The sequence below is a fragment of the Rattus norvegicus genome, chromosome 12 (genome assembly GCF_021556685.1).
Source record: "Rattus norvegicus strain SHRSP/BbbUtx chromosome 12, alternate assembly SHRSP_T2T, whole genome shotgun sequence".
NCBI classification, from domain to species: domain Eukaryota; kingdom Metazoa; phylum Chordata; class Mammalia; order Rodentia; family Muridae; genus Rattus; species Rattus norvegicus.
The window spans coordinates 49,085,603-49,149,303 of NC_141545.1; the positions used below are offsets into that span (position 1 = coordinate 49,085,603).

Sequence of the window (63,701 nt, forward strand, 5' to 3'; positions counted from 1 at the left end):
CCGGCTCTGACACCACACACAAAGGTCACAGCCCCCCAATAAAGCAGCTCTGATACCAGCCAACACCTCAGGGCTTGCCAGTCCTCCTCCATGTACATAGGACCCACTGGACTCCAAGGCTCCCATGATGCACCTCCTGTTTCATACATGGTTGAACGGCTCACAGAACTCAGGAAAGTGCTTGTCTTGGGATGACCTTACAAAGGACAAAAATCAGGACCCACCCTACAACACCCTTCCGTCCATCAGTCCCCCGCCTGAAAGGTCTCAGCTCTTAGCAAAACTTCAGATGCAAACTCGAGTTTGGTGGCCCATGGCTGTGATAGCCGCACTTGGGAGGTGGAGACAACAGGAAGATGCGGAATTTGAGGCCAGCCTGGATCAAATGGGACCCTGGCTTAAAAAACTGAAGGCAGCAAAGTCATGTGGGTGACACATTCAAGGGCTGGGCGTGGCTCTACTCCGTGGTAATCCGGATATCACGAGGCTGAAGAAAGAAGGTCATTAGTTCAAGGGTAGCCAAGCTACACAGGGGGACCCTGTCTCAAACAGCCAAGCTCAAATTAAAAGAGTGAGGATATTTCTGTTACTGGGGCTTCCAGTCTACTTCCCAGGAACCACAGCATCTATCATCAACACACGGGGATGGAAGGAGGGATAGATAGAGGGGTGGATGGATAGATGGATGGGTGGATGAGTGGGTGTATGGATGGATGGAGGAATGGAGAGATGGATGGATGGATAGATGGATGGATGGATGGATAGATGGGTAGATGTATGTATGTATGTATGTATGTATGTATGTATGGATGGATAGAGGATGGGTAGATGGAAAGAGGGTTGGATGGATAGACAGACTGAGGTTTGCAGGGACATGCTGGACAAGCGTTTCTACTGCACAGAGCTACACCTGACCCTTGAGTTTTGAGAAATGTTGTCCTTATGTAGCTCAGAAGGCACTGGCCTTGCCATCCTTCTGCCCCACTCCCCCCACCCCTTGGAATCACAGGTGTGTGCAGCCTTGGCACACACATATGGAAAACACTCACACTGAAATAGCTTGTAACTCTTGGTAGTCGCTCACAACTCATCCCTGGTGCAGTTTCACTTTGTGTTGCTGTTAGACATGATCTTCTCTTTGGTCTGGTTTTCACAAATCCCAGTCCGACTTCAAATTCATGATGTTGCTGAGGAAGACTTTGAATTTTGGATCCTCCTGCCTTAACCTTTGGAGTTTGGGAGTACAGATAACCACCACATCCTGTCTACTTTTTCTGAGATACAGTCTCATGTAGCCCAGGCTGACCTCAGACTTGCCATGTAGCCAAGGCTGTCCCTGAACTGGTGGTCTTCCCGCATCTGCCTCCCAAGTGCTGGGATTACAGGTGTAACGGTTACAGCTGGGAGTACAGGTGTAATGGTTACAGCTGGGAGTACAGGTGTAACGGTTATAGCTGGGAGTACAGGTGTAATGGTTACAGTTGCTTTAATGTTCTTTTTCCTTCACACAGCATTAGTGATCAAACCCAGGGCTTATGTCAGCTAGAGAAACAGTCTGTCTTGAGCTACTGGGCATCTGTGGGGCCTGACCCTTGGTAAGCTATGAGGTAGAGCCTCTCCAGTGGGACCTCCATTCCAGTTCAGCTCCTCACTCACTAAACCTGAGAGTTTAAAACCAGAGTATTTACATCATAGGAATTGGTCAGGACTGTGAACCTGGGCCTGGTTTGCCCTTCATCGACGTCCTCAATTTAGCAAGTCATGGAGAGAATGTCAATGTGTCCCACAGTGTTACACGCGGTGGAAATCCAGGACATACTTCCCAGTGTCATGAAAGAGAAGCTGTTCACACCCCGAATGTGATGGACACCCTGGTGACGCTTTCTTGTGGTTGTTCTGCTTTGCGGCTCAGGGGTGAAGAGCGCTGACTGCTCTTCCAGAGGACCCAGGTTCAATTCCCAGCACCCTCATGGCAGCTCACAACTCTAATTCTGGTTCCAGGGGATCAAACACCCTCATACACACATATATGCAGGCAAACACCAATGCACATTAAAGGGAGGGGGGGCTGTGAGATGGCTTGAAGGGTAAAGGGCTTCCTGCCAAGCCTAACAACCTGAGTTCAGTCCCTGGGTTCCCCACAGTAGAAGCTGGAACAACTATTCCCTACAAGTTGTAGTCTGACACACACACACACACGTACGCGCACAGTATAATAAGAGTTTTAAATAAGGTAAATCCAAATGATATTCATACCTGTGCACCCTGGTTCATCAATGTAAGCCACCAGCTGACTACTGTTCCTGGGTCCATCAGACCTGGTGACTGCATTTTATAAAAACCAATGGGCTCTATGGAATTTACTACCTGAGGTTATCCTGTTTCTCACTACCATTTACAAATTGGATGTTAGAGCTGGCACACACCTTTAATCCTAGCCCTTGGGGGAGGCAAAGGCAGGAGAATCTCTGAGCATGAGGCCAGCCTGGTCTACAGGGAGAGTTCTAAGCCAGGCAGCTGCTACGCGGAGAAACTCTAAGTGCCAGGTGCTCTCACAGGAAGTTTCTAACAAGCATACTCACAGATTCCCCCGAACCTTCCCACTATAGAAGGCGGGACTGAACCACTGTGATTGACAGTAGTTGGAGCAGACGAGGCAGGTTGATGTTGGAGATGCAGGAGTCTGGATACCAGGCATAGAGTGGGACACCATTTGCTTAAAGTCACGCATGTACCCACGCATGCACACATGCATCACCCTCAGGGTCCTGATGCAGGCGCTGGGAACTAAACTCAGGTCCTCTTCAAGAGCAATGTGTGCTCTTTCTTAACTGCTAAGCCACCCTTCCAGACCCCTCCACGGGGCTTTTGCCTCCTAGAGGCAGCACCAAGCCTACAGACCAGATTTGACCACATCCTCTATGCGGCAGAGGCAGAACCCGGTCTGGAACCAGGAACAAGCCTGGGCTGGGCTGGGAGGCTGTGAATGGGCAGCACTGGGTGGGATTCTCCCATCAGTCCCTTTGGCTTCTGGAGTCACGGAACCTCTTTGGCCATTTGACTGGCCATGGGTACCTACCTGTCTGAGTAGATTTACTCACTCAACTCCGTTGTATTTTAGGGATTCGAGGACACAGCAAACCTAGAAGGGGGCCCCAAAGAGCTGTTCTCAAAGCAACATGTTCCACCCTCCCTGGGTTGGGAGAGAGAACACCAAGCCACCGGGTGCTTCCGTAGGGCTGGGGTGGGGGAGGAGGGCAGCTTTCGTTCTTACCCTGAGTAACCTGAAGCTTCTGGAAACTCAAGGTCTTTGTCCAAGGTCACAAAGCTCAGTGAGCAGAACAAGGATGTGGGTGTGGGTGTGTCTGTGTCTGTGTGTCTGTGTGTGTATATACGTATATGTGTATACATATGCATATATGTATGTGTTCCTGTGTGTACATCTGTGTGTGTCTTTGTATGTCTGTGTGTGTCTATGTATGTCTGTGTGTCTATGTATGTGTGTGTATCTGTGTGTATGTCTATGTGTATCTATGTGTGTCTATGTGTGTCTATATATGTCTGTGCATGTCTGTGTGTGTGTAAGTATATGTGTATGCATATGCATATATGTATGTGTCCCTGTGTGTACATCTGTGTGTGTCTTTGTATGTCTGTGTGTGTCTGTATGTCTGTGTATGTCTGTATGTGTATCTGTGTGTGTCTATGTATGTCTGTGTATGTCTGTGTGTGTCTGTGTGTGTCTGTTATGTCTGTGTCTGTGTGTGTATGTATATGTGTGTGTGCATGTATGTATATGTGTATGCATATGCATATATGTATGTGTCCCTGTGTGTACATCTGTGTGTCTTTGTATGTCTGTGTGTGTCTATGTATGTCTGTGTGTGTCTATGTGTGTCTGTGTATGTCTGTTATATCTGTGTATGTCTGTGTCTGTGTGTGTGTCTGTTATATCTGTGTATGTCTGTGTCTGTGTGTATGTATGTATATGTGTGTGTGCATGTATGTATATGTGTATGCATATGCATATATGTATGTGTCCCTGTGTGTACATCTGTGTGTGTCTATGTATGTCTGTGTGTGTCTATGTATGTCTGTGGATGTCTATGTGTGTGTTTGTGTGTCTCTGTGTCCCTGTGTGTACATCTGTGTGTGTCTGTGTATGTCTGTGTGTGCATCTGTGTGTGTCTGTGTATGTCTGTGTGTGTCTATGTGTGTCTATGTATGTCTCTGTGTGTCTGTATGTTGGTGTGTGTTATGTCTGTGTATGTCTATGTGTGTATCTGTGTGTCTCTGTGTCCCTGCATGTACATCTGTGTGTGTCTGTGTATATCTCTGTGTGTACTGTGTGTACTGGTGTGTTTGTGTCTGTGCTCTGTGTCTGTCTGTCTGTCTGTCTGTGTATGTTCAAGCAGTGCTGAGGATTGAATCTGGGGCCTCAGCAGTCTAGGCCAGTGTGCTATGATTGGGCTACATCCCAGTCCTGGGGTTTAGCCTTTATTGTCTAATCTCCAGATTCGCTCTGTGGATTTGGCTGAGGCCTCTCACTGATGGGTAGAGGTCCTGCTTCTGCCTTTCTACGAAGAACAGTCCAAAGATGAGCCAGGCTGGTCCCATCGTACTCCAGAGAACAATCCCGGTGTCCAGCTCTGCCCAGCCTGCCCCCAAATGTCACCCCTGAGAATGGGTTACCCCTTGATCCTCAGATCAAGTCAGGTTACATTCCAGACAGACCTGCTACCAGCCCCATAGGCAATGCAGTCTCAACACTCACTGACAGAACCCTGTGTAGGTGTGTGTGTGTGTGTGTGTGTGTGTGTGTGTGTGCGCACGTGTGTATCCAGGGTGCAGGAAGTCATTGGTAAGCCATGACCAGGTGTGGTGGATGATGTCTGTGATCCTAGCACTTCGGAGGCTGAGGCAGGAGGATTTAAAATTGATAACCATTCCGAGTTCCACAGTGAGACTTTTCTCAAGTAACCACAATGTCTCCCAGGTTCATTCTGTGTCATCTAGAGTCTGGGTGGTCTAGGGACCTCCTCCCCATTAGGATTTAACACTAGGAAACTCATATGTCTTAAAAACGTGTGATTTCAGGGTTGGGGATTTAGCTCAGTGGTAGAGCGTTTGCCTAGCAAGCACAAGGCCCTGGGTTCGGTCCCCAGCTCCGAAAAAAAGAAAAAAGAAAAAAAATGTGCGATTTCATCCTTTTCAATGCTGCTTTAGCGTCTAAGGAAACTGATGTGTGGTTTTTGTTTGTTTTTGCTATGGCTCCTAGGACGCTCAGGGTCAGTTCAGGCTTCTTAATCGTTGTTGACTTTAACCTACGTTTTCTAGTATCCTCCTCCTCCTCATAGACTACCATAGGGGAACTCTGATTCTTTTTTAAATTCTTCTTAAATTATTCATAAGGGACTGCTGACCTTGCAGGAGTTAGGGAATTGGAACCTTTTTTGGGTGCAGAGTCTCACCTCTCTCCAGCAGCACAGACCTCCCCCCACTCGCTCTCTCTGCTGAGAGTGGGGTGCTTTTCTGCTCCCAACAGCATTTATTCTTAGACCTTGTATTGTATTTCTAATTTTAATGGTATAATTTTAACTAGGCAGAGTTTTTTTTTCCCCCTTTAATGTCAACTACTTCAAATCATCTTTTGGAAGCAATCCAGGCAGCTACATAAAACAACCTCGATCTTCAGATGCACATACGCCTTTTCAAACGCATGCGCACACGGATGCTGGCACATCTGGTCTGAAGGCTGGGCGCTTCTGGGATCCGGTCGTGTCCGTTTCCTGCCCCCTCCTAGCACTCATGTGCTGGGGCCTCATTCCAACCAGGTTCCTGAGATCTTGGCCAGTTTCCCTCTGAGCTGCCAGAGCACAGCTGAGGGAGCCAGCAGAGGTTAAAGGCTGAGACCTCAGCCATTATGGGGAGTCCAAGAAGCAAAAGACTTTAGCCTCAGCTTCCAATCCAGCTCTCAGCTCGCTCTCCTCTCTCTCTCTCTCTCTCTCTCTCTCTCTCTCTCTCCCTCCCTCCCTCCCTCCCTCCCTCCCTCCCTCCTTCTCTCCTTCCCTCCTTCTCTCACTCCGTCACTAAGGTATTTGACATCTCTGATTGTCAGTTGCTTTCTTTGAGCAGTGAGGAGAAATATTAATACTTATCATCTAGGTTGTTGGAAGACAGAAGGGCATGCCAAATTGTTAGCCTGAAGTCATGGCAGAGTCAACTGGCCCTCACTACCCTCAGCAGACAATGACCTCAGGCCCTGGTTCTGGGAGCTCAAGGGTGACTAAGGGGTAAGATAGTTTTAGTACTGGTAAATGGAATGCTCAAAGCCAAGAGCCAACTTCTGCCACCTGCTCAGCCTTTCTCTCCTAGTTTGCTTTCTGTGGCTCTGATAAACACCGTGACCAAAAGCAACTTGGGCAAGAAAGGGTTATTTGTCTTACATTTCCATATCACAGTCCATTACTGAGGGTCTGGGCAGGAACCCAGAGTCAGGAACTGAAGCAGAGGCCAGGGAGGAGTGGTGCTTGCTGGCTTGCTTTCCAAGCCTTCCTCAGCTGTTTTCTTTGGCCACTTGCTGGGGGATGGCACCACCCACAATGGTCTGGATCCTCGGGATGGCACTGCCCACAGTGGACTCGGTCCTCAGTGGATGGCACCGCCCACAGTAGGGTGGGTCCTTGGGGATGGCACTGCCCATAAGGGGCTGGGTCGTCAGGATGGCACCACCCACAGTGAACTGGGTCCTTAGGTGATGGCACCGCCCACAGTGGGCTGGGTCCTCATACGTCAATCATCCATGCCACAGGCCAGTCTGGTAGAGGCCTTTCCTCAGTGAAGGTTAGACTCTAGTTTGTGTCACCGTGACAAAAACTAATTAGCACACCTCATTATCAGTCCACCCACCTATCAAACCTTCCATCTATCCATCTGCCTATCAACTCATCGGTTCACACCCATCATAAATCACAAAACCTTCTATTATCTATATATCCATCTACCTATGTAATATCCACTTACCCATCTCCCGTCCAACCATCCGCTCACCCGTCCTTTCTCTTACCTACCTCCTTTCCTTCGCACCTTCTTGATAACTCACTCCTGGCCATCTTCACATCTCCCACGATACCCCCACTCCCCCACCCCAACCCCACTCCCGCAGAAACGTCCAGAAACACCAGGCACACAGCAAATGAAATAGGTGCACAGGTCACTTATGCCTAATAAGAAGTAAAGAAATTGATTCTAGGAGCTGGAGAGATGGTTCTGTGGTTAAGGGCACTGGCTGCTGTTCCAGAAGACCCGAGTTCGATCCGCAGCAGCCACATGGAGGCTCACAACCATCTATAACTCCACTTCCGGAGACTCTGATGCCCTCTTCTGGCCTCTGACAGAAATGCATGTCCATAGTATACACACACACACAAACACCCATACACATAAAATAGTAGCGTGAGAAGAAAAAGAAGGAATTGACTCTAAATCACTTTGGTATGCATATGATTTTACCATGTATTAAAAGGAAAAGCAAACTCACAGGCTGACGTGCACTTGTTTCTGTATAAAGAATGAATTCTTGGGGCTGGAGAGATGGCTCGGGAGTTAAGAGCACTGGCTGCCCTTCCAGAGGACCCAGGTTCCATTCCCAACACACACATGGCAGTTCACAGCTATCTGGGACTCCAAGATCTGACACTCTTACACAGACACGTAGGCAAAACACCAAGGCTCATAAAATAAAATAAAAATGACATGTATGTATAAAAAGAATGAGTTCTTGGCTGAATATTTGAAGTGCAGCATATAGGACACCTCCAAAGTTCTGAGAGTTGATTGATATTTGACTTATAAATATCAATGCTTATCATGCTGAAGACACGGCACAAAATGGCAGCCATTTCAGAATCTGTTGGAAAATTCCGTCTCAATCCCAAGCTAAAATTCATTTCGAGTTGCTTGCCATTTTTGTTGTTTGTTTTAAATTAATGGTTCTCCACCTTCCTAATGCTGCGATCCTCTAATACAGTTCCTCAAGTTGTAGTGTCCCCCACAACCATAAAGTTATTTTTGTTGCTACTCTGTAACAGCAATTTTGTTATCTTTGTGAATCGTAATGTAAACATTTGTGTTTTCCAAGGGTTTTGGGTGACCCCACCCCCCACCCCGTGAAAGGCTCATTTACCCTCCAGAGGGGTCATGACCCACAGATTGAGAACCACCATTTTAAAGACTCAACAATGCAAATAGCAATTAAAAAATATCCCAGAGGGCTGGAGAGATGGCTCAGCGGTTAAGAGCACTGACTGTTCTTCCAGAGGTCCTGAGTTCAAATCCCAGCAACCACATGGTGGCTCACAACCATCTGTAACAGAATCTGATGCCCTCTTCTGGTGTGTCTGAAGACAGCTACAGTGTACTTATATGTAATAAATAAATAAATCTTTAAAAAAAAAAAACTCTTTAAAAAAAAATATCCCAGAGAGGGATTCAGAGCTGAATAGGTGACTCTGTGGTTAAGAGCTCTGGCTGCCCTTCTAGAGGACTCAGGTTCGATTCCCAGCACCCACGTGGCAACTCACAACTGTCTGTAACTCCAGTCAGGGGATCTGATGATGACCTCTTCTGTGTTCTGTAAGCACCAGGCGCACACATGGTACACAGACATATATGTGGGCAAACACCCATACATATGAAGTAAAATAATCAAACACTTAAAAGAGAAATCCTAGGCATTCTAACACAATACAATCCAACAATATTAATTTGACGCATGCTGAGGTGTGGTGGTAGAAAGATATTAAAATTCTTTATTTTCCATAATCAAACCACCACGTTTTTACAAGAGCAAACTGTGTGGCAAAAAACACTGCAGTTGATCACAGACATGGCCTCAAAGCTGAGCCGAAGGGCATCAGGCGGTGTTTGCTGGAGCTGTGTGAGGTGAGGGCATGAGCAGTGCTAACCCTCTAAGCGCATGCGCTGTTCTAAGTGAGGCTTCAGGGGAGTCCTGACATGCAACACCGGCAAGCACAGCCTGAACCCCTTGAATCTATTATGTTTGACTTTGAGTTAATTTTGGCCCCTGCACTCAGAAACCTTTCTATGGCCAAAGTTTTCACGCATACACACCCACATTCGGTACAGGGTCATAAACCAAAACGTAAGAGTTTTGGGTCAGTTTTTAGGGGCAGAGGGGAGGTTAAGTGGGAGTCTTTGCTGTTCAGAACGCCTGGGTCCAGTTAGATGAGATGCATTATCGAATGATTTCCTAGTGTCCGCCATTCTCCCTTCCGGACCAGAGCTGTAGGAACAGCTCCGTGGGGCGGGCTATCTCCTAGGTTGTCCTTTGAGTGGCTCACTCGCTACTCAGGGGATCAGCACCTAAAAGACCTGGCAAGTCCTGCAGCTGGGATCTCTGTTCTTGCGCTGCGACCTCGGATGACTTTGCCTCCAGAAACTATTTTAAGAGGATTGCCTGTTAAAACCCCACGGAATGAGATTGCCTCAGAGCAGGTTTAGGGGGGATGCTGATCAGCCGGGGAAGAAAGCACCAAGTGTCATTCACAAAGCACAGAAGAGAATAGATGGGAGGTCTAAAACATTGACCACGGGAATGAACTCGGCTGACACAAAGAGAGAGTGCCGTAAGTAGAGGCTATGTTCTCCTTGGTGGAGTGCTATTCTCAGGACACTCTTCCCAGAGGAAGGAGAGGCGCAGATTAGTTTCACCTGTACATCTATACCGGTGGTTTCCTCCTGAAGGACACAGAGAGACTTCACACAGACAAGCCCAAACAAGGAACATTCCCTGAGCCCTAGAGAATATATCACCTCCGAGGTCCTCCTTCATGACATAAGTGGAAGAAGCTACCTCACAGAGCCCTAGTGAGGGCTTCCCTAACCAGCCAGAGCCCCATATGGCCCATGCAGCCACCAAAGCAAGGAAACTTGAGGCTGGGCAGACAGTTTAGTGGAAACACCTATGAGCTGAGGGACTGAGCTCAGATCTACACATTGTAGATCTTTTTACCCATGTAAAAAGCCAGACAGGGCAGCCCTCACCCAGAATCCCAGAACCGGGAGGTGGACACAGGAGGAGGCTTAGGGGTTACCTCCTGTTAGCCTAGACAATTGGTGAGCAATAGGTTCACCTCAGAAACCAAGGCAGAGAATCATGGAGGAAGATACCCAGTGTCAACCTCTGGCACTACAAGCACATGCATGTCTACATCCAGACAGTCATGTGCCCCAAAACAAAACAGAGTAACTTGCCAGAAACTGCCTCAATTAAGAAGACACTAAGGAAAAATGTCTATAAAGTCGGATACAATAAAGGGACCACAGGTCAACACTAGTGATGTCTGTTCCAGTTAGGAGGAGTGTGGAGGATGTTGGCCCTTCCGTTGTGACAGGCTGTTCATAAGAGGCTTATGCGAGGGGAAGTGGGGTTAGGGGTGTAGGGGACCCATCTGTTCTACTGTAAGAGTCCGTCGGAAAACACCACCTGCATGATTTGTCTGTAAATCCAGAGTACTTTTCCTGTAATTATGACCCTGGTCATTATTTTGGGGCTGGCACCTTTGCAATCCTAGCATTCGGGAGGTTGAAGCTCAAATTCAAATCGGCCCAAGTGACCTAGGGAAAGCCAGGTGGCCAAGAAAAACAAACAGACACGAACGGAAAGTAAACACATTAGATTTCTTTTTTTAAGAAGTCAACAAGCTTGGAAAACACAGAGGGCAGGTTTTAGAGGGAGCGTGGCAAGGTGTCTGGGGATATCTGGGAGGGAAGAGGGCCACTAGCTGTGTGACCATGACCCGGGTCTGCAAGAGTCATGTTCCTCGTGTAAAAAGTTGGGGGCATAAAAACCCCTGCTTTTAATGGTCTTGATAAAGTGACACGGTGTACATAAAGTGCCAGACACCAAGGCTGTCACTGTCACTGAATTATTTTGGCAGAGGGAGGGGAAGATCTTGGAAGGCATCAGAGAGGGGAGAACCAGGCACCAAGCCTCAGAGAATGGAGGGATTTGGATGGGGGGTAGGAGTCAGGACTAGCTTCCCCCAAAGCAGGACGACTCACTCCTCCTGTGCCCTCAATTCCTCCACGGTGGCAGTGAGGGGAGGAGGCAGGGGATAGGGAACTCAAGGTCAAGTCTCTGGCTTCCCACCTAGCCTTGGCCTTGGCTGTCTGTCTGTCTGTCAGGGTCTCTGAGCTAAATCCCGGATAATTCCTCTCGATGAGCACCTGGGTCCATAGGCAAATGAACTGACAGGTGGTGGCCCGGATCAAATATGACCGGCTCAGCGGGACATTTGCTTACCAGAGTGAGTGCTTTCTGCCCCTGCTGCTGGCGCTGGCTCCAGGAGGCCTGCCCCAGGCTGCAGCAGTCATTGTACCCACAGGGCGGGTGGGAGAGTGGGCAAAGCCAGAAGTGGGAACTCCCATTCCCCACCTGCTGGGCTGGCAGGGAGTTTGCAAACAGGTAAGGTTTCTGGCTCTACCACAGACTGCTACTACACAACCTGAGGTAAGCTCCTTTCCCTGCTCTGGACCTTGGTTCTCAACCTTCTCCAAAGTGACTAGTTTTTCCTTTGCCCCGGTGGGCTTGTTGCAAAGAATCATGGGAGCGACTGGGTGGAAACATACAATGTTTCTATAGTCCCAGTTGTTACAACAGCAATAGATCCAGGGTAACTAACTTTCTGGTGGTCAGTAGCTGTGGGAATCACTATCCAGGCTTACAGGATCTATTGGCAGACAGTTGTTCACCAAGCAGGCAACCTGGAAAAGCACAGGCTGAGGTGGTGTCTGGCCTTGGCTTGAGTCCGTCCAAAGCACCTGGGCGCATCACCTTCCACATCAGAGCCACTGTCTGGCCCAGTGAAGAGAGCCATTTCTGGTGTCCTCACAAGGCTTAGCAAGATGACATTGTCCTGTGGTAACCTGAGAAAGGGTTGACCTTCCTGCATGGAAACTAGGCTGAACCAGGTCAGCATTTTTGGCTTCCTAACTTTCTGATCAGCTCTTGGGAGGGAAACATCAGCAAACCCGGGGGTCAGGGTGAGTGCTGTCCGTGTATGTGAGCCCATGTGTGTCTGACAGGTGTGGGGTGTGTTGAGGGCCTCTGTGAGTGGCATCATGGCTCCCCCCCACTCCCAAGAAGATCCTATAACCTGGACTCGGAAGAAGACCCCTTGGGAAGTGCTCCAGCCAGGGCTGTGGGGACTTCGTGATGAAGACAGAGCCGTTTGCTAATACCATGTGGCTGCTGTGACAGTCTGTTAATGCCATTTACAACGTGCTGTAATTATGTCTCACACATGCTGGCGGGCCCAGCCAGCAGGAACATTCCCTGGGAGGGGCCCGGGGAAAGATTCCTTCAGCAGAGAAGGGGGCTGGGTTTCCTCAGGAGGCTGTGGACCAGAATGGGGCTAGAAGCTGTTGTAAAAGAGAACAACCCCCCCCCCCTTTACCTTACTCCAGGACAGGGTATCTGTCAGTGCCCTGACTGATGGTCCCTTGGAGTTGTGTACAACACAGCCTGCTTGACCCCACATGTCTGCCCCATCACCCAAGAAAGAGCTCACCCCCTGCTCACACCTGTGCCTCTCACTCCAACTTGTTATGGCTCCTTGCTGGGCCCCAGTTTCCCCTTTAATAAAATAAGGATGTTGGGAGCAGGGCAGAGAGATTGCTTAAGCAGCAATTCACACCCAGTCTGCTCTGTTGGGGCTCAGAACCTACTGGACAGAGCCTATGGTGAGGCTCTCAGCTCTCAAGGTCAGGTTCATAGTCTAAGCTGGGTATTAGAACACATGTCTGGAGTTAAATTACCGGGGAGCTGAGGCAGAAAGGTGGAAAGTTAGGGGCTAGCCTGGGCTACTCTGCCCTGGTCGCCTCCATCAGATTATTTTGTGATCTTGGTGATGTGTTCCACCTGGTTTCCCCACCCGGATGTGAGGTCAGCATTGGATGGAGGCTGTGCCCGGTCTGTTCCTCCGGACCCCAGTCCCTCTCTCTCTTGAGCCTCCCGCTCTCTGAAGAAGGGAGCCCAGCGCAGATGCAGACAGACTTAGGATGGATCTCTAAATACTTGGCTCCCAGAGCCTCAGTTTCCCTTCCAGGAAATGGATCATCGCCAGAGTTAAACACATCCTGTCCCTCGGAGGTGGGGGTGGGGTGTCTAGCACATATAACTCAGCGTTCCCCATTTTCCTGCCTCCCTCCCCACAGAGCATACTTCCTCTCCTGGAGGAGCCGCAAGCACCTTGTGGGAAGCCCCGAGAAACGCGGCAGCCGATTTCCAAGTCATTAGTCCCCCAGTGTCGGGCTGCAGGATGGATTTTGATCAAGAGCAGGGTGACATTTGGCAAAAGTTGCTGATGAGGGATTGAATGATTAATCGTCATGACAACCGGGCTGGAGTAATGACAGGGATTCGATGGTGCCCGAGTTAAACACAAAGCGCCCCGTGAGCTGGGGCGGTAAATTACTAGGCATGTCACCGCGGCGCTTTTGGAGAAAGCGGCCGTGCGTTCCTAATGAGAGGTTAACTGTGTCCCCAAAGTAATTACCACCGATTGAAGAGGTGGCTGGTAATTAGAGGATTAGCCGCGATGAGCCTCACCTGCATGGTTGCCGTGGCAACGGAGGATGGGTGGGGTGGGAAGGCAAGAAGGGTTTGGACCCTATCCCCAAAGCAGGTACCAGAAGACCCGCTGATCTCATCTGCCTTGAGGGTTACCACCAGTGGCCAGGCTGGACTAGCTCTGGTGAGACCTCAGTCTTTCCATCTGTAAACTGAGGGCTTGGGCCCATTCAAGAAAAATAAATGCAGCATACGTGTGATTCCCAACTCTGCCTGCACTGAAACAGATCTTGGTTGGCCAGCTTCATGCCTGGCAAGGTTGGGACACCGGAAATCACTGAGCCTACTTGTTGGCTGAGTGATTTGGGATAAGGGATTGAGCACTGGCTTCAGTTTCCCCACCTGTGAAATGGGAAGAACAGGGCTGGAGAGGTTAAGAGCACTGACTACTCTTCCAGAGGTCCTGAGTTCAATTCCATGCATCCACAGGGTGGCTCACAACAATCTGTGATGAGATCTGATGCCCTCTTCTGGTGTGTCTGAAGACAGCTACAGTGTATTCATATACAAAAATAACTTTTCTTCTTTCTTTCTTTTTTTTTTTTTTTTCCGGAGCTGAGGACGGAACCCAGGGCCTTGCGCTTGCTAGCTCTACCACTGAGCTAAATCCCCAAAAAGCAATCCCAGTACTCCAATGCAGAGAAAGAAGGCCCAGTCAGGATAATCGCTAAAAACTCAGGGCAGTGAACAGGAAAGAGACCTTCCCAGGCAAGGTAGGTGGAGAGGACCAACAAGAGGTTGTGCTCTGACCTCTATGCATACTGTGGTGTGTGGGCATTTGCCCCTCGGAGGACAGAGAACAACTTACAGTGCTGGTTCTTTTCCTCCACCTTTCTGTGGCTTCCTACATAGAACTCATGTCGCAGATCTTGTCTGGCAAGGGCCTTTACCTGCTGAGCTATCCCCTTTGGCCTGAATTTTATTTTTCAGTTTTGATAAACTAAGCGCATACAGGTGTGTTGAGCTTGCCCCGCACACCTGGGTGGTTTTTGTCATTGTCGTTTTGCTTCAGAGTTTAAGACAAGTTTCCGCGTAGCCCAGGCTAGCCTCGAAATCCGCATGTAGCCAAAGATGACCTTGAACTTCTGATCTTCCTGCCCGCACTTCCCGAACACCAGGAGGACAAGCACACAGAAGCTGCCTGGAGTGGAGGTCCAGTCTAGGACTCTGTGCACGCGAGCTCTCTATGGACTGCCCTATGCCTCCTCCACTTACCCATTGTTTAGTGACTCAGAGAGAGGGGGTGACCCATCCAGAAAAACAGATGCGACAGGGTCAAAACTTGAGGCTAGTTGACCAAGTTCCTCCAAATGTCACATTAAGGAACCTCTTTTCCCCAAGAAGCTAGAATCACCAGTTCTAAGGAGGTGCAGCCCCACCTCTTTCTGGCCAGTTTATATGACGTCATGGGGCGGGGCCTACGCAGATATCTGGGGCGTCGGTGGGATGCCCACACCCAGAGTGCAGGGCGAGATGTCTGGGTCAGGAGGCCGTAATGAAGGCCTTGGATTGGTCCCCAGTTCAGCTGCTGGTGTCGCCCGGCACCTGGGTGTGGGCCTTGGTGAACCTGTGGAGAGCGGCGGCTTAATTATTCCATCCATAAATGATAAGCCTCCTCATTTCCAGGCCTTCATGATAAATTCATGGCCTTATTTAATGTGTTCGCTGACGACGACCTTCCCTGGCACGGCAGGGAGATGCCGCTCCCTAGGGTGTGAAGCAAGGGGGTCCTTATGGGCACCTGAGGCTACACGCCATTTCCCCTGTCCCCAGCAGGCTGAGGAGGCCTCTGTGCTGGGCACCTGGCACGTGCAGTTTGCAAGCCTGGTTTCTTCTGCTTTACCCTCAGGGGAAGTAAGTCCCAGAGCACCACAGTGAGTAGCTGGAGTCCAAAAGACGCAAGTTCAAGTCCTGTCTACTACTCTTTCCCTGATTGACCTTGCCTGGGGTTATGTGTTTCCTGCTTAGGGATGAGAATGGGACGAGGAGAGCAGCGTTGCTGTGACTGCTCAGTGTAAGCAAACACTGACTGACTACCATGCTCACATCACCCCCACTTCATTTTATTTAGGGGGCACTGCCTGGGTCCTGTCCACGCTGGAGGACTCACCTCTTCAATGGGGCAGCACACCCAGACCTTGCTTCTGCCCAGAGCAGCGAAGGCTGAAGGGCACACTGTGGGCAGGAGCCCAGCCAGGAGCGACCACATCTCCTGGAGTCATCCCATCACCAGCTCTGGGGTGGTCTTGGTGATGATGGATGCCTCTGGCCTCAGTTTCTTCATGCGTCCCTGTAGTCACAGACCAGAGGAGGGCACCGATGAAGAAAGGTAGTAAAACCATTTAGGGGGTCAATTTTGAGAAACATCCCAATCTAGGTGGCTGATAGACTTTAAGGAAAAACCATAGAATCATGGGAACTTGGGAGCCAGACCTTGGAGCCGCCGGGGCCTTAGAGTGCCTCTCCCAGCCTTGAACTTCAGCAGCACGAAGAAGCTCCCATCATGGCCGCAGTGTACTGGTACTTGCTGTATACCACATGCCACTGTCATGTCTTCCCATTTGGTTTTAGTTACTTTTCTCTCTGTGTTAAAATACTTGGCACCAGCAAACTTGAGAGCATCCTCCTTCTTGCTGAGGAAATTCTAGCACGATGTCAGAAGCACGAGGCAGCTGGTCATATTTCCTCACAGTCGGGAAGCAGATAGAAGTGAATGCTGGTGCCCTGCCCATGCCCCCCTCCCCGTGTTTTGTCTGCACAGATGTTTATCTACCTGGGGTGTCTGCTCACCGCCGGGTGCCTGCAGAGGTCAGAGCAGTCCTTCCCACATTCAAGGTGGGTCTTCTGACCTCAGCAGTCTCAGCCTAGAAGTATGAACCACCACACACAGATGTGGCCCAGCTGTGGCCTCATTACATTCTTACAGAGGAAAGAGCAGATGCACAGAGTTCGGAGCCTGCCTTGTATCAGCTCCTCCCATGCAGCTGGGCCATGGCATCTGACTGCTCACACACGTGCTCCCCTGTTTGTATGAAGGTGGTCCTTTAAGAACCGGGTGTCTGTACCTGTGCGTGCGTGTGCTCGTGTGACCTGGCTGTGTCACATCTCCTGACTCCTGTTGGTGTCCCTGGTCCCTTGTGTCTTGGAGCAAACATCTGGTTGAAGAAGACAGCCTTTTGGCCTGGGGAGGCTCTGGTTTCCACTTCTTGAAGAATTAACATAATTTGCATTCTCATTTGCATGGGAGTGAGGTCAGCTCCTCCTCTAACAAGCCTGTCAGGAAGGTGGGAGTGGGGAGAATGGGGGTGTGGGGGTGGGCTCCCACAGTCTATAGAACTGGTCGCCTGGCGTGGGTGGGCAAGTCGTGCAAGGTGCCCCATCTATGCTGATGGGACTGAGGCGCAGGGTTGCATAGCCTGGTTCCTCTGCCCTCAAGTGCCTGAGCTGAGTTCTAGCCCTCAGCCTCGAGCTCTAGGCAGGATGCTGCTCCTCACATTCACTTCTGTTCTGCCTGCACTCTGCAGACCTTGCCTTTGATGCTCCAGGAGGAGAAGGAGCAGGCAGAGATAGGAGAGGAAGGGTCAGGAGGAGTGTGTGAGTGCCCGTGCGTGTGCGACTACACGTGCATGCATTTGTGTGTGTTCTGAATCCATGGGTGTGGAAGAATACGTTTAATGTTCCCCTCAACCAAGCAGCTCATTGCCGGGCATTGCAAGCATGTGATTAATAAATCCTGGTGGTTCATTTGATCCTCACAATAATCCAATGAGATGCTCAGAGAGGGGAGGTGACCTGCACGATGTCACACAGCTGGCGAGAGTGGCAGAGCTGTGTTGCTGTAAAATTATAAAAAAAAAAAAAATGCTGTCTTTTATCCAGTACTAGATCCGTCACCTCAGTGCCTCAAGATATGTGGTAGATGTCTTCATCTCAGTCAGAGAGTCTCACCCACTCTGCTCCATCCCTTATCACACCGTCGATGGCTACTCTCTGAGCCTGGCAACAATCTCTCTACCCATCTAGTTCCCAAGGCAGGCTGCCACCATGCCACACATACATATCTTAATTTCATGGCGGTCCAGTGTCTCCAGCCACCACACTCTTGAATTCAATTAAGTCGCCACATGAAAGAACACACAACACAGTAACCTCTGATCCAACTGATAAGATATAATTGCCCACCTAGACACACAAAGCCCTGTACACATCCATCCCTTAACAACATTCATAACAACCTGTAAATGTGCAGAGAGGAATCTTAACGCCAGCCTCCATGTTCTCTCCACTGCTTCCCCTGCCTCCTCCAGTCTCCTCCTCTCTCTAAAACTTTTCTCCCGCCCATCCTTCCTTCTCATCCAATGACAGGCCTCATTCTATCTTGTACCTGCCTGCACCTGCATGATGACATCATCCTACAGAGCTGGGAGATGCCATCTGGGCCAGTGGTTCATATACTCAACAGTCACTGCTCTGTGGTCCCGAGGCCCAGGCAATCTGCCGTGCTGCCCAAGTGTACATGTGTGTACACTTGCCCTGTGTACATGTATCTATACTTGGATGTGCACACGTGTGGGTACTTCCACTTACTCATGTACATCCCCTGTGTGTGCTTGCCGGTGTGTAAGTATGTGGCACATAGGCGTGCAAGCGTGCATCTGGATGCAAATGGCTGTACCTGGGTGTGTGCATACTTCAGTGTGTGCAAGAATCTCCAAGAGGTTGGGAAATCTGAGCTCAACTCAGCCTTGTTGTCAGTTGGTCCAAGAGAAGTCTGAGCCAGCCTGGGCCACATGTGAAGGGGTAAGGACTGATATTCTTGAGCTCTAGGAAAAGGGGGGGCCCCTGGCTACCCTTTGCCCAGGCCTCTGGGACACATTAATAACAGTTCAGCAAATCCCAAATGTAAATAGGGCAATCAGACCCAAAAATACAGATGCTCATCACCCAAGTACGAATAACACCGTGGCTGATGTAATTACAGGAGCTTGGCTCAGTGCACTGAGCCACCTCGCTGTGCACTCCTGTGCTTTATTTTGTGCCTGTGTCTTCCTTTCCTGAGGAGCCCCCACAGGATCTCATGGCCATGGTCAAGGGTCCCAGCTGTCTTCAATGTCTTTACGCTTTGGTAGCAGACCTTTAGCCTCAGTAGCAGCCAGACCGGGGGTGAGATTCCTGGTTCCTCCCTCCAGCTTTGAGATGACCCCGCTGCAGACCTTGGGAGACCCTTTCTGGATTTCAGTTTCCTCTTCCAGGGAATTAACAATGCAGGATGGTGTTATGACCACTGGGTTTGCAGTAAGGGGGGGCCTGGGCTCACCAGGCCTAAGCTGGGTGACCTTAGGTATGTTTCTGTCCCCATTGAGCCCTGGCTTCTTCATCTGTGAGGTGGATACAAGAGTGTCTATCTTGCAAGATCTTTGTGAAAAAGGAAATGTTTGCCATTTTAATTGGTAAGTTTAACTCATTCACACTTATTGTGGTGATGGTGTTATAACATCACACAACACCAATATGTAGGCTGGAGAGGTGATGAGTCGGCAGTTAAGAGCTCTCAATGCACAGCAATGAGGACAAAGTTGGCTCCCAGAGCGCGTATAACAGCTGGTTATTTTGCACAACCTGTAACCCCATCTCTAAGCAAGACAGAGACAGAAGGGTTGGTGAGGTTTACTGGTTTTCAGCCAAGCCCAGAAACCATAAGCCTCAGGTTCAGAGAGAGATGGATGGGAGAGAATGACAGAGGAGCAGACTGAACATCCTCTTCTGGCCTCTGAGTACATGTGCTGCACAGATATGCACACACGCATAGATACAAACAGAAATACACACACAGGCACACACAGATATGCACAGACACAGATGTGCACACATGCATAGACACAAACAGAAATACACATACAGGCATGCACAGACATGTACACATAGATGCACACAGAAATATACAGACACACAAACACACAGACATACACAGACATGCACACAGATATAAACAGAAATACACACAAGGACACACAAACTCATACACATATACACACAGAAATACACAGACACACAAACTCACACATAGATACACAGACACACAAACTCACACATACATACATAGACACATACAAACACACACAGACACACATAGGGACACAAAAACAGAGATACACAGAGACACAGACATACACAAAGATACACTCACACAAACATACACACATATTTACACACACACAGGCACATACATATACAGATACATACACAGATACACACACAGATAAAAACACACAGATACACCCATAGACACACAAACACACACAGATACACACAGACGTGCACATAAATATATACAGACATACACATACAGAGACACATACACATATACACACAGAGAGACACACACACAGATATACAGAGACATGTATACAGACACACACAGACAAACACACAGAGAAATACACACACAGACACACAGACATACAGACAACAGAGATATAGACAGACAGAGGCACACACGGAGACACACATAGATAGACACACAGATATACACAGACACACAGACACACACAGACAGATAGACACAGAGATACATACACACATAAACACACATAGATACACATACACACACAGAAATAACACAGATATACACAGATATACACACAGAGACACACACAGACAAACATACACAGACACACACAGACACACACACACACAGACGCATTCAATCAATATTTTAGAAGGTAACGCTGTTAATCTCCCTTGCACCTCACACAGCTGTGCCATCCCCATACCTTGCTGTCCTCTTTGCTGTTTTATTTCTCAGGCTTCCAGTGTGTTCCTTTCTTTCTCACGGAGCTCTAACATTGTTCCGAAATAAACATTTGGTCCCTCAGAGTGTGTGGGACAGGACCAGGGTCTGGCTGTGGCTTGGTGTCTCAGGAGGACACAGTCACGCTGTGCTCTTTCACTGAGACCCAGGCACCTGCAAGCCCAACAGGGGCTGCAGTGGGCAGTCTCCACGGTGGTATCCAGTCCCTCCACATCTGATCCTTCCACGGCACTGTTGGAGTGTTCCCATGGTGTGCTGGTTTCCTAGGAGTGTGTGGACCAGGAGAGCAAAGCAGGGGTTGGGGTGTCTCTAATGCCTCAGCCTTAAAAGGCACAAAAACGTTGCCTTTGTGGTCGGAACCCAGCTGCTGTTGATCTCCTATGTTGAGGATGAATGTAAACTACCATTTGCCAAGGCGGCCCAGCGCCTGACACAGAGAGGTCATCAGCGGTGAGCTGGTGCAAGGAGGAATAGCACAAGCAGAAGCTGCTCTGCCCATCCTTGCCCCCTCGCAGGTCTTGGTTAGCAAGGGCTGAGCCTGGGATGCCAGGATCCCCTCCCGTTGTCTCTGAGGCAGAGAGGAGATCCAGACCAAAGCGTTTCCAGGCATCGTCCTAACTTTACATTGATCAGTAATTAAACACAGCCTCCAATTACTATAATGTTTGGCGAGACACCAAGCACATGTAAAACCCTGTGGTAAACATCTGGTTCATAAATTGCCCCTGGGTGCGGCGCACAGGCTGGGCTGAGGAGACAAGTGGGGGGCTGGGACGGGGAGGAGAGGCTGGGACCATTGAAGGACCCAACTGTTCCCTACAGACTCCTTAAAACTCTCTGAGGCAGAGGTCCAGGACTTAAACTGAGGGCTGGGGAGCCAGTCTCTCAGGAGTTTGTCGAAAGCTACACATGTAATTAATGTAAGTGACTTGTCTGTAGTTTTTAGTTTTTTTTTTTCAGAACTGAAATCACCCACTCATTGGCCGCTGAAATTTAAAAGGAGAGGCATGGGCTGAGGGTGTGGCTCAGTGGTACCATACAGTGTCTGTCTAGCTGCCTGAAAAGAATGGAGAAGAAAAAAAGGAGGTGGGGAGGAGGGGAGGAGGGGGAGGATGGAGAGGAGGAAGGAGGAGGGGTAGGAGAAGGAAAGGGGGAGGAAGGGGAGGAAAAGGAAAGGGAGGGGAGGGGTAGGAGGAGAAGGAGGAGGGGGAGTAGGAGAGGGGAGAAGGGGGGAGGGAGGAAGGCAGAAGACGCATAGAGACTCATTGCATTAGAGCCCCTCTGTGGGTGAGCAAGTTCTTAGACCAGCCCACTCTGTCCTTTGGAGCCACAAGGGAGCATGTAAACTGGCTCTGTCTCAGACTGGTTGTCTGACTGGGTAGAGGCTCTGCTCCTGAGATCCTCAGTGCTCCCCTCACTTCTGGGCCTCTTTTCTGCAGCAGTGGAATGGGGAGACCCATTGTGGCACATAGGTGGGTCAGAGCAGGTAAAGGAACTGGGAAGTGCACAACCACCCTGAGGCTGTTTCTCCTGAGATCTGCCTCTCACAGAACCCTACAAGGATTAAACTGGTTGCACTACCCAGAAGGCAACAGACCCACCAGGCCTGTCTATACTTCTATCCCAGGCTGCTAGACCCTTCCAGGCTTACAAGGCAGGGACCCAAGGACACCTGGGTTCTCACTGATGCCTGCGGCCTTCCCTACAGCACACCTGAGGATGCTGTCCACTCAACGCGCTGCAATATGCCTCCCACAAGGAGCAGGAGTTCATTTCCTTGAAGCTTCCCTGGAGCCTCCCATGTCCCTGCAGCCTAGCTCTGAGGTCACTTTCTGCAGAATCCTAGGTCAGCCAAGCAAGCGTGAGAATGTTTTACAGACTCCCAACCTCCATCACAGCAGGTGAACTTTGGTTCAGGTAAGCCACCAGCCCCAGGCAGAGGAAACACAGGTGCCTGGTAGTGAGACAGCCACAGAATACTAAGAAGATGCTACCCATTATGCAATAGGTTCCAGTGATTCCAAGTCTCTTGCAGGCGAGCATCATGCCATCTTCCCATCCCACCTGCCTGGGAAGTCCAAAAGGAAACAGATTCAGAGAGGCCAAGGACCCTGCCCCAGGTTCCAAAGTCCTGAACCTTTAAACTCAACATTGGTTTGTTGGGTTTTTTGGTTTTTTTTTTGTTTGTTTGTTTGTTTGTTTTTTCTTTTCTTTTTTTTTCCGGAGCTGGGGACCGAATCCAGGGCCTTGCGTTTGCTAGGCAAGCGCTCTACCACTGAGCTAAATCCCCAACCCCTGTTGTTTTTTTTAAACCACTGAACAGGGATCTAATGTTAAACACTTGCCTGTGGACCACAACCAGCCTTCCCTTCCTCCTTTCCTCCCTCCCTCTCTCCCTTCATCCTTCCTCCCCCTTTCCTCTGTCCCTCCTTTCCCTCCCTCTCTCCCTCCCTCCCTTCTTTCCCCTCCTCCTTCCCTCTCTCTCACTCCCTTCTTCCCTCCCTCCTCCCTCCCATTCCTTCCTTTCACCCCTCCCTCTCTCCTTCCCTCCTTTTCTTCCTTCTCTCCCTCCCTCCTTCCCTCCATCTCTTCCTCCCTTCCTCCTTCCCTCCCTCCCCCCTTCCTTTCCCCTTTCTTTCTTTCTTTTTTTCCAACAGTGTCTCACATAACCCAGATTGGGCCAAGTAACTAAAGATGACCTTGAACTCCTAATCTTTCTGCCTCCACCTCCGGGTGCTGGGATAACAGTGTGCATCCATTTTGCTCAGGACTGGGGATCAGACCTGACTTAGTGCATGCCTGACAAGCACTCTGGCAACGAAGCCCCATTACTAACGCAGACTCAGGATTTCTGTGATGCCGGGTAAGCGTGATCACGCCCCGAAATAAACTGCACACAGAGCTGACGTGAGACGCTGAGAGTGGACTGCCTTCCACTTTAAAGCGTCCATCCCTATCCAGAACTGCCCCCAGGTGCCAGTTGGGAGGAAGTGCCTTGTCCATCTGTCTCTGCAGTGAGCATCACTGTTACGGGTTGACCAGCCTCTAGGGCTTGCTGTCTGGCCCTGACATCCTTCCCTGTGGCCACAGGACACCTTGTGCTCATCCCACTTCCACATGGGGGAGGGATTCCTCTGATGGAAGGTCAATATTGTCACCAAGGACAGGATACAGACAGCCAGAAGCCTGCCAGCCTCCCCAGGTACAGCTGTCACGTTCTGGTCCCCACCCCACATCCCTTTTCCTGTTCACACACTGTGGGATTCACCTGAGATTTCATGCTTCACAGAAACCTTTCTAAAAACTGGTGGGAGCGGGTTCGGGATTCTTCTCTACAACGTTTTAACAGTTTCATGTTATCTGGCTCTCCAGTGGGTGCTGACTCGCCAACAGGGTGGCATGGGAGTGTTGCTGTCTCTCAAAGGGGCAGCAGTCGAGTGGTAAAGCTGCTGCCCTCTGCTCACCTCTGTGTAGCTTCTGCTAATCTCCACTTTTGATGTACAAAAATGTGGTCAGAGGGCCCCAGAGACTCCCCTAATGCTATCCAGCGGGGGAAGGGGCCGATTGAAAACCAGAGGCAGCCGGCAGCCCCACCTCCCACTCCAGCTCCAGCCAGAGAGAGAGAGAGAGAGAGAGAGAGAGAGAGAGAGAGAGAGAGACCAGAGGGATGGTTCAGTGAATGCTCTCCCAGAGGATTCAAGTTCGGTTCCCAGCACCCACATCAGGAGGCTTACAACCCCTGTAATTCCATCTACAGGTAATCAATGCCTCTGGCTTCTGTGGGCGCGTGCATGCACACACACACACACACACACACACACACACACACACACTCAGGATCCCCATAACTCCCTCAGGTTGTCCTCTGACCTCTACACCGGTCATGACAGGTGCATGACAGGTACCCGCCCCCAAAATAAAGAAATATAATTTCTTTTTAGAGAAAAAAGTGGAAGTGTCAATATTCCTTAAGTTAACATTTAAAGAAACGTTAAGCTTAAAAAATTGTAAAATGGAGCGCTCGCCTAGCAAGCGCAAGGCCCTGAGTTCGGTCCCCAGCTCCAAAAAAAAAAAAAAAAAAAAAAAAGAAAAGAAAAAGAAAAAAATTGTAAAATGTTGCAAATGTTGAAAAATTAACTGGTGTAAGAAGTCCACCAGAGAAGCGACAGGAGGATGAGGCGAAAGGTGTCAACTGTGGAAGGATCAGGACAGAGTGGGGACTGACATCTCTGCAGGCTGGCACTTGGGAATGAGTTTTATTCTCTTCTTTGAAATTATCAGTAGTTTAATTTTTTTTTTTGGTTCTTTTTTTTGGAGCTGGGGACCGAACCCAGGGCCTTGCGCTTCCTAGGCAAGCGCTCTACCACTGAGCTAAATCCCCAACCCCAGTAGTTTAATTTTTATATAATAAAAATTCGTGCAAGGCCCTGGGTTCGGTCCTCAGCTCCGAAAAAAAGAAGCAAAAAAAAAAAATGAAAATTCGTTACATTTGTAATGAGAATTTAAACGTAACCATAAAAATTACTACAGAGGGGCTGGGGAGATGGTTCAGTGGGGTGGGGAACCATTTGGTGGGTAGACCCAAGGAGCTGAGTTCAAATCCCCAGAAGTCATGTCAAATCTGGGAGCAGTAGAGTGCATCTGTGGTCTCAGCCCTTTTATGGGGAGATGAGAGGCTGAGACAGGAGTGGCTTGGGCAGTAACGGCAGAGGTAGTAGTGAGTGGTTCAGTGGTGGTGGCAAGAGAGGTGATAAACATTGTAGCAACAGTTCTAATGAGGAAATCATTGTGACAACAGGGGCAGTAACTGTCTTTATGGGAAGAACAGTAACAGTAATGGTGGTAGTAACCATAGTAATGCTTACTGTGGTTCACAGTGGCGATAGGAATGGGTGACAGTACAGGTGGCTTGGATGCCATATAGCAGCATCCAAAGGTCAGACAGAGATGACAATTTGGGATCTAGGAGACTCAGGCTGGATAGTAGAGACCTACTGGGAGGTACCTGTCCTGTGTGTCCTGTGTGTCCCGTGTGTCCTGTGCATGAGTGCCTGGAATCTCCCTCTTGATCACCTTCCCTTCAGGACCTCACCCGTAGGAAGTGGCCTGTTTCCAGAACGTCCAGCATCCAGTCAGGAACTGGATTGTAGCTAGTCATGGCTGCTGAGCAGGTTTCTGTGTGTTGGAATTTTGAGTGATTACCGGGTTTCCTATCATCTTTGTGCTTTCCGGGCTACTTGAAATTTAAGACCACACAGCCGCCATCTGTGATTGCGCAAAACATTGCACCCATAAACAACAAACAAATACACCCAAAGAGAAAAACGCATCCAGGGCTTTGGAATGTCAGTTCTGTGGAAGGCAGCTAGCTACCATGTGCAGTGTAGGACGCCATTGCAACTGCCATGTTGTGAGGAAGCACAGACTGGCTCCGTGAGGAGATGATGAGGGGAGGAGGGACATGGGCAGCTGCAGCCACCCCAGTCATGGAATCCAGGCAGCAGATATGTGAGGAAGGGCCACCCGAGGCATTTCAGCCCAGAACGTGTGATAGTGGATAGACCCAAGGGATCCACTGACAGGAAGACATGGCCCCCAAATTAGGGTGCAGTCATCACAAAGCAAAGAGAACTGCTGCCTCCTTGCATGGGTCCAGGGACTTGGACCTGACAAGGGTAGTGAGGAACTGAAGAAAAGTCAGACACACAGAGAGAGACAGACACATGGACAAGTCTGGGATCTGGGGATCTGTCTGCTGATGGAGGAGTGTGTTTATTTCATGGAGCTGAACAGAGAGGCAGAGAGAACGGTGTACAGCTGAACAAGGAGGCAGGTTTAGCCTTCAGGCTGGAAATACCCTGGGGGAGAACACTATGGTAGATACTTCCTGTACACATTATCAACATTCACACACAGGCCAGAAAGGAAAGCTTTGTCATTTGCCTCTGGGGCCTGAGGCTCTGGGGTCCTTGAATGACTGTGCCCATGACAGCAGCACAAGTTCGCTCAGGACTTTGTCCGCACCAGGCTTCCTCGGCTCCTCACTGTGTCTGTCTTTACCCCTACACTATCAAATGCCAAGGGCAATACAATAGCCGTGGCGTAAATCCCGCATGCGTGCTCCACACCAGGATATAAGTTCGACTCCTGCCCATGTGGGCAAGCCCCTTGCTTTGTAATATGCTGCAACTTCTCCAGCAGCAGCTTAGGAGCTGGAGACTGGGAATGAGGGAGGGCTTCTGCCAGGTTTCTTTCCTGCCACATTAGGAGAGTGATGGGGGATAGGGGTCCTCGGTTTCAGGATCTGAGTCCCAGGTTTGAGTCTCTGCTCTGGCATACGTGAACGTGTGACTTACTTTCCAGTACAGTACTCTCCCTCCTCCCTTCTTTTCCAGCTTTGCTTTCCTGTCGCACTGAAAATGTGTGACATTTTCACACGGTTTCACACGGAACCGTGGTGAGTGCTGCAATTTACATAGCTGTCTTCAAGGACTTCTGAGAGTTCAGACATATTTTGGCAACACTGGGTGGGTGTTTGTGGGGGTTGTTACGGGCCAGCAAGATGGCTCAGTGGGTTAGGGGGCTGGCTGACAAGCTGAGCAACCTGAATCCATCCCTGGAGCTCATGTGGCTGGGCAAGCCCGACGGCAGGAGTTTGCTACCTGGAACTCATGTGAAGGTGGAAGGAGAGAGTCGAACCTATAAAGGGGCCCCACAACCTCCACATATAATCACAGGTGCACACACACACACACCCATATACATACACACATACAGACATATACAAGCACACATACAGACACATACATACACACATATACATACACACATACAGACACATACATGCACATATACATACACATACACACATATATACACATACATATAACTCACAATGCACACACATACAGGCACACATACAGACACATACATACACACATATACATACACACACATACAGACACATACATGCACATATACATACACATACACACATATATACATATACATATAACTCAATGCACACACATACAGACATACACACACATTCATACACACATACATATACACACACATATATACATACTCACACACATACATATACACTCACATACACACATATACACACATACATGCACACATATACACATACATTTACACATATACACATACATACACACATACGCACATATACATACACACATACACATACAGACATATAATAATACCCATATGCATACACACATACATATACACTCACATACACACATACACACATATACATACACACATACATACACACATACACACATACACATACAGATACACATAAATACACATATGCATACACACAAACATATACCTACCCACATACACATACATGAGCACATACATACACATATATATCTACATACATACATACATACATACACACACACACACACACACACACCCCAAATGACAGGGGAGAGCTCCTAGGGTAAAAGACCTTGCTGTGAAGCATAATGACCCAAGTTTAGTCCCCAGCCAGAACCCATGTTATAGAAGAAAAAACCAAATTGACCTCTGTATCTTTTCTATGGCACGCTCCCTCCACACAGAAATAAATGTATGTAAGAAAAAACTAACTAAAAACAGTGCTGTGCATGATGACATACATATAGTCCTAGCACTTGGGAAGTGGAAGCAGGAGGGTCAGAAGTTCAAGGCTAGCCTTGGCTACACAGCAATTTTGAAGTCAACCTGGACTACATGTGGCCCTGTTTTTTTGTTTTTTTTTTTTTTTCTTTTTTTCGGAGCTGGGGACCGAACCCAGGGCCTTGCGTTTGCTAGGCAAGTGCTCTACCACTGAGCTAAATCCCCAACCCCCTGGTTTTGTTTTTTAAGAAAAGAAAAGGAAGGAAAGAAAGAATAAAAAGAAATAAAAGACATTGTCTCTGTGAACTATTCCTCTTAGGTAGTCCCTGTTCTAGCTACAAGCCTTGTGTGAGTGGGATGTGGCAGGGGTGTCCCCCACAACCTACACACACACACACACACACACACACACACACACACACACACACACACACACACTGCACTGTTAAGACCTTGCCTGATTAGAGTCAGAGGGTGACTAAGATTAAATACGTGTTGATTATGCCAGCTTCTGCTCTTGTTTATCCTCATAAATAAGACATGAGCCCTGCTCTATGTCTCATCCTCATGCGGTCTCCCGCTCACGCACGCGCACCCTTCCTGGGGGTGATATTTATTATATGCAAATCCAAAGTAATCACTTGTTTATCAGATGGCTTGTGAAATGATACCCTTCGGTGATGGCGTCCTGTGTGCCCGGATGCCACAGGCTTGCATCTGCATCCGTAGAGCCCTGGACCGATCATGGGCTGGGGTCTGGTAGGCTGGGGCAGCCTGGAACTGGGACCCACTACTTCCAGCCTGGACAGCTCACCACACGCTCTTCCCAGTGGCCTTTGTTGTGTGAGTTGGGAGCAGGGTGCAGGGTCAAGGAAGCTGTAGGAAAAGGCTGCTGTGATTGGCTGCGGGGTGACCTGGCCGATTGCCGACTGCTGTGATTGGCTGCGGAGTGACCTGGCCGATTGCCGACTGCTGTGATTGGCTGCGGGGTGACCTGGATGCTTGCCTGCCTGGTTCGAAGATTCCACCTGCTGCTTCTTGTGTGTGACCTTGCTGCCGCTGTGCCAGCCCTCCATTTCTCTATTCGTCAAAGGAAAACCACAGTTTTGGGCTCAGCGGTTAAGTGCACTGGCTGAGTGCAATTCCCAGCAACTACATGGTGGCTCACAACCCTTTGTAGTGGGATCTGCTGTCTATCATGCAGATACACATAAATATAGAACGTACAAAAATTAATTTAAAAAAGAGAAGGGGGGGCTGGAGAGATGGCTCAGCGGTTAAGAGCACCCGACTGCTCTTCCAGAGGTCATGAGTTCAATTCCCAGCAACCACATGGTGGCTCACAACCATCTGTAAAGAGATCCGATGCCCTCTTCTGGTGTATCTGAAGACAGCTACAGTGTACTTATATATAATAAATAAATAAATCTTAAAAAAAAAAAAAGAGAAGGGGGAGGGAGAGAAAAAACGCAATTCTGTCAGGAACAAGGAACTAAGAGTCCAGATGGTCTCTCCCCTCTGCCCATTTCCACCTGAACGGAGGACCCAAACCGCTCTACTAGTCTCCACCCCCTAAGTAGTTCTTGACCCCTGGTACCCTGTGAATACCCTGTAAATTCCCCATTCTCGCTGAGACATTGTCAAGCTACATCCATGTCAACACTCAGACATCGGTACCCTGACACACTGGCCATTTTAAAATCAACCTATCCCTTACCCCATTGGCATCTCTCGTCTTCCCAGAAGCCTGCTATGGCTCTCCAGACAAGAAACCCAGGTCTCTCCTGTGCCACCCACCCCCCAACCCCCCCGGGGCACAACCCTGGGCTCTGCAGCTCCACAAGTCACTTAGCTGCCTGTCATACATTCAGCCCCTCAGATCCTAGCTCAGCCTTTATGTGTGTCCCAGATCTTTTGCCTTTGCTGTGCCCTCAGCCCGGAACTTCTGCCCTTGGCTCTTCCCATGATTCTATACTTAAACATCATCTCCCCGAGGGGGAAAATACGCTCCATCTAAATTAGTTTCTCCGCTGACCATTCCCTTTCCAGGAACCTTGTCAGTTTCCTTGGTGACACAGACACTGGTTCGTCACAGGGCTGCTTATTTGGGTTAACCAGCTTCTAGGTCTCTCTCCAGCGGATGGGAATGGGATGAAGCAGGTTCTGTTCAGCAGGTTTCGGTTTACAGAGAGCAAGACCAAAAGCTGTGAATCTCCAGGGGCAGCTCAAAGCACCGGCAGGGATCTGAGTGGGAGCCTGTGTGCCCCAAGGGGGTGGGAGCCACCTTGTCAACTCCTGTGTCCTCCAGAGATGCTTTCCTGCCTGTCCCTAATGACTTGACATACAAGGTCCCGGTGACAAAGCTCCCTCTGATAAAAGATGCAAAGTTAACATCTGGCGGTTAATTAATAAAGAACGTTGGTGTCTGGCGGGCGCCGTGTGCTGACTCGGACAGTTTCTCCGCCCATCCCAAGAGATGCTGACATGAGCTACAAAAATGGGGGAGAAAAAGATCGATTTGGAGCGGGCCCTGCTGACGAGGCTCCCAAGGGGCTAGAGACCCGCCTGCCTCCACTTTGGGGCGTAAATGTTCTTTCCTTACTGTAGGGGCAGGGATGCTACAAGGGGAGCCCTTATGGGATATCTATTATGAGCCAAGCCCTGTATTCCCTGGCTTCTCCCAGGACCCTTGAGAGGAGAATATGCCTGGGGACATATGAGGAAAATGAAGCTCTGACAATCACCCCAAAGCTAGGCCCCACTTCTTTTCAGGAAGCAAGAGCACCCAACCAGCTCAGGAGACAACAGGACCTTGGGTCATATTATTCCAGGATGCTATTCAGCCCTGCCAGCTGGATGGGCCAAGTAGGACCCGGAAGAACAATGAAGCAAGTACACCAGTCATGCCTCTGTGGCAGGAAGTGTTAATCCGGAAGATGGGAGGAGAAAGACCCCAGACCCAAATCACCATAGCTAGATTAATTAGAGCAAGCTTTTTTTAATTGATGTACATGGGCTGCCTCCCCTTAAGGCAGGGTCTCAGAGGTCAGCATTGGATGTGAGGAAGACAAGGGTTTTTATAGCTCGGGGGTAGGGGGTTTCCAAGTGGGGAATCTGGTGGGCAAAACAGGAGGGGCCACAGGAGCCCAACATAAGCGTAACACATTGGTCGTAAGGACCTCTGGAAACAAAGTCAGGGCTGCAAGGTGGGCATAGCAAGGTCGTCATAACAACAGGTCATCAGGATGACAGGTTGTCATAACAACCTTTTGAAACAAAGGTAGTGTCTCAAGATGGTTATAACAACTCTTTGAAATAAACCCATGGTTGACCTTTCCTGGAACAGGCAGTACAGAACCTCTTATACTTAAGGTTACAGGTGGGGAATAGGCCAGTCTTTGAGAAACAGAGGTTTCCTCATAAACAGGAACGAGACTTAGTTCGTTGTTTTTGTTTTGTTTTGTTTTTTTTATAAGATGGCTTTTAAGCACAAGATGGAGACAGGCTATCTTCCCCTCAGAGGTACAGCTATTGCCTCGCCCCCGGTAAGATTATCTGTGTTATCGCCAAGCATTTATCCAGCACCTACTGTACTCCAGGACCTACCAGGATTTCAAAATTACAATCAAAGCAGGAAAGATTGATGTCTCCATTGAGGCCTAGCGGAGAAGGGAGCAGAGCAATGAAGGTGAATTCTGGCCCAAATCCTCTGGCTGTTCCTAGCATGTGCCAGCCCCGTGGGTAGCCCTGGCTCTGACATCTGACCTTGGGAACTATGATGGTTTGAATATGCTTCACCCATGGGAAGTGACCATTAGGAGGTGTGGCCTTGGGGAGGAAGTGTGTCACTGTGGGTGTGAGCTTTGAGGTCCTATGCTCAAGTTCCACCCAGTGTAGAAGACAGTCTCTTCCTGGCTGCCTTCAGATCAAGGTGTAGAACTCTCAGCTCCTCCTGCACCATGCCTGCCTGGATGCTGCCATGCTCCCATCTTGATGATAATGGACTCAACCTCTGAACCTGTAAGCCAGCCCCAGTTAAATGCTGCCCTTATAAGAGTTGCCTTGGTCATGGTGTCTGTTTACAGCAACGGAAACCCTAACTAAGACAGGATCTGTCTTCATTTCTTTCCCCGTGGTTGTGATGCTGACAAAAGCCACTGTGGTAGTTAGAATGGAATGTCCCCCATAGTCTTGGGCATCTGAACACTTGGTTCCGGTTGCTGGTACTTTTGGGGAGGGTACAGCCATGTTGGAGGCAGCGTGTCACCGGAGGTGGGCTGGGGAGTTTAAAGATGTGAGCCATTTCTAGTTCACTCTTCCTGCTTTGTGCTTTCAGAGTCACGGTAGGAGCCCTCAGCTCCCTGCTCCTGGAGCTATGCCACAACATCATGGACTCTAAACCCTCTGAAACGGTAAGCCCAATTAAACGTTTTCTTCTGTAAGTTGCCTTGGTCAGGGTGTTTATCACAGAAATAGAAAAGTAACAAATAAAGCAACTTAAGGGGCAAAGGTTGCTTTTATTTTTTCTGGCCGGCAGGTCAGTACCTCTCCCATCAGAGGGGACACACCAGGGAATCAGGAACTGGAAGCAGCTGGTTACAATGTATCCATAATCAGAAGGCAGAAAGTAAGGAACACCCGCTGCTGTTCATCTCTTCCTTTGTACCACCCAAACTCAGAGTCAGGGAGCTTGATACTTATTCTCGCCCGAGACCCTAGTCCCAGGTTCTAGATTCTGACGGTTAACACTAACCACCACAGGGTCTCTCATCTGTATCTCAGACTGGCTTCGAACTTGATCCTCCTGCTTCCTCAGCCTCCCAAGTGCTAAGATTCCAGACCTGTACCGCCACGGCCAGCTTCACACTTTATCATAAAACCTGGCGTTGTGTTAGATGATGTCACCCGCTGTCGGCTGACGTCAATGTTCTGAGCACACTCAAGGTCAGCTGGGCTAAGCTACAATGTCAGTGTCCTTGGGGGATTAAATGCGGTTTTTTGACTTAACGATGTTTTCATCTTGTGATCGACTTACTGGGACTGTGGCTCTAGAGCTAAGTCAAGGAACGGTGGACACGTCCTGCCAACGAAGAAGGAGCCTTGTATCACCTCCAGGGCTCATCTGGATAAACCAAGGCTCAAAGAGAGAAGGTAATAAAAATGTCCATGAAAAGGGAGTATCCAGATCAAGGTTTGAGCTCAGGTCCCCTCGGCCTGTGTATGTGGTCAGCATCAAGTGTCTTCCTCCTTTGCTTTTGGCTTGTATTCTGAAACAGGACCTCTCTCACTGAACCTGACAGTCTTCTATCCAGCAACCAGAAAACCCCAGGGATCCTCCTGTCTCCAAGTCCCTGGCACTGGGGTGACTTTTGCCAAGTGCTACCACACCTGGCTTTTATGCTGGTCAAGCCTTTACTGACTGAGCTACCTCCCCCACCCCCACTCGGCCCCTTCTCTTTTGTTGTCTGAGAAAGGTCCTCACTAGGTAGCTCAGACTGACCTGCAACTTGAGACCCTCCGCTTTGACCCCTGAGTACTGAGAGGAAGGTAAATCCCAGGTGTCCTTGAATTTGAAATGGCCCTTGGAACAGACACCGAGAAGCTGCTTTTACTAAGAAACTAAACGACATCTAATCTTCGGTTGGGTTCACAAAGCTACCGGCACACGGCTAAGCCCTTGTCCTAAACTGGGTCATCTTGGGTTTCCAGGAAGAGCCACAGGACAGATCACCCTGTCGGTTAGATCTCTTGCCCCCTCTCCAATTCTATTTAAAACTAAGGCTCACGTCAGCATCCTTAAGATAGAGCTGGGGGTCACTGACCACTGTACCCTCCATCCCTCTTCCCAACGTGGCCACACTGAATGAACCCGCCTCTTCACTGTTGCTTGGTTTAGGGTTGGTGAGAGGTGGCTAAGCCTAGCTTGTTAGAGTTGCTGGTACACAGGCTTTCACACTAAACCGTCCCCCATCCTCCTGCCTCTGCCTTCCAAACGCTGAGAGAACAGTGCTGCCTGTCTCTGGCTTCTTGCCTTCCTTCCTCCTATTCTTTCTGCCTCATCTCCTGTTAGAGAGAAAGGTTGGGGGACCCTCTCCTGATTCCATAAATCCCCCGTCCCTCTCTTCCTCCCTGCCCTTCCTCCATCCTGCCCAGAGCAATCAATTTCTTCAGATATAATTTGGGATTCTAATGAACGGAGTGATTTGGCATTTAAATAATTATCCACTCTCTAACTGTTAACTGCTGCTGAGTCTGGAGAAATTTCCGCATCTTATTTATGAATATGGTTTCTCCCCCTTGTGGGGTGGAGGTTTCCCAGCCCGCCCCTTGCTGGGTACCTCCTCTTTTAAATGCCTTTTCAGCCCCTGCTTCCAGCAGAGGCCCCACCACCACCAACCCCTGAGAGCCCATTAACAAGTTCTCCCTTCCGCTCTCAGCTCCCGTTCCCGCCCTTTTTATCTTTACATTTCAATATCATTACAAATCCTAGTGTTATTCAAATCGTATCAATTATTCAATTTCTCCTCCCGAGTGCAGGCAGCGGCTTCCTAGTGGCTGAGCAGGAAAAAGCAAAAAGGCTTTGAGGGAGGGTTAGGAAGTCACTGGGGAATCGGCTCCGTTCCATTAACCTGGGCTTTTGGCTTCCACAAACCGTGGAATTGATCAACACACACACACACATGGTTTCCATTTGGGCACAGGAGAAGGTCTGCTGCTGAGAAACCTAAGGGACCGGCTCAGAGATAAAACGATCCGGCTGTTCCCACATACTCATCCACAGGATGTTTACTGAGCTCCTGCTGTAAGACCAGCGGGCAATTATTGAGCACTTACTGTATGCCAAGCACTTCTGCAAGCTTTTTACAGTCTTGGAAGGTCGGGACAAGCTGTGGTGCACAGTTCTATTGCAATTCCTTCCTCTCGTTTTACGCAGAGGGAAACTGAGGCTGCGAGGAGGAGGTGGACAGCCCGGTGTTGACACCGGTTTTGTCTCCAGAGCCTGGGCTGTCAGTCATGGCAACCTCAGGGTTCGGGTTCATTTGTTCCAGACGCACATGAGAAACTGTTTACCCCTTGCTCTTGGGAAAGCGTCCGTTTTCCTGAAGGTCTTGATGGCCTCTCAGCTGACACTCTAGTTGTCTATACAATTGATAGGATAAAGTGGCAAAGGGAGGGAGACCTTTGGTGGGCCGCCAAGAAATTACACCACGAAACGGATCTCATGTAAGAGGTTGATTGGGGGAGGAGGGAGAGCCAAAGGCCGTCTTGGAGTGGGGACAAGAGGGAGAGATAGAGGCAGAGAGACAGGGGACAGAGAGAATGAACAAAACAGAGAGACAGAGAATGAACAAAAGAGAGACAGAGAGACAGAGACAGACAGAAAGACAGAGATAGAGAATGAGCAAAAGAGACAAAGAGATACAGAGAGACGGGGACAGAGAAAACAAGTAAAAAAACAGAGAGATAGACACAGAGAAAGAGAAACAGAGAGGGACAGATTGAGACAGGGGACAGAGAGAACAAGCAAAACAGAGAGACAGACAGACAGAGACAGAAAGACAAAGACACAGAGACAGAGAGAGTCAAAGACACAGTGACAGAGACAAAGACACTGAGAGACAAAGAAAGAGATGGGGACAGAGAGGAGTGAAACGGAGAGGGGGGAGGGGGAGGGAGAGGAAGAGGGGAAGAGTGAGAGACAGGGAGAGAGCCACACCTGGAGCACCTGTTGTACTTCTGGCAGCAGTGGTGGCTGATGATGTAAGCGGCTGTGAGGTCCCCAAGGGCAGGCTGGTGGAAATGCCTGGTTGCTAACAATAATGGTCCTATTTCCTCGGCATCATCAGCTGCCAGGGAACCCTCAGCCCTCTGAGGGCAGCTACCTTCTCCTCATTCTCAGCATCTCATCCAAGACTCTCCTGCTTTAGTATCTTGGAAAATATTTGAAAAGCACTTGGGAACTTTCTGAAATGAGTTCAGTTGTAAATGCCTTTAAGGAAAACAAAAGAAGAAAGCAAGAAAGACCCCCAGCATGGGCCAGTCGGACAGCTCAGCAAGAAAAGGTACTTGCCCCCAAGTCTGGTGACCTGAGTTTGATCCCTGGAAGCCACATAGGAAGGACAGAAGTTTTCCTCTGACTGTCACATGCGAGCATGTGCCCTTGTGCGCGCGCGCACACACACTCTAAATGAATAGATGTGAAAGCATCTTTTTAGAGGGTTGCTACTAGCCAGACATGACATCACATTTCCTGGTGCTAAGACCAAGCGGCAGGAAGGCTAAGAACTTGTCCAAGGACACACAGTAAGAAGAGAGGCCAAGGTGGGGACATAGCTCACAGGTCTGCAGAACCCTCTTCCCTCCCTACCCTAGGTAGTGGACCCTTCCCCCAACCTTTATTTCCCCACCAGGGTCTGTCGGGAGACTACCATGGAAGGAAGGCACACATCCCAGCTAGTACATGCACACACAGGTCCTAACACATGGATCCCCCACCATACAGTATGTCTTCTCTTGGTTTCCCCACTGAGCTCAGTAGGGCCAGCCGTGGCTCACTCCTTTTATGCTTCTTTTTGGAAATCTACCATCATGTGACCCTGTCCCTACTTCTGAGTCATGGCTGCCATCCCTGCCCACCCTCCCCAAGGTACAGACCCCAGGGAATTGTATTACTAGGTTCCTAGGGTTTCCTGATGTCAAGGGTGGGAAGAGAGCAGAAGTCCTCAGGGATCACAAGGCTGTGACACACACGCACATGTACACACACACACACACACACACACACACACACACACGCCTTGCACAGCAGTTACCTATGCTTCTGACCCTGGTTGGGGAGGGCTCATCTCCCTTCTGAACTGAGGTTCCTAACCTCAGTGGCCCCAGGCTATCTAGGAAGGTGTGATGCCCAGTCAAGTAGGTGGAGACAGGCAGACCAGGAGGATTAGGCAGAGAGAGGCGTCCCTGAGGAAGAAGGGCCTCATTTTCTGTATGGTTACTCAATGCATTGCTCCCCAGAGGCCGCAAACATTACCTTTATGTCTCCGCTCCCTTGAATAACACTTGCGATTTATTTTGTAAAATTTATTTTTGTAAAATTTGACTTTTTACAGTGATTCTATTCTATGTGTGTGCTGATGACTGGGACACCGGACTCCCCCACTTTCGAGTGGCCTCTGTGATCCTAGTAGGGAAACTGAGGCAGAGTGGCGAGTTCAGAGCCAGCCTGAGCAGCAGAACAGACTCAGATCTCCAGTCTTTCATGGTTTCTCACAGCCCCTCCAGCTGGCAGGGAGGCCACCATCTTGATCTGTTCCCCAACCTGTCATGAAGTGCTACGTACGCACCACGAATGGCTGGCTGCATCTTTGCAGTGTATGTATTTTTAAAGTTGTAAAGTTGCTGGGCGATGGTGGCACACACCTTTAATCCTAGCGCTTGGAAGCAGAGGCAGGTGGATCTCTGACTTTGAGGCCAGCCTGGTCTACAGAGTGAGTTCCAGGACAGCTAGGGCTACATGGAGAAAGCTCATAATGGGGCTGGAGAGGTGGCTCAGCAGTTAAGAGCACTGATTGCTCTTCCAGAGGTCCTGAGTTCGATTCCCAGCAACCCCATGGTGGCTCACAACCATCTGTAATGGGATCTGATGCCCTCTTCTGGTGTGTCTGAAGACAGCTACAGTGTACTTATTTTTTTTTCTTTTTTCTTTTTTTCGGAGCTGGGTACCGAACTCAGGGCCTTTCATTTGCTAGGCAAGCGCTCTACCACTGAGCTAAATCCCCAACCCCTACAGTGTACTTATATATAATAAATAGATCTTTAAAAAAAAAAAAAGAAAGCTCATAATGTTTTTTTTTCTAACACTTAGGAACAAGGAAATGTGATTTGCAACCAGAACTTGAGAAGTCAAGCTGCCGCCACTCTGCACGGGCCTGGATAGGGAGGCCCCCTTCAGGTGGGGCCCTATACAGTCTCCAGTAGACCTTACGTGCTCTGACTGGGTGGGCCCCTCACAAGCACCATGTCTTCTGGGCATGTGTCACAATTCTGTTCATACACAGGAAGGCAGAATGATGGCAGAAATCTCCTTCACAACAGCTCTACATACAACAGGTGAATTTTACCTATAGACTCTTGGTTTAACCCCTTTGGGGTCTCCATGGCTCCTGCTTTTTGTGCAAATGCTCCCCCAAGAGCCTCCTGACTTCTCACTGGATGGTACGGATCCTCTCCACCCTACCTATTCAGTGGCCTCTAGGCCCTTCTGTCTTGAAGGCGGAGAGTTGCAAACTGGATCAGGCTTCCCTGGGGCTGGAACTGGACGCTGGATGGAGACGCTGACTCCTCATGGACTCAAAAAAGGGAGATTCTGCGTACATGCCCCTTTAACAGATAAGGAAGCAGGGCTTGGGGGACTTAGCCCAAGGGCACGCGCTTATACCCTAGCCCCTCTAGCTTCCTTTGAGCTCCTGGATGGTGTCTTTCCTGCTCTGAGAGCTTTGCCTATGTCATAGTGGGTGGGTAGAAAACCTTACCGCCTCCTCTGAGCCAGCTTTAATCATCCTCCAGGTCTGACCGAACTTTCCAGGTCTCCCCTGCACCGAAGCATTCAATGGCATGACACCCGGAGAGACCCTCCATGAGCCAGCTCTCCTCAGTCACACATGTCCTAAGCCTTGTGGAGTGGCCCTGATGCCCACCCTCACTTTACAGACGAGGCTCTGAGACAGAGACATCAACAGCACTTGCCCCATGACACAGAGCTAATGGTCAAATGTTTACCTTGGGTCCTGTGAGTGTGTGATCCATGCCTGCAAGAACTACATCTGTGGGTTCCTTCAAATGAAGGGGAACACCAGGATTGGACCCCAAGTTCAGATCCATTCCTGAGATTGTAACCCCCTGGCATCCTTTCCCACGACACAGCACCTCCCATTTGACTCCCAGGTTAGCACTGAGTTCTCTGGCTTCCTTCACTCCCCTGCTGTGTTCCCAAGAAGTGGGGGGGTGCAACACCTCTGCACACCCCCCCCACTCCACCACCTCTCTCCACCCTGCTCCCTACCTCTCTGTACCCTGCTCCAAGACTGAGGCCTGTGGGAAACTCCCAAGGAGCCCCGCCCCCCACTCCCTTGCTCACTGCTCCCCCTCTAGTTTGCTGCCAATGACATTCAGATAGATGGCTACTGTCAGCTGCGCTCCCACAGAAAGGCGCGCGGAGTGATGTATAGCACCGGTGCTGAGTGCCAAGGGGTGCTCTCCACCCCAGCAGCCCCTGACCTGGACCACAGCTGGGCTCTGGGCTTCCCTCCTGCCCGGCCCTAGGGATGAGGCCTCTGTCAGATGCCATTACAGGAGTCTTTAATCACAGGCTTTAGGAACCTCTATCTCCCCCAAACCCTAAGCCAGTCCTCCCCTTGTCTGCTCTACCGCTGTCCCCTTGGGCCTTCTTGGGCCTAGGAGCCCAACAAGATTGGCTCAGAGAAAGAAGGCCCACCGTTACCCAGCAGAGAACACCAACGGGAAAGCCAGTGAGGGCCTGGGGCACTGGGGACAGCAGCCACCCAGAAGGGTCAATCAATCAGACTGGTCCTCTTATCACCAAAATGCCCTCTCCTGATTCAGGGCTTCTACCAGCTGCCAACTTTGTCACCAAAACAAGAGACAGGTACCACGCTAGTGTGTCAAGGGTTTTATGGGGCGGGTACACATCCCTACCGGGATATTAAACGTGGGCCCAAAGTTTTCAGTCGCCCGTCAGACAAAGTCACACGCGGTGTTAAGGGAATGACTGGGGTGAGCTGCAAGGATTCCTGGGAACCCACCTCCATCACGTTAGAACTCACACCGTCAGACGTGACGCTCAGCCCTTGACACAAGCACCCCAGAACCTCCACACGACCTTCACAGACAGACGGCTAAGACAAAGGGCCTTTTGCTTGTCCAAAGACACAACCAGTGAGGTTTAGGGCTGGGCTCACTCCTGAGGGACAGGGCACCAGGGCCCCTACATTAGCTGTCACCCAGGCAGCAGGGCAGAGCCTGTATACAAATTCAGTGTGTGGAGGACCCGGTTCGGTGGATTGGCCACTTCCCCTGTGATCATGGAGACTGGAGTTAGGTTCCCCAGCACCCACACACATGCCAGACAGGCATGAAGGTGGTGAAGTCTGGTGTGTATGCCCAGGGCTCAGAGGTAGAAATGGGGCCCTAAGAGCAAGCTGGTGCTTCGTCAAGAGAGAGCTATCAAGAGGGGCTGGAGAGATGATGGCTCAGAGGTTAAGAGCACTGACTGCTCTTCCAGAGGTCCTGAGTTCAATTCCCAGCAACCACATGGTGGCTCACAACCATCTGTGATGAGATCTGGCGCCCTCTTCTGCTGTGTCTGAAGACAGCTACAGTGTACTCACATATAATAAATAAATAAATCTTAAAAAAAATTTTAAAAAAAGAGAGCTATTAAGAGAAGACACCCAATGCCAACCTCTGGCTTCCACACACACATGCACACGCACACACATATGCATACAAACTTGGACACACAAACACATATGCAAAACAGAATATGGAAGTTTGGGTCCACAGTCAAAAGTACCTTCTGCCGGCCTGGAGCCTGCAGACACCCCCAGATCCTGTAGCCTGGTTTGTGGGGGACAGGCTTGCTGATCTGGTACCTCACTGGGCGTCCTTCCTGCACAGGTGGGCATGAGCAAACTCGTAGGCGGAAGATATACGTGTAGCTTTAGACTTGCTGGGGAGGACAGACATGTCTGTCCCTGTGCTGTGTTTGCCTAGCGCTTCCTGTCCTTCCTCAGGGTTTACTGAGCGGCTACTAGGCATCCTTGCTGTGCTGATGGGAAGGAGGGAATTGCGGGTCACAGAGACAATCTCAAGGGTCCGTGGTGGGTCCGGAGGTCAGAAGTGCACAGTAGGAAATCCAGTGATCAGACTCCTGGCTTCCTGCCCACTCTGCTAAAGCCTGCAGTGCCCCAGGGGGAGACACTATCTGGGGCTCTGAGGCCACGGGAGCCAACAAGACTGTCACCTGCTCTTCATGGAGGGTTTTGCCTCAGAAGCAGCCTAGAGGTTGATGCCAATGGGTGGATCTGTCGACACTCTAGCTGCGTGATGTGCGGGTTCCACACTCCGTCCTGAGTCCCTGGTGGGCCTATAACCTGTCACGTCCTGTGACACGCTGGCTCTCTCAGAACCCCCTTATCGGCAGCTTGCTTACTCTATGTCTTTCCCCTCTCTGAGCCATGTGGCTTTCATTCCAAGAGATGCATAGCACACGGCTTCCTCCAGTGTCCGCTTTGGGGAGCCAGTTGTTTGGAGGGGGAGAGGTTGTCCCTCTCTAGACCCCAAGGGAGGGCTGGAGGAAATGGCCACTACCTCTAGAGTAGGTGAGAAGACAACTTGGATGGCAGCCATCACTGCCGGGCGCTGACTGTCTTCCTGCTCCAGCCCACTACTCTTTTCTTTTCTTTTTTTTTTTTTTGTTTGTTCTTTTTTTTGGAGCTGGGGACCGAACCCAGGACCTTGCGCTTCCTAGGTAAGCGCTCTACCACTGAGCTAAATCCCCAGCCCCTCACTCCTCTTTTCAATACCCTTCTCTCCTTAGGGCACCCACCAGCCCCATAGCAAACAAGGATGGTACGTTTCCAACCTCTTCTAATGAGTAGGGATAACACGGCTCAGAGAGGTCGAGCCACTCCTCAGAAGATTCAGAGCTAGGCCTCCATGAGCGTCCTTCATACCACTTTATGATATCAGAACCTCAGGGGTCCTGTGTCCCATCTGCCCAGGTGGCAGCTGTCCAGAGCCTGCTTCAGTGATCTCAGAGGCCTGTGACAATTCCCCACCCCGTGTGCTCCCGCGCAGCCAGGACCTGTTATCTGTTTTGCACATGGCTTGCGCCCGTCAGAGTAATGGACTGTGCTTGTCCTAGCAGAGGTGGCCTCTGGCAGGGATGATGTATGAGGCGCTATTGTTTGATATGAATGCATTAGGCGACATTCCCGATAAAGACTTTACCAGCAGAACCGTGTGTGCTGGCAGCAGTCCCCGTGGAGGGAGGGGCAGAGGCAGAGGGAGGCCACCTAGGGAAGCAGACACACCGGGTTGGACCGGCTTCCGCAACTTCTGGGTCCTGAGTCCACCAGGCAGCGGGGTCAGGCCCCACGGGTCTCACTATCAGAATGTAAGAAGCCAAAAGGAGTCCCTGGACTCCAATCGGAATCCTCCAACAGCATCTCTGGGGAAAGCCTTCTGGAGTGGGCTCCCTGAGTGAACCTGACACAGGTGGTTTGCACCCCAGGATCCTCCCTGAGTGCGATCCTGAGACCTTGTCACTAAAATTCCTCCTCCTAAGGTCCCTATAGCAAGCTGAGGGGTGATTTGGCCAAAGTTCACTCGGGAAATGAATAGGCTTTTGGAGTTTCCTTACAGAGCATGGGTGAGGGGTGCCTACAAGGGTGTGGGTGCTCTCCCAAGGCATAACTAAAAAGCCTTTGTCCAGCAGGGATGGCCCCCTCTATAACCTTCCTATATACTCTAGGCCTTCCCACGACTGTGTGTAACTGAGGCAAAGTTGTATACAACATATGATCTAGAGAGCGGTTGGAGACTCCGATGAGGGTCCTGTGACCCCTCCACCCTGTGGGTGGTGGGTAAACAGTCAAAAAGCTGGGTAATCCTATTACAAGGGAGCAAGATGGAAGTCACTTGGTTTGTGCACTGGCTGGGTTTATATGTCAAGTTGACACAAGCTGGAGTTATCACAAAGGAGCCTCCTTTGAAGAAATGCCTCCATGAGACCCAGCTGTAAGGCATTTTCTCAATTAGAGATCAAGAGGGGAGGACCCAGCCCATTGTGGGTGGGGCCAGCCCATTGTGGGTGGGGCCAGCCCATTGTGGGTGGGGCCATCCCGGGCTGGTGGTCCTGGGTTCTATAGGAGAGCAGGCTGAGCAAGCCAGGGGAAGCAAGCCAGTAAGAAACATCCTTCCATGGCCTCTGCATCAGTTTCTGCTTCCTGACCTGCTTGAGTTCCAGTCCTGACTCCCTTTGGTGATGAGCAGCAATGTGGAAGTGTAAGCTGAATGAACCCTTTCCTCCCCAACTTGCTTCTTGGTCACGATGTTTTGTGCAGGAATACAGACCACGACTAAGACAGTTTGGATTTCAGTGATTCACAGGAGGCCCTCTAAGACAGTCCTTCATGTTGAGAGAGACCTTTGGCCACAGATAGACCTCAGTTTCCCAGTCAGTAACAAAACCAGCAGCAATGCCTGCCCTAGCTGGCTCCTCGTGTTCAGCCACAGCTCTGCTTCCCACTCTCCACGCTCTCCGTGGGGCTTCCTGGGGGCATTTCACAGATCTGTCAGCTGATTCTAGGCAGCATGGAAGGAAAGGGGAGCCTGGTGAGGTATCTGGAAGTCCCCTCCACCAGTCCTTTGCGTATAGCAGAGTAGAACTTTACCATACTCAACCCCACCCTTGGCAACCTGCACCCCCAGGAAAAGAGTCAACAGAAATCAGACATGGGCCCTGTGGAGACCTTGGACAGCCTCTAAGATGGGTATCCTAGGCCACCATGAAGAGTCTCAATGGAGATCAAGTAAGCTGGAGTCCTGGGACATGTATAGGAAAGACACTCCAGGAAAGAAAGTGAGTTTGTGCCGGTTTGGAGCAGGGTGGCTTCAGGCACACAGAGAGCTCTGGGTATGGGGAGTCCCATGAGAAATTCAAGTGTCCTTAGCCCCATCCCTCTACACATGGGGTCCAAGATGGGTCTGACGCTGTCTTGGGCTGGAGCTCAGTGGTTCTCCAAGCTGAAGGCAGGCAGGAGCGGAGGAGCAGAGAGAAAGCAAATACAGGCCAAACTGTCAGGTGTCGCATGACTGGGCCTTGAAAACACCACTAAGTAAGAGAACTTAGACGCCACAAGAGGCCACATACTGCTTATCTTCTTCCCGTTCTGACGTACGTGGGTGAGTTCTGTCTGGGAAGACAGAAGTTTCAGCTGTGTAACGCAGCAGTCACATCCAAAGCCACACGACTGTCCACGACGCCTGCTTACAACCCCTCCGGATATGTGCAGGCACCAGGGCTGACAGGCGTTCTCAAATCCAACCGCCGTGCGTGGTGCAAGCATCCCTACACTAGAATGACGGACCCCATTCTTCAAGGAGGAATGCCATCCCATATCACATAGAAGAGGATTCCCCTAGAAGCTGCTCCCCAGTCCCCCGGGCTCAGTTTCATGTCTTCTCATCACAATGGCCGCTGCATTGTGAAGGTACGCCATCTTGCACAACACGGGTGTGTCAGGATTGCTCTCAGAAGGATCGGGCTTGTCTCGTCACTGGTGTTGCCCATGCAGCCACTGTTCTGATGCTTACCTTTGGTTCTCTTGGCCTGTGTTTCAGCTCCCATTTTTTGTCCCTAGCGCGCGCGCACGCATGCACGCACGCACATACTCGGCAAGTGCTCTACCACTGACCACCAGGGCTCTTCTGGTCTTTCAAGTTTCTTATAACTTTTTATAACTTTCCTGGGAGTTATTTGAGTCATACCCCCACATCCCCCTCCCTACAGAAGAGGAAATGGCCGCCCAGTGGAGGTTTGGGGCAGAGGGGACAGGCTACTCCCTCTCTGAAAACCTTCCCTGTGGCATTTGTGTTGGGAATAGATGAAGTGAAACAGGATGTCAGCGGGGCAGGCTGACAGGAGGCTGGCGTGACTCAGGGGGGGTGACCTTGACAGTGCTGGTGGGAGGTGGCAGGATTCTGGATGTCAGCAGGAGGCGGTGCTGACAACCAGCTGATAGAGTGACCCTGTGGTGGAAGAGAGGGGCCAAGGATAAGGACGATGATGCCATTGGTGACCAAGAAGAGAAACAGCTGGGGTCAGCTGGGGTCAAGCTGGGGTCAAGCTGGCCATGCCTGTGCTGGCAGACACTGGGTAACCAGCTAGACCCGCCACCCTGGAATTGGGGTTGGGTTGGGAATAGAAATCACAGGGAGGATATCTAGACACACAGAAGAACTGGAATGCTTCGTTCTCAGTTTGTGATGTTTGGAAGGTCCTGGGAGGGGTGGCCTTGTTGGAGGAAGTATGTCACAGGCAGGTTTTGAGGGTTTAAAGGTAGCCATTACTAATTCATATCCTCTCTCTGTCTGTGTGTGTGTGTGTGTCTGTGTCTGTCTCTGTCTCTCTGTCTGTCTGTCTGTCTCTGTGTCTCTGTCTGTCTCTGTCTCTGTCTCTCTGTCTGTGTCTCTCTGTCTTTCTCTGTCTGTCTCTGTCTGTCTCTGTCTCTGTCTCTCTGTGTCTATGTCTCTCTGTCTGCCTGTCTGTCTCTCTGTGTCTGTCTCTGTCTCTCTCTATGTCTGTCTCTGTCTTTCTCTGTCTCTGTCTCTCTCTGTGTCTGTGTCTCTCTGCCTGCCTGTCTGTCTCTCTCTCTGTGTCTCTCTGTGTCTGTCTCTGTCTCTCTCTGTGTGTCTCTCTGTGTCTGTCTCTGTCTCTCTCTCTGTGTCTCTCTGTGTCTGTCTCTGTCTCTGTGTCTGTCTCTGTCTCTGTGTCTGTGTCTCTCTGTCTGCCTGTCTGCGTCTCTCTCTCTGTGTGTCTCTCTCTGTGTCTGTCTCTGTCTCTGTCTCTCCCTGTCTCTGTGTCTCTCTGTCTGCCTGTCTGTCTCTCTCTCTCTGTGTCTCTCTGTGTCTGTCTCTGTCTCTGTATCTCTCTCTGATTTGTGCTGTGGCTCACGATGTGGGGGCCTCAGCTTCTGCTCCTGCTGCCACCCGTGCTGCCTGCTGTCTCTGCTCCAGCCAGCTAGGACCTCAGCACTTAAGAAACCCCAAACGTACTCTTCTCTAAGTTAACTGGTCATGGTGTTTGATCCCAACCACAGAAAAAGCATCTGGTACGGCCAGGGATGAAACCCAGGGCTTCCTGTGTGCGAGGTATGCACTCTGCCGCCTCCCCAGTCCCTGGCCTCTTTTGATAGGCTCCAGGCAAGACAATAAAGACAGCTGAAGGTGCCTGGTTCTCCCAGCCTCTGAATAGTCCCAGCCCTCAGTTTTCTCATCTATAAAATGGGGGTGTTTTAAGGCACACTCAGAAAGGGTATGGTCAAGAAAGGCAAGGTGATTTTCAGGACTGGCCACAGTAGTGGTCCTTCCTTCCCTGCCCATCCTGGCTGGCTCAGAGACTCCAAACGCCACAGGAAAAACTTGGAAATGTGTGAGGCCACACTTGACTCTCTGTGTTCCCTACTCCCATCCCGCACCTTCTGAGCGGCCACCAAGCCCATGGCCTTGTCCTCAAGTCCCCTCTCCTGACTTCTTGTCTGCCTCTAAATTTTGCCCCTCCCTAACCCTGCCATCTGGCTTGCCACATCTAGCATCCAGGAAGTCTCTTTGCTTCAGTGAGCTTCGTGCCAGGGGTTCAGCCACAATCCATCACAGAAGCTTCTAGAGATAAAGCCATCGGAGTCGTGGGGGATTTAGGGCCTGTAGTTGCCTACCCTGTCCAATCCAACCCCACCCCAGGGCTCATCAGAAACAGGCTGCACAGAGTATGGCTGCAGACGTGATTCTTGAAGTTAATTTATGCTCCATTTACACAGACTCCGGATGCCAGGGATCCTGAGCAAATTTATCTGAAAGCCAAGGAGAGAGGAGAGGAAGGGCTGGGGCTGAGGCTGGGCCCCTCCACCCAGCTTCCTCTATCTCCTTAGTCCAGCTCTGAGGACAGCTGTCCACGGTGTACCCCAACACTCGTTCCTCCTTCCCTGAGTCCCAGCCCTTGCTCCCCCCAAATTTCCATGGTTGAGTCACAGACAGCAGGCAACCTAGGAACAGAAGTCCTGTGTCCTGGTAGGTCCTGGGAAATTAGGGTCTCCCCAGTGCTTCTAGGATCGTGTGACAGTCAACCCTCTGCTGGCCTCTGAGGGTACAACTGCGTCCTCAGAAGCATATGGTCAATCCACAGCCCAGCGAACGGGGCCTTAATGGGAGATGCAGCCGCCCTTGGTTTCAGGGATGGAGAGGCCTTTGAAGGTAATTAGTGAGGACCCTAACTTGCTCGTGGGATCAGCACCCCTTTAAACGACTTCAGAGTCAAAGGTGAGGCTTGCCTGCCTTCCCATCCTTTTCCTGTCAGTCCCCTGCTCGGGTTGCTTTGTCATGTGGTACATGCACACTGCCAAGGTCTACGGAACTGGGACAGAGTCAAGACAAGGCCCAGTGGTGAGCACCTCTGTGAGAGAAGGGGAACCGGGCATGACACACAGACATTGAATCCCAGCATTCAGGAGGCAGAGGCAGGTGGATCTTTATGAGTTCGGGGTCAGCCTGGTTTATATAGTGAGTTCCATGCTAGCCAGGGCTACATTGTAAGACTCTGTCTCGAAGAAAGGAAGGAAGGAAGGAAGGAAGGAAGGAAGGAAAGAAGGAAAGAAAGAAAGAAGGAAGGAAGGACTGACTTAGACATAGAGACCTGCTCACCATGATGACAGACTTAATTTCAGGGGAACAGGAACCCCAAGGAGGAAAAAGATCAGAAACCAGGAAAGATGTCTGGGGGTTGGTGGCTGGCATGGTCTCACACGCCTGTGATCCCAATCCTTGAGAAGAGGAGAGAAGAATGAGTTCAAAGTCAGTCTGGGAAACATAAGGAGCCCTGTCCCATACCTGCCCAGAAAAGAGGTGTGGGAAGTCCTGTTAGAGCAGTCTTCAGACTTCCTCCCATTCACCACCCCATCTGTCCATGGACTCTCTAGGGACCCAGGGGATCCTGGTGAATGCAACAGCTACACAAAGCAAACGCTGACTGATGGTTCATCAGAAAGAGGTTTACAGGGTCAGGGTGGTGGCACAGTCCTCTAGCTAATCCCAGCACATGGGAGGCAGAGACAGGTAGGTCTGTGAGTTCTACCTGTCAAAGGCCAGTTTGATCTATCTAGTAACTGAGTCTCCAAGAAAGCCAAAATGGTACTGCGCGCGCACACACACACACACACACACACGTCACTATATATAATTTCCCATTTATTAATGATGAAAACAGATCTGCATTCTCACGAGATTAACGCACCTATTTTTACATAAAGAATTATTGACTGGGTGTTTGATACTGCAGGATCTTCAACATTTTTTTCAGAGTTAATCAATATATTCTAACTAAAAAGAATTGGGGGGCTGGAGAAATGGCTCAGCGGTTAAAAGCACTAACTGCGGGGCTGGGGATTTAGCTCAGTGGTAGAGCGCTTACCTAGGAAGCGCAAGGGTTCGGTCCCCAGCTCCGAAAAAAAGAACCAAAAAAAAAAAAAAAAAAAAAAAAAGCACTAACTGCTCTTCCAGAGGTCCTGAGTTCAACTCCCAGCAACCACATGGTGGCTCACAACCATCTGTAATGGGATCCGATGCCCTCTTCTGGTGTGTCTGAAGAGAGTAATAGTGTACTCATACACACAAATAAATAAATCTTAAAAAAAAATATTTTAAACTATTGGGGATGAGCTGAATAGTTTGATGTCAACTTGACCCAGGATAGAGCCATCTGAGAGGAGGGAACCTCAAATGAGAAAATGCCTCCATGAGATCAGGCTGTAGGCAAGCCTAAAGAGCATTTTCTTAATTAGTGATTGATAGGGGAGGGCCCTGCCTATTATGGGTGGGGCCAGTCCATGTGGGTGGGGCCATCCCTGGGCTGGAGGTCCTGAGTTCTATAAGAAAGCAGGCTGAGCAAGCCATGGGGAGCAAGCCAGTAAGCAGCACCCCCCCATGGCCTCTGCACCAGCTCCTGCCTCCAGGTTCCAGTCCTGACTTCTTTCCCTGATGAACAGTGATGTGGAAGTTTGAGCTGAATCAACCCTTTCCTCCCCCAGTTTGCTTCTGCTCACGGTGTCTCATTACAGCAGCGGAAACCCTAGCAAAGTCAGGGTGGTTCTGTATACACGTGTGTGCCCTATGTACCTATGCCATGGGCCAAGGAGAACTGGGGGAGTTGTTTCTTTCCTTCTATCATGTGGACTCCGGGGATCGAACTCAAGTCACCAGGCTTAGAGGCAAGCGCCTTCATCTGAGCCATCTCACCGGCCCCGTGTTTTGCTTTTTACAGTCGTCAGTGCTGAGAACCCTGCTTCACATAATCACTAGCCAAGACAGCAGAAGCACGGAGCACCCATTTCAGGAATTGCTGGAAACTGTCCGCATCCCTAGCCAAAACTCGGTTAATGTGTTTACTTTAAATGAGGCTCAAGTCAGCAACTCAAACAGTAGGTCTGGTTTTTTTTTTTTTTTTTGTTTTTTGTTTTTTTTTTAAATCTCACGTTCTAACACAGGCTAATCCCAAGACAGACTAATTTGATACTTACATCCTGAGGAACGGCAGTAGGAAAACATGAAAAGTCTGTTTTCTGTAATTAAGCCTCGGTGTCTGTTCGTATATGGGAGGAAAAAAAGCCTTTGCCCGTGTGGTAAGAACACTAATTCACAACGTACAACACACTCAAGTCTGAGCTGAGGCACTTGGGGCAGTGTTTGCTGGTATGTGGTGCAATGACGTCTGTAAGATGCTAGCCTTCCTTACCAAGGCTGGCTGTGTGACTCACGGTGGGTAGGCGCGGCCAGAGGCACCTCAGACCTGTCACATACGGAAGGTGAGGATCTGTGCTCTCAGCAGCTTTTAACTGTTGACAACATGATTCTGTTATGTGATCGAGCCTAGAGTCAGGACCATAGTGTGAGGAGCTGGGTTTTAAAAGAGCTTAGCTGTGCTCCTCTGCCTCACAGGGCGCTTGCAGACTAACACAGGGGCCATGAGGGTTGTGGGGATGGGGTGGGGGGGGACTGATGGTGATCATGATGGAGATGATGGTGGTGGTGATGGTGATGATGGTGGTGATGATGGTGGTGGTGGTGATGATGGTGGTGGTGATGATGGTGGTGGTGATGATGGTGGTGGTGGTGGTGATGGTGATGATGGTGGTGGTGATGGTGATGAAGGTGGTGGTGATGGTGGTGAAGGTGGTGGTGATGGTGGTGGTGGTAGTGGTGATGGTGGTGGTGATGGTGGTGGTGGTGGTGGTGATGGTGATGATGGTGGTGGTGGTGATGATGGTGGTGGTGATGATGATGGTGGTGGTGGTGATGATGATGGTGATCATGATAGAGGTGATAGTGATGGTGGTGGTGGTGGTGATGGTGATGATGGTGGTGATGATGGTGATGGTGGTGATGGTGATGATGGTGATGGTGATGATGATGGTGGTGGTGGTGGTGATGATGGTGGTGGTGATGATGGTGGTGGTGGTGATGATGGTGGTGGTGATGATGGTGGTGGTGGTGATGATGATGGTGATGGTGATCATGATAGAGGTGATGGTGATGGTGGTGGTGGTGATGATGGTGGTGGTGATGATGGTTGTGATGGTGATGGTGGTGGTGATGATGGTGATGGTGGTGGTAGTGATGGTAGTGGCGGTGATGGCAGTGGGCATGGTTTTGTTTTCTGTGTTAGGAGTCTCTCTCTCTCTCAGTCTGATATTTGGCAAGGATAAGTTAAAACTTCAGACATCTGAGACACTACACCTGCTTTTCCTCTCCCTTCTCTCCCTCTCTTGGTCCTTTTCTTCATCCATCTCTTCTTACCTCAGACCTGTCCCCTTTTAGCATCTGCAAAGCTTCACTTTCGCCTGAGGCCGAGATGGGGCACTGGAGACCCGGAGTGGGTGTGTGTGACTGTGTACATGTGTGTGGCGTGCACGCGCACTCATGTGTATATGATTTTGTGTCTGTGTCTGTGTGTGTGTGTGACTGTGTATGTGCATGTGTGTATGTCTGTACAACACAGGCATGCAATACCCTGGAGGTCAGAAGGTGGTATAGGACCCCCTGGAACCAGAGTTATGAATGGTTTTAAAGCCACCACATGGGTTCTTGAACTGAATCTGGGTTCTCTGCAAGAGAGCATCCCTCCAGCCCCCGTCTCTGTATAGAAGGGACTGGGACGGGAACCCAGCATGAGGAAAGCAGCCTCACTATGGTTTTGATGGTGACCCTGCTGTGAGGCTCCTTGTTACTGCTGGGGCCACCTGTGCACAGGCCTCTCTGTCCCTCTACACCTCTGAACCAGTCTGCTTCCTGTTGCCTTGATGAACTCAAATGAAAAAAAATAAAAACCTAACAAGCACAAACTTCAACAAGTCTCCAGCCACCCTCATGACCATGACCTTTGGACTCAGAGGCTCACCTGCCCTGTCTGTCTCCTTGGGTCAGCAAGGACTGCTGAGAGAAGCCGCCATCTGGATCCCAGAGGGACGCATCCCTGTGGGGCACAAGCCCCTACTTCTACCCTCTGCTGTCTCTCCCGCTGACTCAAGAGGCCTTTCCCAGTCCAGGGCTTCTCAACGACAGGGGGAAGTGACATGCTGACACCTTAATTACAGCCACTGTCACAGAGTAGCTGGAATTGTCTGATGATCCCTTGAGAAGCGGCATTAAAGGCTCCATCAGAGCCTTTGATTCCCTAACGCAGACTGGAGGGGACACATATAAGCATCCCCTCCGCTAAAGCTGGGGAGACACCTGCTGACGGCTCCCCTCACATTCCTGCCTGAGGGATGATTATGGACAAGGAGCCCCTTGGAGAAGACATGGGCGGCTGGTCTGCCTGTCCGTCTGCCTGTCTCTTCTGTACCCATACCTGCACGACAGTTGGCTGAACACCCCCACCTGCCACTGCCGGGCTTCCTGCCGCAGCTCTGAAGGTCCCATCTATAGATTCTGTGTCCTGCTGGTTAGGGACACAAGTGTGACCCCAGATCTGCCCTCCATCACGGCACCAGGAGAGTACGCCATCCTCCCTCTATACAGATGCTGCCAGCATGTTCCAGATGCTCGCCCTGGCTCACCTGCTGTAGAGGGCAGAGCAGGGAACCGGGCTTAGGAATGGCAGAGTCAGCTCACAAGGTGCAAGGATTTGTTAAGGTCACTGGATCTCTCCCAGCGGGGAGCAGACAAAGGCATCAGGGCCTCCCTGTAAATAAGTTCCACCAAGTGTGGGAGATAAAAAAGAGCTGAATCCCTTTGCATTAGAGTTTTACAAGCTGAGAGAGATCCACGAAACTCTGGTCCCTGGCAGCCCAGACACTTTGGATAGAAAAAAAGAAAAACTGCATTTCTCTCTTACGAAGGAACTCACATCCACAGACAAGACATGGCTGCCAGGAGGAGACAGGGCTGGACTCTGTCCTGCAAACTGGGCCTGGTACATGACCTTGGTAAGAGACTTCACAGGTGACTCGTCTCTTCTGGGGGCACCAGAGAGGGCCCTGGGAGCCTGGCTCCCCTCAACCCCTTCCTGCCGACTAGGCCAGCATTCTCAGGACTCTGCCCAAGACTCTTCCCCCCTGTGGTAGAGGCCAATGGCTCCGGAGAGCCTTCTCTCCCCCCCCTCCCCCCCCCCAGGCCTTGTCATTTCCAGTGTCCTCTAGTGACTTTGAGCTGGAATCTTGACTGCGTCTGATAAGTGGATGAGGAAGTTGGAGCTCAAAGGTGAGCAGGCTTAGACACCACAAGTGTGGTTGTTTGGGTGAAAATGGACCCCAAGGGTTCACAGGAGTGACACTATTAGGAGGTGTGGCATTGTTGTAACTGGGGGCGGGCTTTGAGGTTTGAAGCGCTCAAGTCAGGCCCAGTGTCTCTCTCTCTTCTGGCCGACTGCTGATCCAGAGAGAGAACTCTCAGCAACTCCAGCACCAGGTCTGCCTGAGTGCTGTGTCACTATGATGACCCCAGAAGAAACCTCTGAACTGTAAGCCAGACCCGATGAAATGTTCTCCTTTATAAAGAGGGCCATGGAGTCTCTTCACAGCTATAGAAACTGTAGCTAAGCCAACAAGTGACCCCAGACCTCTGCTGACTATCAGAGCCCCCAGTCAGAGCACAACCCTTACCACCGGAGAAATCCAGAGGTGGCAAGATGCCATCTCGGAGCCCAAGTCCACAACCCAGCAGTTCTACCCCTCGGGGTGCATGTGGGAGAAACCAAGGCGTGTTCACACCCAGACTGGTATAGCACACTCTCTCTCAGCAGCCTCAGTAATGAGAAACACAGCCAGCACCCAGATGTCAACCTGTGGAGGAACAGCCAAGCTAAACACAGCACAACTATACCGTACGGTCATAAAACGGCCACAAACCGAGCACTAAAGTAAATGGTGACAAGGTGGCCCTTTAACTGTCACAATCTGGAGGTTGGGGATTTATCTAGCTCAGTGGTAGAGCGCTTGCCTAGCAAGCGCAAGGCTCTGGGTTCGGTCCCCAGCTCCAAAAAAAAAAAAAAAACCAAAAAACTGTCACAATCTGGAAGTTACCAGTCACTCATGGCCACACACGTTGTGTCCTTATCAGGAGACATGAAGGACGGGCAAATCCACAGACAGGAAGACAGGTGGGAGCCCTGGGTTCTGTGTCTACACACGTGTGAGAATAGATTCCTTGTGTGTGTGGGTGAGTGGGGGCGTTATAAAAATGCTCTAAAGTAATCAAGGCTTTACTTGCAAAGCTGCATATTGGGGCTGGACAGGGAGGTGTGTGGTTTCGGTAGTCTGGATAGATGACTCAGAGGATTACCATGAGTTCCAGGCTAGCCTGAGCTACGGAGTCAATTCAACGACAGCCTGCCTCAAAAAACAGTTGGGTATGGTAGCACATGCTACCCATCTGTCTGTTCTATCTATCTATCTATCTATCTATCTATCTATCTATCTATAATCTATGTATCTATGTATCTATGTATCTATGTATCTATCTATGTATCTATTAATCGACCAATCCATATTTCTATGGATATATATTGATACATATATGTATATATGTATATATGTATGTATATATATGTATCTATCATCTATTTATTTATTTATTTATTTATTTATTTATTTATTTATTTATTTTTGTGTCTTTTCTTTTCAGACAAGAACTATCTATGCAGCCCAGGCTGGCCTGGAGCTCCCTGTGTAGACCAGATTGGTTTCAAACTCACAGAGGTCTGCCCACCTCTGCCTCCGGATTTCATTTTGAATCCAGTACCCAGGAGGCTGAGACAGGTGGATCTCTGTGAGTTCAATACCAGACGGGTCTACAAGGGGAGTTTCAGGCCAGCCATGGCTAAATAATGAGGCCATGTCCAAACAAAACAAAACGCACATGAACAGACACTACATCCCCTCACGGAAACCTGATTATCATAAATGCTGGTGATGTAGCTCACCAGTGTGAGCTCTAAGGTGCATGAATATCTTAATAAAGCCACAATGAAAACAAACCCCAGGGGCAGGTGTCTGACCACCGATAGGTGGCTCAGCAGGGAAAGGTGCTTGTCTAAAGCCAGGTGGCTTCAGTTTCATCGCTAGAACCCACATAAAGGTAGAAAAGAGAGAACTGATCCCACAACAGCAAATCCCATGCCTCCTTGGAGTCACTATTGCTGTGATGAGACACTGTGGCCATGAAAGATTGGGGCCAATCTGGGGCCAGTGGGAAAATTCCCACAACAAACCTCCAGGCACAAGGACCCCCCTCCCTTCCAGGAAGAAAAAAACTGGTTCAGTTCCTGGAACAGCTGCAAGCCAAACTGTCACACAAAGCTACCTGTGGCTTCCAACCGACCCCCCTTGGGAAAGTCCTGAACAGTACACTGAGTCTGATCTGAAAGTTGTTTCACTCCACCAGATCATATAGTACCCTGCCCTGTTACCATTGTTTGAATTCTGCCCCAACTGTTTGCAAGGTGTATAACTCCCTGTCAGAGTCTGGAGGACCCCGACACGTTGGAATTAAACTCCTCTTGCTCTTGCATCCATCACTGTCTCCGTGGGTCTCATTCAAGAGGTCCTGGAAGAGGTTCAATTTGGACCTCACAGCCAAAGCAACTTGGGAGGACAGGGTTTATGTGGCTTATGCTGCCACATCACTGATCATCACAGTAGGAAGTCAGGGCAGGAACTCAAGCAGGGCAGGAACCTGGAGGCAGGAGCTGATGCAGAGGCCATGGAGGGGTGCTGCTTACTGGCTTGCTCCCCCATGGCTTGTTCAGCCTTTCTTCCTTTCTTTCTTTCTTCCTTTCTTTCTTTCTTTCTTTCTTTCTTTCTTTCTTTCTTTCTTCCTTCCTTCCTTCCTTCCTTCCTCTCTCTCTCTCTTTCTCTCTCTCTCTTTAAATTTTGTTTTCATCTTTATTTTCTTTTAATTTTTGGTGGACAATATATTTTTCCTCATAATTTATTCATTCAATTTATGTTCTGATCCCTGCCCCCCCCACAGTTCCTTCCCCCTCCCCTTCTCTGGAGGATGAAGGCCCTCCCTGGGTGTCCCCCTACCCTGGCACATCAAATGTTTGCACGGCTAGGCACATCCTCTCCAACTGAGAAGGCAGCCCAGTTAGGGGAACGGTATCTACAGGCATGAGTCAGCTTTCTAATAGAACCCAGGACCACAAGTCCAGGGATGGCCCCACCCACAATGGGCGTGGCCCTCCCCACATCAATCACTAATTAAGAAAATGCCCTACAGGCTTGCCTACAGCCTGGAGTCATGGGAGCATTTTCTCAGTTGAGGTTCCCTTCTCCCAAATAACTTGGGTTTGTGTCAAGTTGACATAGAACTAGTCAGAACAATTGATCCTGTGTCAACTTGACACACACAGACATCACTGTTAAGCCACAACCTTTCCTTTCTTGTTTATCCTACAACATCACAATATAAAATATTTTCAACTTTAAAGTCCCACAGTCCTACAAATTTAGATACTTCAAAAATTCAGTCTCTTGGGCTGGAGAGACAGCTCAGCGGTTAAGAACACTGCTCTTCCAAAGGTCCTGAGTTCAATTCCCAGCAACCACATGGTGGCTCACAACCATCTGTAATGGGATCTGATGCCCTCTGATGCCCTCTTCTGGTGTGTCTGAAGACAGCTACAGTGTACTCATATACAAGAAATAAATAAATCTTTTTTAAAAAATTCAGTCTCGGGGTTGGGGATTTAGCTCAGTGGTAGAGCGCTTGCCTAGCAAACGCAAGGCCCTGGGTTCGGTCCCCAGCTCCGAAAAAAAGAAAAAGGAAAAAAAAAATTCAGTCTTTTAAAAAAAAAAAAACTAAAACAGATTGTCTTTTAAAACCCAAAGTCTCTCAACTGTGGGCTACTATAAAATAAAATTAATTAAGTACTTACTTCAGGAGAGAAGAATGAGGGCATAGTCACAATCTGAACTAAGCAAAAAAAAAAAAAAAAAAAAAAAAAAAAAACAAAACAAAAACAAAAAAAACCTCCAACTGTAAATAATTCAGTGTTTAATGTCTGAATCGACTCACGGCCTTCTGGGCTCTTCCAAAGGGCCTGGGCCACTTCTCTGGCTCTGCACTCTGCAGCACATACAGCTTCTCTTCTGGGCTCTGACCCGCTCCCCTCCACTGTTGCTGCTATTCTTGGTGGTCATCCCATGGTGCTGGCATCTCCAAAATTCTGGGGTCTCTTACTACAACTGGGCCCCACCTTCATCAACAGCCTCTAGTGGGCTCTCTTCAGGGACCCCAGCCCTGCCACACAGTGCCAAGCACTCCATGTTCCCATCATGCCTTCAAAACCAGTCCCATCTGGGAGACTTTCGGCTGTCAGCAGGAGGTGCGACCTTGGCTGTCTCTGGAACATAGTTTGTGTGGGCACCGACCCTGAGAAAACACTTCCCAGATTTTACCTCAGTGTTTCTGGTCTCTTGTTAGTCACAGCTGATTCTTCGGCTCCAGCTCACCTGAACCAGATTCTTCACACAGAAGGCCTGGTAGAGTCTTTGCTTCCCTCTGAAGCTCCACAAACCAGGTCCCCACTCTCAACACTCTCATCTTCCAAACTCCCCCCAGAACGGCTCACTGAGCTCTCAACATTCAGTGGCTTTCCTAGGCCAAAGTCCTTACCCAACCCTTCCCAAAAACAACATGGTCAGGTCTGTCTTTTTTCTTTTTTTTTTTTTTCCCCCGGAGCTGAGGACCGAACCCAGGGCCTCGCGCTTGCTAAGCAAGTGCTCTACCACTGAGCTAAATCCCCAATCCCGGTCAGGTCTGTCTTGCTCAGCCTGCGTTCTTATAGAATCCAGGAGCGCCTGCCCAGGGATGGCTCCACCCACAATGGGCTGGGCCCTCCCCCATTAGTCACTAGTTAAGGAAATGCTCTACAGGGTTACCTATCACCCTATACTGCTCAGCCCAGGGAGTGGCCCCCTTGGAGTAGGTGTGGCCCTGTTGGAGTAGGTGTGGCCCTGTTGGAGGAGGTGTGGCCTTTGTTGGAGGAGGTGTGGCCCTGTTGGAGGAGGTGTGGCCCTGTTGGAAGAGGTGTGACCCTGTTGGAGGAGGTGTGGCCCTGTTGGAGGTATGGCCTTGTTGGAAGAGGTGTGGCCTGTTGGAGGAGGTGTGGCCTTGTTGGAGGAGGTGTGGCCCTATTGGAGGAGGTGTGGACTTGTTGGAGGAGGTGTGACCCTGTTGGAAGAGGTGTGCCCCTGTTGGAGGAGGTGTGGACTTGTTGGAGGAGGTGTGACCCTGTTGGAGGAGGTGTGGCCCTATTGGAGGAGGTGTGGACTTGTTGGAGTAGGTGTGGCCCTGTTGGAGGAGGTGTGGCCCCTGTTGGAGGAGGTGTGGACTTGTTGGAGGAGGTGTGACCCTGTTGGAGGAGGTGTGGCCCTGTTGGAGGAGGTGTAGCCTTGTTGGAGGAGGTGTGGCCTTGTTGGAGGAAGTGTGGCCTTGTTGGAGGAAGTGTGGCCTTGTTAGAGGAGGTGTGGCCTTGTTAGAGGAGGTGTGGCCTTGTTGGAGGAGGTGTGGCCCTGTTGGAGGAGGTGTACCCTTGTTGGAGGAGGTGTGGCCTTGTTGGAAGAGGCATGGCTCTGTGGGCGTAGACTTCCAAGACCCTCATCCTAGTTGTGTGGAAATCAGTGTTCTAGTAGTCTTCAGATGAAGATGTAGAACTCTCAGCTCCTCCTGCACCATGCCTGCCTGGATGCTGCCATGTTCCCACCTTGATGATAATGGACTGAACCTCTGAACCTGTAAGCCAGCCCCCAATTACATGCTGTTCTTTATAAGAGTTGCCTTGGTCATGGCATCTGTTCACAACAGTAAAACCCTAAATAAGACACTCCTTATCTTATGGAAACACTTTCTTAACTGGGATTCCCTCCTCTCAGGTGAATTTAGTTTATGTCAAGGTGGCATAAAACTATCCGGGGCTGGGGATTTAGCTCAGTGGTAGAGCGCTTACCTAGGAAGCGCAAGGCCCTGGGTTCGGTCCCCAGCTCCGAAAAAAAGAACCAAAAAAAAAAAAAAAAAAAAAAAAAAAAAAAAACTATCCAACACACCCGAGTATACTTGGGTAGGCAGTGCCTTGCCCAGTCTCTGACTCATATTCTGAAGCCCATCTGAGGCAATCCCAGGTCTGAGCCCCACCATGGTCAAGTAGGTTGTGTAATAGCTGCATAGCCATGAAGCAGTAGTGGGGCTACCCCTGGAGAGCCTCGAGGAACATCTCTGAGTCCTCTTTATCACTCTGACCTCATGCCCTGTCCCTTCCCCCAGAGTCCACAATGGTCTAGGCTGTTCTGGGTCTACAGACATAGCAGAAAGCAAGACATGCTCTGACTTCCAGAAAGCCAACAGCTGGGGATGCAGACTTGGAGGCAGTTTGTGCCCACACGCCTCTCAGGGCAGAGTCTCAGTGAGGATTGTCTAGATCAGGTTGGCACATGGGCATGTCTGTGAGACATTGTCTGGATTGCTGACGTAGGAAGACCCAGCCCACAGTGGGTGGCACCATTCCCTAGGCAGAGGGTCCTGAGCCTTTTAAGAGGGGAGAGGGCTGCCTGAGAGCAAGCGAGCAGCAAGGACAACTTTACTCTCTCTTCTCTCTGAGGTCTGGTGACCCAGGTTCCATCTCTGCCCCGCCTCCCTCCCAGCTGCCTCTACACTCATCACAGACTAGATTGTAACAAGACATCTCAGGAGTATTTTAAAACCCTAAAACTTCCCGTGTCAGGGAGATCAGAGTCAAGACAGTAAATGTTAATGGTTTCACCTGAAGAGCTGGACCATTTCCTTGCTGGATTTTTAACATCGATCCTGTTGAGAGGGGGACCCATGGTGAGAGAAATGAAACCATGGGTGGCTTGTTATGACACCAGGGCCCTGAATTAGGGACAGGAATCTGTCCCCAACTTCCTGTTTTTTAGTTAAAAAGCCTTTGTTGTTGTTGTTGTTAATTGCACTAAGTAAGGCAACTGTTCAAGGTTTCTTGTTCAAGGTTTTTAAACTATGAACCATAACTTCAGCCCTACAGGATGGGGTGTGGGTCAGATGGGAATCCAGGGCTGTGGTCAGCAGAGACAAGGGATCTAGGCTCAGCGCCCCACCTTCATCTGCGACGTCACATGGGACATTATTACAGGAAGGGGCTCTGAGTCTTTGCTCTGTGTGGGGACCCAGCCCAGGAATGGGGACTCACACCTACGAGATGTCCACTGCCTGATTTCAGGAATAGACTTCCCTGACCACCATCATTTGATCTCACATCCTTCCATCCCATTGGCTACTGAGACCTTAGCCACACCCTCCTTCCATTCCATTGGCTACTGAGCTCTTAACCACCACCCTCCTTCCATTCCATTGGCTACTGAGACCTTAGCACCCACCATCCTTCCATGCCATTGGCTATCCAGACCTTAGCTGCACCATCCTTCCATTCACTTGTCTGTCTGCCCATCATCCACCCACCTGCCGTGCCTCCCTCGGCGACTCACCCCCCCCATTCATCTTCCACCTGTCCATCTACTCATCACCCATCCACCTACTTATCCATCTATACAGCCCCACAAAGGAGCCAATATGCCTTACATCATTACTGTAAGCAACTCTGTGTACCTCCCCTATCAGATTCTTACAGAACATTGCCCGGTACGATCTATCCCGTCCCATGTACAGATGAGGAAAGCCTAGGCTGTCAGAGATTTAGATGGCCAGAAAATGGACAACTAGTTGCATGCTTCTAGACATAGCCACGGACGCTATGGGGTGAGGTGTTTGGGCCAAGAAAAAGACTTTCTTAACCAAATAGTAGGTGAGCTGCCCATGTCCTACCCCATGGCTCATAGACCGGGCATCAACTGCCATGCTCTCTTCCCCAGAGCGGTGCAAGAAACTGACCCAGTACAGGGTGTCTGCTGTGCCCTCTGGGTAGCACAGGCTTCCTATTGTGTGGAAGAAGCAGCAGGTGGGTCATCCAGCTTTGCCTGTTACCATTGTGTGGCTTCAGAGCCCTTTGTCCCCAAAGGGCTCAATCTCTCTCTCTCTCTTTCCTTCTCTGCATGTCCCGGCCTGCCATAACCCCAGTCATGTGGTTTACATTCAAGATATAGGGAGATTCAGGATCAAGTAGACTTGGGAGTCCCGTCCCCCTCTTGGAGCCTCAGTTTCCCCATCTGTAAAAGGGGGTGATTCCTGCCATGCCTTATCCTTCCTGATGATGAGGGTATGGCACTTGGGGGTCAACCTCCAGGAGTGTGAGATTCGGCCAAGCTCTTTGTCTGCTGAGTCCCAGCCCCCACCCCTCTCCTCTCCACTCCTACCCCTGCAAGCTTTCTCCCCATCTGCAATGGAGAAATAAAACAAGGCCACAGGACAGGAGTAGCATCATACAGGGGTCAGCTTCGAGCTGGGCCTAGAGATGGCAGCTGCCACCAAGGGGTCATGTCCTATCTCTGCTCAGAGAGCACAAGCAATATTTCTTCCTTTTCTTTTTTAGATTTCTTTCTTTATGTATGTGAGTACACTGTAGCTGTCTTCAGACACACCAGAAGAGAGCATCGGATCCCATTACAGATGGTTGTGAGCCACCATGGGGTTGCTGGGAATTGAACTCAGGACCTCTGGAAGAGCAGTCAGTGCTCTTAACCACTGAGCCGTCTCTCCATCCCCAAGAAGCAGTGTTTCTAAGGCCACACAGCAAGGCAGTCTTTAGTCAGGTTCCCCATCCTCTTCTGGACCCTCCTTCCTGTATGATGGGGCTTCTTAACCTTTTGGCTTGAGAGCCCTTCTTGCCCAAGAAACTTTCAAGCAGTCTCAGACACACAGGTACACAAATCAAACATTTGCTGACAAGAAACCATGACATTTATTTTAAGAATTTATCAGCCTGCTGAAAAATTTTATCAAAGATTAAAGAAAATTTGCATATTGATAAGATGGATGAGTCCTTTGTGCTCTCTCTCGCTCTCTCTCTCTCTCTCTCTCTCTCTTTCTCTCTCTCTCTCTCTTTAAAAAGCCCATCAACTCAGGCAGCAGAGGTGCATGCATTTGATCCCAGCACTCGGGAGGTAGAGGCAGGCAGATCTCTGTGAGTTCAAGGCCATCCTGGTCTACACAGCTAGGACAGCCAGGGCTACACAGAGAAACCCTGTCTCAAAAAAAAAAAAAAAAAAACCAAACCAAACAAACAAACAAATAAAAACCCAAACCCGGAGAGATGGAGAGATGGCTCAGAGGTTAAGAGCACTGTCTGCTCATCCAGAGGTCATGAGTTCAATTCCCAGCAATCACATGGTGGCTCACAACCATCTGTAATGAGATCTGGCCTGCACAACGTGTACATGCAGGCACAACACTGTATATATGACATTGTACCCACCTCCCCTCTTCTACAACTGGGGTTGCGTCTGACTTGAGCTTGTGCAGGGCTTGTGCACGCTGGCATGGTCTCTGTGAGTTCATACATGCACCTGTCCTGTTGTGTCTGGTGGGGTGGGGGGATGTGCATCGCATTCAGGGCCGAGCACATCACAGTCTATCGTTTTCTGTACAGCGAGCGACCAGTTGAGGGTTTCTGTTAGTAGCCATGCACTACGAGGAACTTTACTTAGACACATATCTTCCACGTTTTTTTTTTTTTTCTTCAGCTCTTGGTACCATTTCAGAAACGTCAGAAGTTCTGCTTCAATCCTAAACCAAAATTTATTAAGTGATTTTTTAAAAGATTTATTTAGGGGTTGGGGATTTAGCTCAGTGGTAGAGCGCTTGCCTAGCAAGTGCAAGGCCCTGGGTTCGGTCCTCAGCTCCGGGGGGGGGGGGGGGGGAAGCACTGACTGCTCTCCCAGAGGTCCTGAGTTCAATTCCCAGCACCCACATGGTGGCTCACAGCCATCTGTAATGGGTTCTGATGTCCTCTTCTAATGTGTCTGAAGACAATGACAGTGCAGTCACACAAAAATAAATAATTCTTTTTTTTTTTTTTCAGAGCTGAGGACCGAACCCAGGGCCCTTCGCTTGCTAGGCAAGCGCTCTACCACTGAACTAAATCCCCAACTCCGCAGTTAGTGCTCTTAACCACTGAGCCATCTCTCCAGCCCAGGTGATTTTTTTTATTGAATATTTCTTTACTTACATTTCAAATGTTATTCCCTTTCCCGATGTTCTGTCCACAAGCCCCCTATTTCCTCCCACTCCCCTTCTTCTGTAAGGGTGTTCCCCTCCCACTGAGTGATTTTTTAAAAAATTATTTTAAAACTAAATAAATGGTTTAACAGCAATTTTCTTTTTTTTTTTTTTTTTTTTTTTGGAGTTCAGGACCGAACCCAGGGCCTTGCACTTGCTAGGCAAGCGCTCTACCACTGAGCTAAATCCCCAACCCCTTAAAAGCAATTTTCTTTAAAAATATTTTAAAGTCAGGGCCTCCCTCTCTTGCCTTCCGGCTGGTCTAGAACTTACTGCATTTCCCAGCTTGACCTGGAACTCATTGTGTAATCCAGACTGATCTCAAACTTGTGGTGATCCTCCTGCCTCAGCTTTCCAAGTTCTGGCATGTATCACACCACACCCGAGCTTTGTTTTATTGTGTTGTTGAAATGTGGCCTCCAGTGACCTTCGGCTTCCGACCTTCAATGCCCTATGTAACTGAGGACGACCCTCGACTCCCAATTCACTGCTCTGCCTCCCAGTATTGTAGCTCCTGCATTGGCTCACAGCCCACAGTTTAGGAGACTGGGCTTTGTGTGTGAGCGCCCTGGAAATGGGGCCCTGATCTGAGTAAAAGTGGCTTGCTTGGCTTGTGAGCTGGACGGGGCTGGACAGGATCCCCAGTGCTGGAGCCAACCATTGTAGGAGCGAAATGAAGGACTCTGGGGAGGGCTGAGGGCAACCCAGAGACATATCAGGTTTAGGGTCGGCAGGGAAGGCCAGGCAGTGATGGAACACACCTTTGATCCCAGCACTTGGGAGGCAGAGGCAGGCTACACAGAGAAACCATGTCCTGGAGAACAAACAAAGGAATGGTGGGGAAAAGTCCATTCCAGGATGCAGGACCCTGAGGTTGCCCTGCAGGGAGAGGGTAGGAAAGAGAAGACAGGGTCACCCTGCTGCAGTCACCAGGCATACTTACTGCCTCTGTGGTGGCACCCTCTGTTCAGGGCTATCTTGGAACCTGGGCAGTGATTCAAGGGGTTAGGCAGTGGTCACTAGCCTCTGTGAGGACTCAGGGTGTATCCCGGGGTTCGCAGAACCCACAAACAAATA

General features: G+C 49.9%; 1 long non-coding RNA gene across 2 annotated transcripts; it reads left to right on the plus strand.

The window, feature by feature from the left end:
- Positions 1-32,002: 32,002 nt before the first annotated feature.
- On the plus strand, positions 32,003-40,539 carry LOC148002366 (uncharacterized). Of its 2 annotated transcripts, XR_015634381.1 has the most exons (5): positions 32,003-32,123; positions 32,440-32,515; positions 33,156-33,254; positions 37,217-37,478; positions 37,972-40,539. It is a non-coding gene; the product is annotated as an uncharacterized LOC148002366 (long non-coding RNA). The 2 variants fall into 2 exon arrangements; XR_015634382.1 differs by lacking the exons at positions 32,003-32,123; positions 32,440-32,515; positions 33,156-33,254 and adding an exon at positions 35,951-36,166.
- Positions 40,540-63,701: the final 23,162 nt, after the last annotated feature.